General features: G+C 44.2%; 1 protein-coding gene and 1 long non-coding RNA gene across 71 annotated transcripts; both read right to left on the minus strand.

Annotated features, from left to right (window-relative positions):
* Nucleotides 1-21,761: 21,761 nt before the first annotated feature.
* On the minus strand, nucleotides 21,762-24,095 carry LOC127912417 (uncharacterized). 35 transcript variants are annotated; one of them, XR_008082399.1, is made up of 5 exons: nucleotides 23,955-24,095; nucleotides 23,799-23,824; nucleotides 22,778-23,645; nucleotides 22,654-22,715; nucleotides 21,762-22,498 (listed from the first exon to the last, which is right to left on the minus strand). It is a non-coding gene; the product is annotated as an uncharacterized LOC127912417 (long non-coding RNA). The 35 variants fall into 35 exon arrangements; XR_008082372.1 differs by having other exon boundaries at nucleotides 22,778-23,697; XR_008082401.1 differs by having other exon boundaries at nucleotides 22,778-23,593; nucleotides 23,799-23,850; nucleotides 23,955-24,070.
* A 1,795-nt stretch (nucleotides 24,096-25,890) lies between these two features.
* LOC118383510 (uncharacterized) lies at nucleotides 25,891-34,325 on the minus strand. Of its 36 annotated transcripts, none has more exons than XR_008082365.1 (3): nucleotides 30,427-30,460; nucleotides 26,516-28,281; nucleotides 25,891-26,335 (listed from the first exon to the last, which is right to left on the minus strand). XR_008082365.1 is itself a non-coding variant. In XM_052481568.1 (2 exons), exons 1-2 carry the CDS (start codon nucleotides 34,300-34,302, stop codon nucleotides 26,962-26,964), a joined length of 1,326 nt encoding a protein of 441 aa, XP_052337528.1. In that variant the 5' UTR covers nucleotides 34,303-34,325; the 3' UTR covers nucleotides 25,891-26,961. The 36 variants fall into 36 exon arrangements, 32 of the variants coding, with proteins under 32 accessions (XP_052337528.1, XP_052337527.1, XP_052337535.1 ...); XR_008082364.1 differs by having other exon boundaries at nucleotides 25,891-26,425; XR_008082363.1 differs by having other exon boundaries at nucleotides 26,471-28,281.
* Between the last annotated feature and the right edge of the window lie 37,764 nt (nucleotides 34,326-72,089).

Raw genomic sequence — 72,089 nt, forward strand, 5'->3', positions numbered from 1 at the left:
CCTGGTTAAATAAAGGTGATCTGGTCTACCTGGTTAAATAAAGGTGATCTGGTCTACCTGGTTAAATAAAGGTGATCTGGTCTACCTGGTTAAATAAAGGTGATCTGGTCTACCTGGTTAAATAAAGGTGATCTGGTCTACCTGGTTAAATAAAGGTGATCTGGCCTACCTGGTTAAATAAAGGTGATCTGGCCTACCTGGTTAAATAAAGGTGATCTGGTCTACCTGGTTAAATAAAGGTGATCTGGCCTACCTGGTTAAATAAAGGTGATCTGGTCTACCTGGTTAAATAAAGGTGATCTGGTCTACCTGGTTAAATAAAGGTGATCTGGCCTACCTGGTTAAATAAAGGTGATCTGGCCTACCTGGTTAAATAAAGGTGATCTGGCCTACCTGGTTAAATAAAGGTGATCTGGCCTACCTGGTTAAATAAAGGTGATCTGGCCTACCTGGTTAAATAAAGGTGATCTGGTCTACCTAGTTAAATAAAGGTGATCTGGTCTACCTAGTTAAATAAAGGTGATCTGGCCTACCTGGTTAAATAAAGGTGATCTGGTCTACCTGGTGAAATAAAGGTGATCTGGTCTACCTGGTGAAATAAAGGTGATCTGGTCTACCTGGTTAAATAAAGGTGATCTGGCCTACCTGGTTAAATAAAGGTGATCTGGTCTACCTGGTTAAATAAAGGTGATCTGGTCTACCTGGTTAAATAAAGGTGATCTGGTCTACCTGGTTAAATAAAGGTGATCTGGCCTACCTGGTTAAATAAAGGTGATCTGGCCTACCTGGTTAAATAAAGGTGATCTGGTCTACCTGGTTAAATAAAGGTGATCTGGCCTACCTGGTTAAATAAAGGTGATCTGGTCTACCTGGTTAAATAAAGGTGATCTGGTCTACCTGGTTAAATAAAGGTGATCTGGCCTACCTGGTTAAATAAAGGTGATCTGGCCTACCTGGTTAAATAAAGGTGATCTGGCCTACCTGGTTAAATAAAGGTGATCTGGCCTACCTGGTTAAATAAAGGTGATCTGGCCTACCTGGTTAAATAAAGGTGATCTGGTCTACCTAGTTAAATAAAGGTGATCTGGTCTACCTGGTTAAATAAAGGTGATCTGGCCTACCTGGTTAAATAAAGGTGATCTGGTCTACCTGGTGAAATAAAGGTGATCTGGTCTACCTGGTGAAATAAAGGTGATCTGGTCTACCTGGTTAAATAAAGGTGATCTGGCCTACCTGGTTAAATAAAGGTGATCTGGTCTACCTGGTTAAATAAAGGTGATCTGATCTACCTGGTTAAATAAAGGTGATCTGGTCTACCTGGTTAAATAAAGGTGATCTGGTCTACCTAGTTAAATAAAGGTGATCTGGTCTACCTAGTTAAATAAAGGTGATCTGGTCTACCTAGTTAAATAAAGGTGATCTGGCCTACCTGGTTAAATAAAGGTGATCTGGTCTACCTGGTGAAATAAAGGTGATCTGGTCTACCTGGTGAAATAAAGGTGATCTGGTCTACCTGGTGAAATAAAGGTGATCTGGTCTACCTGGTTAAATAAAGGTGATCTGGCCTACCTGGTTAAATAAAGGTGATCTGGCCTACCTGGTTAAATAAAGGTGATCTGGTCTACCTGGTTAAATAAAGGTGATCTGATCTACCTGGTTAAATAAAGGTGATCTGGTCTACCTGGTTAAATAAAGGTGATCTGGCCTACCTGGTTAAATAAAGGTGATCTGGTCTACCTGGTTAAATAAAGGTGATCTGGTCTACCTGGTTAAATAAAGGTGATCTGGTCTACCTGGTTAAATAAAGGTGATCTGGCCTACCTGGTTAAATAAAGGTGATCTGGTCTACCTGGTTAAATAAAGGTGATCTGGTCTACCTGGTTAAATAAAGGTGATCTGGTCTACCTGGTTAAATAAAGGTGATCTGGTCTACCTGGTTAAATAAAGGTGATCTGGTCTACCTGGTTAAATAAAGGTGATCTGGCCTACCTGGTTAAATAAAGGTGATCTGGTCTACCTGGTTAAATAAAGGTGATCTGGTCTACCTGGTTAAATAAAGGTGATCTGGCCTACCTGGTTAAATAAAGGTGATCTGGCCTACCTGGTTAAATAAAGGTGATCTGGTCTACCTAGTTAAATAAAGGTGATCTGGTCTACCTAGTTAAATAAAGGTGATCTGGTCTACCTGGTTAAATAAAGGTGATCTGGTCTACCTGGTTAAATAAAGGTGATCTGGCCTACCTGGTTAAATAAAGGTGATCTGGCCTACCTGGTTAAATAAAGGTGATCTGGTCTACCTGGTTAAATAAAGGTGATCTGGCCTACCTGGTTAAATAAAGGTGATCTGGCCTACCTGGTTAAATAAAGGTGATCTGGCCTACCTGGTTAAATAAAGGTGATCTGGTCTACCTGGTTAAATAAAGGTGATCTGGTCTACCTAGTTAAATAAAGGTGATCTGGTCTACCTAGTTAAATAAAGGTGATCTGGCCTACCTGGTTAAATAAAGGTGATCTGGTCTACCTGGTGAAATAAAGGTGATCTGGTCTACCTGGTGAAATAAAGGTGATCTGGTCTACCTGGTTAAATAAAGGTGATCTGGCCTACCTGGTTAAATAAAGGTGATCTGGTCTACCTGGTTAAATAAAGGTGATCTGATCTACCTGGTTAAATAAAGGTGATCTGGTCTACCTGGTTAAATAAAGGTGATCTGGTCTACCTAGTTAAATAAAGGTGATCTGGTCTACCTAGTTAAATAAAGGTGATCTGGCCTACCTGGTTAAATAAAGGTGATCTGGTCTACCTGGTGAAATAAAGGTGATCTGGTCTACCTGGTTAAATAAAGGTGATCTGGTCTACCTGGTTAAATAAAGGTGATCTGGTCTACCTAGTTAAATAAAGGTGATCTGGTCTACCTAGTTAAATAAAGGTGATCTGGCCTACCTGGTTAAATAAAGGTGATCTGGTCTACCTGGTGAAATAAAGGTGATCTGGTATACCTGGTGAAATAAAGGTGATCTGGTCTACCTGGTTAAATAAAGGTGATCTGGCCTACCTGGTTAAATAAAGGTGATCTGGTCTACCTGGTTAAATAAAGGTGATCTGGCCTACCTGGTTAAATAAAGGTGATCTGGCCTACCTGGTTAAATAAAGGTGATCTGGTCTACCTGGTTAAATAAAGGTGATCTGGTCTACCTGGTTAAATAAAGGTGATCTGGCCTACCTGGTTAAATAAAGGTGATCTGGTCTACCTGGTTAAATAAAGGTGATCTGGTCTACCTGGTTAAATAAAGGTGATCTGGCCTACCTGGTTAAATAAAGGTGATCTGGCCTACCTGGTTAAATAAAGGTGATCTGGTCTACCTAGTTAAATAAAGGTGATCTGGTCTACCTAGTTAAATAAAGGTGATCTGGTCTACCTGGTTAAATAAAGGTGATCTGGTCTACCTGGTTAAATAAAGGTGATCTGGTCTACCTGGTTAAATAAAGGTGATCTGGCCTACCTGGTTAAATAAAGGTGATCTGGTCTACCTGGTTAAATAAAGGTGATCTGGTCTACCTGGTTAAATAAAGGTGATCTGGCCTACCTGGTTAAATAAAGGTGATCTGGCCTACCTGGTTAAATAAAGGTGATCTGGCCTACCTGGTTAAATAAAGGTGATCTGGCCTACCTGGTTAAATAAAGGTGATCTGGCCTACCTGGTTAAATAAAGGTGATCTGGTCTACCTGGTTAAATAAAGGTGATCTGGTCTACCTAGTTAAATAAAGGTGATCTGGCCTACCTGGTTAAATAAAGGTGATCTGGTCTACCTGGTGAAATAAAGGTGATCTGGTCTACCTGGTGAAATAAAGGTGATCTGGTCTACCTGGTTAAATAAAGGTGATCTGGCCTACCTGGTTAAATAAAGGTGATCTGGTCTACCTGGTGAAATAAAGGTGATCTGGTCTACCTGGTGAAATAAAGGTGATCTGGCCTACCTGGTTAAATAAAGGTGATCTGGCCTACCTGGTTAAATAAAGGTGATCTGGTCTACCTAGTTAAATAAAGGTGATCTGGTCTACCTAGTTAAATAAAGGTGATCTGGCCTACCTGGTTAAATAAAGGTGATCTGGTCTACCTGGTGAAATAAAGGTGATCTGGTCTACCTGGTGAAATAAAGGTGATCTGGTCTACCTGGTTAAATAAAGGTGATCTGGCCTACCTGGTTAAATAAAGGTGATCTGGTCTACCTGGTTAAATAAAGGTGATCTGATCTACCTGGTTAAATAAAGGTGATCTGGTCTACCTGGTTAAATAAAGGTGATCTGGCCTACCTGGTTAAATAAAGGTGATCTGGTCTACCTGGTGAAATAAAGGTGATCTGGTCTACCTGGTGAAATGAAGGTGATCTGGTCTACCTGGTGAAATGAAGGTGATCTGGTCTACCTGGTGAAATGAAGGTGATCTGGTCTACCTGGTGAAATAAAGGTGATCTGGTCTACCTGGTTAAATAAAGGTGATCTGGTCTACCTAGTTAAATAAAGGTGATCTGGCCTACCTGGTTAAATAAAGGTGATCTGGTCTACCTGGTGAAATAAAGGTGATCTGGTCTACCTGGTGAAATAAAGGTGATCTGGTCTACCTGGTTAAATAAAGGTGATCTGGCCTACCTGGTTAAATAAAGGTGATCTGGTCTACCTGGTTAAATAAAGGTGATCTGATCTACCTGGTTAAATAAAGGTGATCTGGCCTACCTGGTTAAATAAAGGTGATCTGGCCTACCTGGTTAAATAAAGGTGATCTGGCCTACCTGGTTAAATAAAGGTGATCTGGTCTACCTGGTTAAATAAAGGTGATCTGGTCTACCTGGTTAAATAAAGGTGATCTGGTCTACCTATCTGGCCTACCTGGTTAAATAAAGGTGATCTGGTCTACCTGGTTAAATAAAGGTGATCTGGTCTACCTGGTTAAATAAAGGTGATCTGGTCTACCTGGTTAAATAAAGGTGATCTGGCCTACCTGGTTAAATAAAGGTGATCTTGTCTACCTGGTTAAATAAAGGTGATCTGGCCTACCTGGTTAAATAAAGGTGATCTGGCCTACCTGGTTAAATAAAGGTGATCTGGCCTACCTGGTTAAATAAAGGTGATCTGGCCTACCTGGTTAAATAAAGGTGATCTGGTCTACCTAGTTAAATAAAGGTGATCTGGTCTACCTAGTTAAATAAAGGTGATCTGGCCTACCTGGTTAAATAAAGGTGATCTGGTCTACCTGGTGAAATAAAGGTGATCTGGTCTACCTGGGAAATAAAGGTGATCTGGTCTACCTGGTTAAATAAAGGTGATCTGGCCTACCTGGTTAAATAAAGGTGATCTGGTCTACCTGGTTAAATAAAGGTGATCTGGTCTACCTGGTTAAATAAAGGTGATCTGGTCTACCTGGTTAAATAAAGGTGATCTGGTCTACCTGGTTAAATAAAGGTGATCTGGTCTACCTAGTTAAATAAAGGTGATCTGGCCTACCTGGTTAAATAAAGGTGATCTGGTCTACCTGGTGAAATAAAGGTGATCTGGTCTACCTGGTTAAATAAAGGTGATCTGGTCTACCTGGTTAAATAAAGGTGATCTGGTCTACCTAGTTAAATAAAGGTGATCTGGTCTACCTGGTTAAATAAAGGTGATCTGGCCTACCTGGTTAAATAAAGGTGATCTGGTCTACCTGAAATAAAGGTCTACCTGGTGAAATAAAGGTGATCTGGTCTACCTGGTTAAATAAAGGTGATCTGGCCTACCTGGTTAAATAAAGGTGATCTGGTCTACCTGGTTAAATAAAGGTGATCTGGCCTACCTGGTTAAATAAAGGTGATCTGGCCTACCTGGTTAAATAAAGGTGATCTGGCCTACCTGGTTAAATAAAGGTGATCTGGTCTACCTGGTTAAATAAAGGTGATCTGGCCTACCTGGTTAAATAAAGGTGATCTGGTCTACCTGGTTAAATAAAGGTGATCTGGTCTACCTGGTTAAATAAAGGTGATCTGGCCTACCTGGTTAAATAAAGGTGATCTGGCCTACCTGGTTAAATAAAGGTGATCTGGTCTACCTAGTTAAATAAAGGTGATCTGGTCTACCTAGTTAAATAAAGGTGATCTGGTCTACCTGGTTAAATAAAGGTGATCTGGTCTACCTGGTTAAATAAAGGTGATCTGGTCTACCTGGTTAAATAAAGGTGATCTGGCCTACCTGGTTAAATAAAGGTGATCTGGTCTACCTGGTTAAATAAAGGTGATCTGGTCTACCTGGTTAAATAAAGGTGATCTGGCCTACCTGGTTAAATAAAGGTGATCTGGCCTACCTGGTTAAACCTGGTTAAATAAAGGTGATCTGGCCTACCTGGTTAAATAAAGGTGATCTGGCCTACCTGGTTAAATAAAGGTGATCTGGCCTACCTGGTTAAATAAAGGTGATCTGGTCTACCTAGTTAAATAAAGGTGATCTGGTCTACCTAGTTAAATAAAGGTGATCTGGCCTACCTGGTTAAATAAAGGTGATCTGGTCTACCTGGTGAAATAAAGGTGATCTGGTCTACCTGGTGAAATAAAGGTGATCTGGTCTACCTGGTTAAATAAAGGTGATCTGGCCTACCTGGTTAAATAAAGGTGATCTGGTCTACCTGGTGAAATAAAGGTGATCTGGTCTACCTGGTGAAATAAAGGTGATCTGGCCTACCTGGTTAAATAAAGGTGATCTGGCCTACCTGGTTAAATAAAGGTGATCTGGTCTACCTAGTTAAATAAAGGTGATCTGGTCTACCTAGTTAAATAAAGGTGATCTGGCCTACCTGGTTAAATAAAGGTGATCTGGTCTACCTGGTGAAATAAAGGTGATCTGGTCTACCTGGTGAAATAAAGGTGATCTGGTCTACCTGGTTAAATAAAGGTGATCTGGCCTACCTGGTTAAATAAAGGTGATCTGGTCTACCTGGTTAAATAAAGGTGATCTGATCTACCTGGTTAAATAAAGGTGATCTGGTCTACCTGGTTAAATAAAGGTGATCTGGTCTACCTAGTTAAATAAAGGTGATCTGGTCTACCTAGTTAAATAAAGGTGATCTGGCCTACCTGGTTAAATAAAGGTGATCTGGTCTACCTGGTGAAATAAAGGTGATCTGGTCTACCTGGTGAAATAAAGGTGATTTGGTCTACCTGGTTAAATAAAGGTGATCTGGTCTACCTGGTTAAATAAAGGTGATCTGGTCTACCTAGTTAAATAAAGGTGATCTGGTCTACCTAGTTAAATAAAGGTGATCTGGCCTACCTGGTTAAATAAAGGTGATCTGGTCTACCTGGTGAAATAAAGGTGATCTGGTCTACCTGGTGAAATAAAGGTGATCTGGTCTACCTGGTTAAATAAAGGTGATCTGGCCTACCTGGTTAAATAAAGGTGATCTGGTCTACCTGGTTAAATAAAGGTGATCTGATCTACCTGGTTAAATAAAGGTGATCTGGCCTACCTGGTTAAATAAAGGTGATCTGGTCTACCTGGTTAAATAAAGGTGATCTGGCCTACCTGGTTAAATAAAGGTGATCTGGCCTACCTGGTTAAATAAAGGTGATCTGGCCTACCTGGTTAAAGGTGATCTGGCCTAAATAAAGGTGATCTGGCCTACCTGGTTAAATAAAGGTGCCTACCTGGTTAAATAAAGGTGATCTGGTCTACCTAGTTAAATAAAGGTGATCTGGTCTACCTGGTTAAATAAAGGTGATCTGGCCTACCTGGTTAAATAAAGGTGATCTGGTCTACCTGGTGAAATAAAGGTGATCTGGTCTACCTGGTGAAATAAAGGTGATCTGGTCTACCTGGTTAAATAAAGGTGATCTGGCCTACCTGGTTAAATAAAGGTGATCTGGTCTACCTGGTTAAATAAAGGTGATCTGATCGACCTGGTTAAATAAAGGTGATCTGGTCTACCTGGTTAAATAAAGGTGATCTGGTCTACCTAGTTAAATAAAGGTGATCTGGTCTACCTAGTTAAATAAAGGTGATCTGGCCTACCTGGTTAAATAAAGGTGATCTGGTCTACCTGGTGAAATAAAGGTGATCTGGTCTACCTGGTGAAATAAAGGTGATCTGGTCTACCTGGTTAAATAAAGGTGATCTGGTCTACCTGGTTAAATAAAGGTGATCTGGTCTACCTGGTTAAATAAAGGTGATCTGGTCTACCTAGTTAAATAAAGGTGATCTGGCCTACCTGGTTAAATAAAGGTGATCTGGTCTACCTGGTGAAATAAAGGTGATCTGGTCTACCTGGTGAAATAAAGGTGATCTGGTCTACCTGGTTAAATAAAGGTGATCTGGCCTACCTGGTTAAATAAAGGTGATCTGGTCTACCTGGTTAAATAAAGGTGATCTGGTCTACCTGGTTAAATAAAGGTGATCTGGCCTACCTGGTTAAATAAAGGTGATCTGGTCTACCTGGTTAAATAAAGGTGATCTGGTCTACCTGGTTAAATAAAGGTGATCTGGCCTACCTGGTTAAATAAAGGTGATCTGGTCTACCTGGTTAAATAAAGGTGATCTGGCCTACCTGGTTAAATAAAGGTGATCTGGCCTACCTGGTTAAATAAAGGTGATCTGGCCTACCTGGTTAAATAAAGGTGATCTGGCCTACCTGGTTAAATAAAGGTGATCTGGCCTACCTGGTTAAATAAAGGTGATCTGGTCTACCTGGTTAAATAAAGGTGATCTGATCTACCTGGTTAAATAAAGGTGATCTGGTCTACCTGGTTAAATAAAGGTGATCTGGCCTACCTGGTTAAATAAAGGTGATCTGGTCTACCTGGTTAAATAAAGGTGATCTGATCTACCTGGTTAAATAAAGGTGATCTGGTCTACCTGGTTAAATAAAGGTGATCTGGTCTACCTAGTTAAATAAAGGTGATCTGGTCTACCTAGTTAAATAAAGGTGATCTGGCCTACCTGGTTAACTAAAGGTGATCTGGTCTACCTGGTGAAATAAAGGTGATCTGGTCTACCTGGTGAAATAAAGGTGATCTGATCTACCTGGTTAAATAAAGGTGATCTGGCCTACCTGGTTAAATAAAGGTGATCTGGCCTACCTGGTTAAATAAAGGTGATCTGGCCTACCTGGTTAAATAAAGGTGATCTGGTCTACCTGGTTAAATAAAGGTGATCTGATCTACCTGGTTAAATAAAGGTGATCTGGTCTACCTGGTTAAATAAAGGTGATCTGGCCTACCTGGTTAAATAAAGGTGATCTGGTCTACCTGGTTAAATAAAGGTGATCTGATCTACCTGGTTAAATAAAGGTGATCTGGTCTACCTGGTTAAATAAAGGTGATCTGGTCTACCTAGTTAAATAAAGGTGATCTGGTCTACCTAGTTAAATAAAGGTGATCTGGCCTACCTGGTTAACTAAAGGTGATCTGGTCTACCTGGTGAAATAAAGGTGATCTGGTCTACCTGGTGAAATAAAGGTGATCTGGTCTACCTGGTTAAATAAAGGTGATCTGGCCTACCTGGTTAAATAAAGGTGATCTGGTCTACCTGGTTAAATAAAGGTGATCTGGTCTACCTGGTTAAATAAAGGTGATCTGGCCTACCTGGTTAAATAAAGGTGATCTGGTCTACCTGGTGAAATAAAGGTGATCTGGTCTACCTGGTGAAATAAAGGTGATCTGGTCTACCTGGTTAAATAAAGGTGATCTGGCCTACCTGGTTAAATAAAGGTGATCTGGTCTACCTGGTTAAATAAAGGTGATCTGATCTACCTGGTTAAATAAAGGTGATCTGGCCTACCTGGTTAAATAAATGTGATCTGGCCTACCTGGTTAAATAAAGGTGATCTGGTCTACCTGGTTAAATAAAGGTGATCTGATCTACCTGGTTAAATAAAGGTGATCTGGTCTACCTGGTTAAATAAAGGTGATCTGGCCTACCTGGTTAAATAAAGGTGATCTGGCCTACCTGGTTAAATAAAGGTGATCTGGCCTACCTGGTTAAATAAAGGTGATCTGGTCTACCTGGTTAAATAAAGGTGATCTGGCCTACCTGGTTAAATAAAGGTGATCTGGCCTACCTGGTTAAATAAAGGTGATCTGGTCTACCTGGTTAAATAAAGGTGATCTGGCCTACCTGGTTAAATAAAGGTGATCTGGCCTACCTGGTTAAATAAAGGTGATCTGGCCTACCTGGTTAAATAAAGGTGATCTGGTCTACCTGGTTAAATAAAGGTGATCTGGCCTACCTGGTTAAATAAAGGTGATCTGGCCTACCTGGTTAAATAAAGGTGATCTGGCCTACCTGGTTAAATAAAGGTGATCTGGCCTACCTGGTTAAATAAAGGTGATCTGGTACCTGGTTAAATAAAGGTGATCTGGCCTACCTGGTTAAATAAAGGTGATCTGGTCTACCTGGTTAAATAAAGGTGATCTGGCCTACCTGGTTAAATAAAGGTGATCTGGCCTACCTGGTTAAATAAAGGTGATCTGGTCTACCTGGTTAAATAAATGTGATCTGGCCTACCTGGTTAAATAAAGGTGATCTGGTCTACCTGGTTAAATAAAGGTGATCTGGCCTACCTGGTTAAATAAAGGTGATCTGGCCTACCTGGTTAAATAAAGGTGATCTGGCCTACCTGGTTAAATAAAGGTGATCTGGTCTACCTGGTTAAATAAAGGTGATCTGGCCTACCTGGTTAAATAAAGGTGATCTGGCCTACCTGGTTAAATAAAGGTGATCTGGTCTACCTGGTTAAATAAAGGTGATCTGGCCTACCTGGTTAAATAAAGGTGATCTGGTCTACCTGGTTAAATAAAGGTGATCTGGCCTACCTGGTTAAATAAAGGTGATCTGGCCTACCTGGTTAAATAAAGGTGATCTGGCCTACCTGGTTAAATAAAGGTGATCTGGCCTACCTGGTTAAATAAAGGTGATCTGGTCTACCTGGTTAAATAAAGGTGATCTGGCCTACCTGGTTAAATAAAGGTGATCTGGCCTACCTGGTTAAATAAAGGTGATCTGGCCTACCTGGTTAAATAAAGGTGATCTGGTCTACCTGGTTAAATAAAGGTGATCTGGCCTACCTGGTTAAATAAAGGTGATCTGGCCTACCTGGTTAAATAAAGGTGATCTGGCCTACCTGGTTAAATAAAGGTGATCTGGTCTACCTGGTTAAATAAAGGTGATCTGGCCTACCTGGTTAAATAAAGGTGATCTGGCCTACCTGGTTAAATAAAGGTGATCTGGTCTACCTGGTTAAATAAAGGTGATCTGGCCTACCTGGTTAAATAAAGGTGATCTGGTCTACCTGGTTAAATAAAGGTGATCTGGCCTACCTGGTTAAATAAAGGTGATCTGGCCTACCTGGTTAAATAAAGGTGATCTGGTCTACCTGGTTAAATAAATGTGATCTGGCCTACCTGGTTAAATAAAGGTGATCTGGTCTACCTGGTTAAATAAAGGTGATCTGGCCTACCTGGTTAAATAAAGGTGATCTGGCCTACCTGGTTAAATAAAGGTGATCTGGCCTACCTGGTTAAATAAAGGTGATCTGGCCTACCTGGTTAAATAAAGGTGATCTGGCCTACCTGGTTAAATAAAGGTGATCTGGCCTACCTGGTTAAATAAAGGTGATCTGTCCTACCTGGTTAAATAAAGGTGATCTGGCCTACCTGGTTAAATAAAGGTGATCTGGCCTACCTGGTTAAATAAAGGTGATCTGGCCTACCTGGTTAAATAAAGGTGATCTGGCCTACCTGGTTAAATAAAGGTGATCTGGTCTACCTGGTTAAATAAAGGTGATCTGGTCTACCTGGTTAAATAAAGGTGATCTGGTCTACCTGGTTAAATAAAGGTGATCTGGTCTACCTGGTTAAACAAAGGTGATCTGGCGTCTACCTGGTTAAATAAAGGTGATCTGGTCTACCTGGTGAAATAAAGGTGATCTGGTCTACCTGGTTAAATAAAGGTGATCTGGCCTACCTGGTTAAATAAAGGTGATCTGGCCTACCTGGTTAAATAAAGGTGATCTGGTCTACCTGGTTAAATAAAGGTGATCTGGTCTACCTGGTTAAATAAAGGTGATCTGGCCTACCTGGTTAAATAAAGGTGAAATAAATGTACATTTACATTTACATTTAAGTCATTTAGCAGACGCTCTTATCCAGAGCGACTTACAAATTGTTTACAAATCGTTTCCCCTGGCAAAGGCCAAAATCAATGAGAAATGATGCACATCAGTGCCCCATCTGCTCTCAAAGAAGTATGTTAGCTTCTATTACTGTTTAATATATGCCATTTAGCTGACGCTTTTATCCAAAGCGATTTACAGTCATGTGTGCATACATTCTACGTATGGGTGGTCCCGGGAATCGAACCCACAACCCTGGCGTTACAAGCGCCATGCTCTACCAACTGAGCCACAGAAGGACATGTTGAGTACAGCCTTAGTGTTAATTCCCAAATATACTTCACAACAGCTCAATGGCAACTAATCACACAGAGAATAAAACTACAATCTATCAGAATGAAATGTTTCAATAAAATGTTTAGAGCCAGTTGTTCTGAGAAGGGGGTAGTGCACAGCGTTGTACCAGATAAAGGTGATCTGGCCTACCTGGTTAAATAAAGGTGAAATAAATGTTTCAATAAAATGTTTAGAGCCAGTTGTTCTGAGAAGGGGGTAGTGCACAGCGTTGTACCAGATCTTCAGTTTCGTGATAATTTGTCACATGGCCTTCATTTCTCAGAACAAGAATCAACTGACGAGTTTTAGAAGAAAGTCTTTGTTTCTGGCCATTTTGAGCCTGTAATCGAACCCACAGACGATGATGCTCCAGACACTCAACTAGTCTAAAGAAGGCCAGTTTAATTGCTTCTTTAATCAGAATAACAGTTTTCAGCTGTGCTAACATAATTGAAAAATAGTTTTCTAATGATCAGTTAGCCTTTTTAAAATTATGAACTTGGATTAGCCAACACAACGTGCCATTGGAAAACAGGAGTGATGGTTGCTGATAATGGGCCTCTGTACTCCTATGTAGATATTCCATTAAGAATCAGCCGTTTCCAGCTACAATAGTCATTTACATCATTAACAATGTCTACACTGCATTTCTGATCTATTTTATTTTATTTTAATGGACAAAAAATGTACTTTTCTTTCAAAAACAAGGACATTTCGAAGTGACCCCAAACTTTTGAACAGTAATGTATATTATATAAACACTACCAGTCAAAAGTTTTAGAACACCTACTCATTCAAGGGTTTTTCTTTATTTTTACTATTTTCTACATCATGAAATAACACATGTGGAAATTAAAAACTGTAATATTTTATGTTTCTCCGAGTTGTGGCTGAACAAACACATTAAGAACATACAACTGGTGGGTTATACACTCTATCAGCAGGACAGAACAGCAGCCTCTGGACAGACACGGGGCGGGGGCCCCTACTGTATAGAGGGTCACTTCAGTGATCCAGATTGATTAGAGCCCCTACTGTAACGGGAGTCACTTCAGAGATCCAGATTGATTAGAGCCCCTACTGTATAGAGGGTCAATTCAGTGATCCAGATTGATTAGAGCCCCTACTGTATAGAGGATCACTTCAGTGATCCAGATTGATTAGATATTTTATATCAGATCATGAAATATGTAAACAACATTTTACATGTTGCATTGATATTTTTGTTCAATATAGATTCCAGTGTTACGTTGTTCTACACCCATATTATAGATTATATGGTTAACTTGTTCCACACCCATAATATAGATTCCAGGGTTAACTTGTTCCACACCCATAATATAGATTCTATGGTTAACTTGTTCCACACCCATAATATAGATTCTATGGTTACGTTGTTCCACACCCATAATATAGATTCCAGTGTTACGTTGTTCCACACCCATAATATAGATTCCAGGGTTAACTTGTTCCACACCCATAATATAGATTCCAGGGTTAACTTGTTCCACACCCATAATATAGATTCCAGTGTTAAGTTGTTCCACACCCATAATATAGATTCCAGTGTTAAGTTGTTCCACACCCATAATATAGATTCCAGGGTTAAGTTGTTCCACACCCATAATATAGATTCCAGGGTTAACTTGTTCCACACCCATAATATAGATTCCAGGGTTAACTTGTTCCACACCCATAATATAGATTCCAGGGTTAACTTGTTCCACACCCATAATATAGATTCCAGGGTTAACTTGTTCCACACCCATAATATAGATTCCAGTGTTAAGTTGTTCCACACCCATAATATAGATTCTATAGTTACGTTGTTCCACACCCATAATATAGATTCCAGGGTTAACTTGTTCCACACCCATAATATAGATTCTATGGTTAACTTGTTCCACACCCATAATATAGATTCTATGGTTACGTTGTTCCACACCCATAATATAGATTCCAGTGTTAAGTTGTTCCACACCCATAATATAGATTCCAGTGTTAAGTTGTTCCACACCCATAATATAGATTCCAGGGTTACGTTGTTCCACACCCATAATATAGATTCCAGGGTTAAGTTGTTCCACACCCATAATATAGATTCCAGGGTTAACTTGTTCCACACCCATAATATAGATTCCAGGGTTAAGTTGTTCCACACACCCATAATATAGATTTGTTCCACACCCATAATATAGATTCCAGTGTTAACTTGTTCCACACCCATAATATAGATTCCAGTGTTAAGTTGTTCCACACCCATAATATAGATTCTAGGGTTACGTTGTTCCACACCCATAATATAGATTCCAGGGTTAACTTGTTCCACACCCATAATATAGATTCCAGGGTTAACTTGTTCCACACCCATAATATAGATTCCAGGGTTAACTTGTTCCACACCCATAATATAGATCCAGGGTTAACTTGTTCCACACCCATAATATAGATTCCAGGGTTAACTTGTTCCACACCCATAATATAGATTCCAGGGTTAGACAGGGTTTGTTCCACACCCATAATATAGATTCCAGGGTTAACTTGTTCCACACCCATAATATAGATTCCAGGGTTAACTTGTTCCACACCCATAATATAGATTCCAGGGTTAACTTGTTCCACACCCATAATATAGATTCCAGGGTTAACTTGTTCCACACCCATAATATAGATTCCAGGGTTAACTTGTTCCACACCCATAATATAGATTCCAGGGTTAACTTGTTCCACACCCATAATATAGATTCCAGGGTTAACTTGTTCCACACCCATAATATAGATTCCAGTGTTAAGTTGTTCCACACCCATAATATAGATTCTATAGTTACGTTGTTCCACACCCATAATATAGATTCCAGGGTTAACTTGTTCCACACCCATAATATAGATTCCAGGGTTAACTTGTTCCACACCCATAATATAGATTCCAGGGTTAACTTGTTCCACACCCATAATATAGATTCCAGGGTTAACTTGTTCCACACCCATAATATAGATTCCAGTGTTACGTTGTTCCACACCCATAATATAGATTCTATGGTTACGTTGTTCCACACCCATATTATAGATTCCAGTGTTAACTTGTTCCACACCCATAATATAGATTCCAGGGTTAACTTGTTCCACACCCATAATATAGATTCCAGGGTTAACGTGTTCCACACCCATAATATAGATTCCAGGGTTAACTTGTTCCACACCCATAATATAGATTCCAGGGTTAACTTGTTCCACACCCATAATATAGATTCCAGGGTTAACTTGTTCCACACCCATAATATAGATTCCAGGGTTAACTTGTTCCACACCCATAATATAGATTCCAGGGTTAACTTGTTCCACACCCATAATATAGATTCAGTGTTACGTTGTTCCACACCCATAATATAGATTCCAGGGTTACCTTGTTCCACACCCATAATATAGATTCCAGGGTTAACTTGTTCCACACCCATAATATAGATTCCAGGGTTAACTTGTTCCACACCCATAATATAGATTCCAGGGTTAACTTGTTCCACACCCATAATATAGATTCCAGTGTTACGTTGTTCCACACCCATAATATAGATTCTATGGTTACGTTGTTCCACACCCATATTATAGATTCCAGTGTTAACTTGTTCCACACCCATAATATAGATTCCAGGGTTAACTTGTTCCACACCCATAATATAGATTCCAGGGTTAACTTGTTCCACACCCATAATATAGATTCCAGGGTTAACTTGTTCCACACCCATAATATAGATTCCAGTGTTAAGTTGTTCCACACCCATAATATAGATTCTATAGTTACGTTGTTCCACACCCATAATATAGATTCCAGGGTTAACTTGTTCCACACCCATAATATAGATTCCAGGGTTAACTTGTTCCACACCCATAATATAGATTCCAGGGTTAACTTGTTCCACACCCATAATATAGATTCTATGGTTACGTTGTTCCACACCCATAATATAGATTCTATGGTTAAGTTGTTCCACACCCATAATATAGATTCTATGGTTACATTGTTCCACACCCATAATATAGATTCCAGTGTTAAGTTGTTCCACACCCATAATATAGATTCCAGGGTTACGTTGTTCCACACCCATAATATAGATTCCAGTGTTAAGTTGTTCCACACCCATAATATAGATTCCAGTGTTACGTTGTTCCACACCCATAATATAGATTCTATGGTTAAGTTGTTCCACACCCATAATATAGATTCCAGTGTTAAGTTGTTCCACACCCATAATATAGATTCCAGGGTTAAGTTGTTCCACACCCATAATATAGATTCCAGGGTTACGTTGTTCCACACCCATAATATAGATTCCAGTGTTAAGTTGTTCCACACCCATAATATAGATTCCAGTGTTAAGTTGTTCCACACCCATAATATAGATTCTATGGTTACGTTGTTCCACACCCATAATATAGATTCCAGTGTTACGTTGTTCCACACCCATAATATAGATTCCAGTGTTAAGTTGTTCCACACCCATAATATAGATTCCAGGGTTAAGTTGTTCCACACCCATAATATAGATTCCAGTGTTAAGTTGTTCCACACCCATAATATAGATTCCAGTGTTAAGTTGTTCCACACCCATAATATAGATTCTATGGTTACGTTGTTCCACACCCATAATATAGATTCCAGTGTTACGTTGTTCCACACCCATAATATAGATTCCAGTGTTAAGTTGTTCCACACCCATAATATAGATTCTATGGTTAAGTTGTTCCACACCCATAATATAGATTCTATGGTTACGTTGTTCCACACCCATAATATAGATTCCAGGGTTACGTTGTTCCACACCCATAATATAGATTCCATGGTTACGTTGTTCCACACCCATAATATAGATTCCAGGGTTACGTTGTTCCACACCCATAATATATAGATTCCAGTGTTACGTTGTTCCACACCCATAATATAGATTCCAGGGTTAACGTTGTTCCACACCCATAATATAGATTCCAGGGTTAACTTGTTCCACACCCATAATATAGATTCCAGGGTTAAGTTGTTCCACACCCATAATATAGATTCCAGGGTTAAGTTGTTCCACACCCATAATATAGATTCCAGTGTTACGTTGTTCCACACCCATAATATAGATTCTATGGTTACGTTGTTCCACACCCATAATATAGATTCCAGTGTTAACGTTGTTCCACACCCATAATATAGATTCCAGGGTTACCCATAATATAGATTCCAGGGTTACACGTTGTTCCACACCCATAATATAGATTCCAGGGTTAACGTTGTTCCACACCCATAATATAGATTCCAGGTTAACGTTGTTCCACACCCATAATATAGATTCCAGGTTAAGTTGTTCCACACCCATAATATAGATTCCAGGTTACGTTGTTCCACACCCATAATATAGATTCCATGGTTACGTTGTTCCACACCCATAATATAGATTCCAGGGTTAACGTTGTTCCACACCCATAATATAGATTCCAGGGTTAACGTTGTTCCACACCCATAATATAGATTCCAGGGTTAAGTTGTTCCACACCCATAATATAGATTCCAGGGTTAACGTTGTTCCACACCCATAATATAGATTCCAGTTGTTCCACACCCATAATATAGGTTAACGTTGTTCCACACCCATAATATAGATTCCAGTGTTAACGTTGTTCCACACCCATAATATAGATTCCATGGTTACGTTGTTCCACACCCATAATATAGATTCTATGGTTACGTTGTTCCACACCCATAATATAGATTCCAGTTGTTCCACACCCATAATATAGATTCCGTTGTTCCACACCCATAATATAGATTCCATGGTTACGTTGTTCCACACCCATAATATAGATTAATATAGATTGGTTAAGTTGTTCCACACCCATAATATAGATTCCAGGGTTAAGTTGTTCCACACCCATAATATAGTTCTACGTTGTTCCACACCCATAATATAGATTCCAGGGTTACGTTGTTCCACACCCATAATATAGATTCTATGGACGTTGTTCCACACCCATAATATAGATTCCAGGGTTACGTTGTTCCACACCCATAATATAGATTCCAGGTTGTTAGATTCCATGGTTACGTTGTTCCACACCCATAATATAGATTCAACAGAACATGTTACGTTGTTCCACACCCATAATATAGATTTATGGTTACGTTGTTCCACACCCATAATATAGATTCCCTACCATAATATAGTTGTGTTCCACACCCATAATATAGATTCTATGGTTACATTGGGTTAATGTTCACAATAATATTACAATAATATAGATTCCAGTGTTGTTGTTCCACACCCATAATATAGATTCCAGGGTTACGTTGCCATAATATAGATTCCAGACACCCATAATATAGATTCCAGTGTTGATTTATATTCCAAATATAGATTCCATGTTCCACACCCATAATATAGATTCTGCTGTTAATATAGATTCCAGTGTTCTGTTGTTCCACACCCATAATATAGACGTTGTTCCATAATATAGATTTCTGCTGTTACACACCCATAATAATAGATTCCATAATATAGATTCCAGGGTTCCTCAATGTTATGTGTTACAGACCCATAATATAGAGTCCATTCCACCCTGTTCCACACCCATAATATAGATTCCAGCTGTTACACACCCATAATATAGATTCCAGTGTTAAGTAATATGCTGTTACAGACCCATAATATAGATTCCAGTGTTAAGTTGTTCCACACCCATAATATCTGCTGTTACACACCCATAATATAGATTCCATGTTCTGCTGTTCCACACCCATAATATAGATTCCATTCCCTCTGATTGTTACAGAGACAGTTACAGAGACATAGTAATTCCATTCCCTCTGCTGTTACAGACACATAATAATAGATTCCAGGGTTCTGCTGTTCCACACCCATAATATAGATTCCATTTCTGTTGTTCCACAGAGACAGATAATATAGTCCATTCCCTCTGCTGTTACAGTTGTTCCACACCCATAATATAGTCTATGGTTCCACACCCTCTGTTGTTCCAGCTGTTAATTCCACACCCTCTGCTGTTACCCATAAGATAGTAATAGAGTCCATTCCTAGCTGTTACAGAGACAGATAATCTGCTGTTACAGAGACAGAGTAATAGTTCCATTCCCATAATATGCTGTTACAGAGACACCCATAATATAGTCCATTCCCTCTGCTGTTACAGAGTTCCACATTCCTGGTTACGTTGTTCCACACCCATAATATAGATTCCAGAGTTAGTTGTTCCACACCCATCTATGATTCCAGGGTTACGTTGTTCCACACCCAGTAATATAGATTCCATTCCCTCTGCTGTTACAGAGACATAGTATAGATTCCATTCCCTCTGCTTTACAGAGACAGAGTATAGAGTCCATTACCTCTGTTACAGAGACAGAGTAATAGAGTCCATTCCCTCTGCTGTTACAGAGACAGAGTAATAGTTCCATTTCTGCTGTTACAGAGACAGAGTAATAGAGTCCATTTCTGCTGTTCCACAGAGACAGAGTAATAGAGTCCATTCCCTCTGCTGTTACAGAGACAGTTTTATAATAGAGTCCAGCTGTTACAGAGACAGAGTAATAGAGTCCATTCCCTCTGCTGTTTATAGACAGAGTAAGTCCATTCCCTTGTTACAGAGACAAAATAAGTCCATTCCCTCTGCTGTTACAGAGACAGAGTAATAGAGTGACAAGTTAGAGTCCATTCCCTCTGCTGTTACAGAGACAGAGTAATAGAGTCCATTCCCTCTGCTGTTACAGAGACAGAGTAATAGAGTCCATTCCCTCTGCTGTTACAGAGACAGAGTAATAGAGTCCATTCCCTCTGCTGTTACAGAGACAGAGTAATAGAGTCCATTCCCTCTGCTGTTACAGAGACAGAGTAATAGAGTCCATTCCCTCTGCTGTTACAGAGACAGAGTAATAGAGTCCATTCCCTCTGCTGTTACAGAGACAGAGTAATAGAGTCCATTCCCTCTGCTGTTACAGAGACAGAGTAATAGAGTCCATTCCCTCTGCTGTTACAGAGACAGAGTAATAGAGTCCATTCCCTCTGCTGTTACAGAGACAGAGTAATAGAGTCCATTCCCTCTGCTGTTACAGAGACAGAGTAATAGAGTCCATTCCCTCTGCTGTTACAGAGACAGAGTAATAGAGTCCATTCCCTCTGCTGTTACAGAGACAGAGTAATAGAGTCCATTCCCTCTGCTGTTACAGAGACAGAGTAATAGAGTCCATTCCCTCTGCTGTTACAGAGACAGAGTAATAGAGTCCATTCCCTCTGCTGTTACAGAGACAGAGTAATAGAGTCCATTCCCTCTGCTGTTACAGAGACAGAGTAATAGAGTCCATTCCCTCTGCTGTTACAGAGACAGAGTAATAGAGTCCATTCCCTCTGCTGTTACAGAGACAGAGTAATATTCCAGAGAACACATGTTATCGTTATTAGATAGCACTGTACGTACATTCATGTTTATAATACAGTCCATTCAATAAAAGTGCTGACACTGAGATCACAATAACGTCATGAAGACATATAATTTACAACGGCCTACTTCTCCTTCCTGTATCTTACATACGCCCCCCCCCCCCCCCACAGATCATGACATCAGAGCTTCCTGTATCTTACATACGCCCCCCCCACAGATCATGACATCAGAGCTTCCTGTATCTTACGTACGCCCCCCGACGGCTGAATTAAAGCACACCGGGGTCCAGAATGGAAACGGACCCTGCTAAGTCTGGTTGATAATATGGAGCATCAGAGAAAGAACTGGTCGAAGCAACACACAGAGCATTGGGAATCACATGACGTAGTACACAGGCTGAGTCTCTTGTCCGTCAGCCCTGGGCCAGCCAATCAGAAAGCCGTAAATCCTGAGTGGTGGTGTGGGGGAGTTAGAAGGGGAGGAGCCATGGTGGAGAACGGTACTGGGGGTGGGTGGTGCAGCAGGATTGGAGGAGAGGCACTGTTTGCAAAAAACCTTTTTGATAAAGCCGGTGCGTGTTCTGATCCTGTATACAAAGGTGTGTACTTCGTTAGTCCAGTTATCTTAAGTCCGTGTGAAGACCAACCGTATGTTAGCGAGCGGTTGTTAGCGACTCAGGCTAGTTAGTAACTGTTCGATCAAACCAGACGTCCATAGTACTGCAGTTCCAATGGCTCGTCCCACACAAAATAAACAAACAGTCGCATCTTCAATCATCTTGCCGCATTTTATCATCTTGGCCATGTTCTGTTATAATCTCCACCCGGCACAGCCAGAAGAGGACTGGCCACCCCACATAGCCTGGTTCCTCTCTAGGTTTCTAATCTCCACCCGGCACAGCCAGAAGAGGACTGGCCACCCCACATAGCCTGGTTCCTCTCTAGGTTTCTAATCTCCACCCGGCACAGCCAGAAGAGGACTGGCCACCCCTCATAGCCTGGTTCCTCTCTAGGTTTCTTCCTAGGTTCTGGTCTTTCTAGGGAGTTTTTCCTAGCCACTGTGCTTCTACACCTGCATTGCGTGCTGTTTGGGGTTTTAGGCTGGGTTTCTGTACAGCACTTTGTGACATCAGCTGATGTAAGAAGGGCTTTGTAAATACATTTGATTTGATTCAAAACGGTAGTACAAACAGCCCGAAACAATTAACAGTAATAGTAGTAGTTGTTACACCACACCAACAATAGCAAAAGTAGCATCAGTAGGAATCTTCATTGTCCTTGTAGTTTAATCCCAACAATTCTGTCCTCAACCATGTAAATTCATTCCTCTCAAGTACCATCAATGTCTAAGAGGATGACCTGGGAATGCTGATGTGTCTAAGAGGATGACCTGGGAATGCTGATGTGTCTACGAGGATGACCTGGGAATGCTGATGTGTCTAAGAGGATGACCTGGGAATGCTGATGTGTCTAAGAGGATGACCTGGGAATGCTGATGTGTCTAAGAGGATGACCTGGGAATGCTGATGTGTCTAAGAGGATGACCTGGGAATGCTGATGTGTCTAAGATGATGACCTGGGAATGCTGATGTGTCTAAGAGGATGACCTGGGAATGCTGATGTGTCTAAGAGGATGAACTAGGGACGCTGATATGTCTGAGAGGATGACCTGGGAATGCTGATGTGTCTAAGAGGATGACCTGGGAATGCTGATGTGTCTGAGAGGATGACCTGGGAATGCTGATGTGTCTGAGAGGATGACCTGGGAATGCTGATGTGTCTAAGAGGATGACCTGGGAATGCTGATGTGTCTAAGAGGATGACCTGGGAATGTTGATGTGTCTAAGAGGATGACCTGGGAACGCAGATATATCCACGACAATGACCTGGGAATGCTGATGTGTCTAAGAGGATGACCTGGGAATGCTGATGTGTCTAAGAGGATGACCTGGGAATGCTGATGTGTCTAAGAGGATGACCTGGGAATGCTGATGTGTCTAAGAGGATGACCTGGGAATGCTGATGTGTCTAAGAGGATGACCTGGGAATGCTGATGTGTCTAAGAGGATGACCTGGGAATGCTGATGTGTCTAAGAGGATGGCCTGGGAATGCTGATGTGTCTAAGAGGATGACCTGGGAATGCTGATGTGTCTAAGAGGATGACCTGGGAATGCTGATATGTCTAAGAGGATGACCTGGGAATGCTGATATGTCTAAGAGGATGATCTGGGAATGCTGATATGTCTAAGAGGATGAACTAGGAATGCTGATATGTCTAAGAGGATGGCCTGGGAATGCTGATATGTCTAAGAGGATGACCTGGGAATGCTGATATGTCTAAGAGGATGACCTGGGAATGCTGATATGTCTAAGAGGATGACCTGGGAACGCCTATATTTTGTTATGTTTTTTTTTGCTCCATCCAAACATATATATATATTTCTAAGTACACCCTTTTAGACCAAAAAGTGTTAGTTCCAAGTACAAGCATAGCAGTATTTTCAGTACTGCATCAATTGTTTTATTAGAATTCCTGAAAGGGAGTTGCGCTGGTAAAATTGTTTTGCAAATACTAAACTAATATACTTTACAGTACACATGTTTTTTTGTGTGTAAACTACAAGAAATCTAAATTGGGAAACATGCTTTCTATCATTACTAAATCGTGTGTAAACCTAATGCTAATCGTGGGAGTGTAAACCTAATGCTAATCGTGGGAGTGTAAACCTAATGCTAATCGTGGGAGTGTAAACCTAATGGTAATCGTGGGAGTGTAAACTTAATGCTAATCGTGGGTGTGTAAACCTAATGCTAATCTTGGGTGTGTAAACCAAATGCTAATCGTGGGAGTGTAAACCTAATGCTAATCGTGGGTGTAAACTTAATGCGTATCGAGGAGAGTAAACCTAATGCTAATCGTGGGTGTGTAAACCTAATGCTAATCGTGGGAGTGTAAACCTAATGGTAATTGTGGGAGTGTAAACTTAATGCTAATCGTGGGTGTGTAAACCTAATGCTAATCTTGGGTGTGTAAACCAAATGCTAATCGTGGGAGTGTAAACCTAATGCTAATCGTGGGAGTGTAAACCTAATGCTAATCGTGGGTGTGTAAACCTAATGCTAATCGTGGGTGTGTAAACCTAATGCTAATCGTGGGTGTGTAAACCTAATGCTAATCGTGGGAGTGTAAACCTAATGCTAATCGTGGGAGTGTAAACCTAATGCTAATCGTGGGAGTGTAAACCTAATGCTAATCGTGGGAGTGTAAACCTAATGCTAATCGTGGGAGTGTAAACCTAATGCTAATCGTGGGAGTGTAAACCTAATGCTAATCGTGGGAGTGTAAACCTAATGCTAATCTTGGGAGTGTAAACCTTATACTAATCATGGGTGTGTCCCAAGATATTTTCACATTCTCTACTGGAATGGTTGGGATAGAAGCCCCAAGATATTTTCACATTCTCTACTGGAATGGTTGGGACAGAAGCCCCAAGATATTTTCACATTCTCTACTGGAATGGTTGGGACAGAAGCCCCAAGATATTTTCATATTCTATACTGGAATGGTTGGGACAGAAGCCCCAAGATATTTTCATATTCTATACTGGAATGGTTGGGACAGAAGCCCCAAGATATTTTCATATTCTATACTGGAATGGTTGGGACAGAAGCCCCAAGATATTTTCATATTCTCTACTGGAATGGTTGGGACAGAAGCCCCAAGATATTTTCACATTCTCTACTGGAATGGTTGGGACAGAAGTCCCAAGATATTTTCATATTCTCTACTGGAATGGTTGGGACAGAAGCCCCAAGATATTTTCACATTCTCTACTGGAATGGTTGGGACAGAAGCCCCAAGATATTTTCATATTCTCTACTGGAATGGTTGGGACAGAAGTCCCAAGATATTTTCATATTCTGTACTGGAATCGTTGGGACAGAAGGCCCAAGATATTTTCACATTCTCTACTGGAATGGTTGGGACAGAAGTCCCAAGATATTTTCATATTCTATACTGGAATGGTTGGGACAGAAGTCCCAAGATATTTTCATATTCTGTACTGGTATGGTTGGCTCATTCCACTGTACCAAATCTACAGTATATTCAAAGAAAATCATTGACAAATATTTGATAGGACTACAAGACATTTCACCTGTTGTTGTCCCAAGTGATTGGGGAGTGTTTATGATGTAACACTATGATGTAACACTTATAGTCCTCCAGCACTTTGGATTTGAAATCATACAGTCACTATGAGGTCAAAGTGCAATGTTTCCAAACACTATTTCATTCACGTGGATGCTTCCATGATTACGGATAATCCTGAATTAATCATGAATAATGATGAGTAAGAAAGTTACAGAGGCATAAAATATTATTATTGTAATGGTGAGAGGTTAGCATGTCTAGGGAGTACGATATAAAATGCTAACCTCCCCTGTTATTGTAATGGTGAGAGGTTAGCATGTCTTGGGGGTATGATATAAAATGCTAACCTCCACTGTTATTGTAATGGTGAGAGGTTAGCATGTCTTGGGGGTATGATATAAAAATGCTAACCTCCCTGTTATTGTAATGGTGAGAGGTTAGCATGTCTTCGGGTTTGATATAAAATGCTAACCTCCCCCTGTTATTGTAATGGTGGGAGGTTAGCATGTCTTGGGGTTATGATATAAAATGCTAACCTCCACTGTTAATGTAATGGTGAGAGGTTAGCATGTCTTGGGGGTATGATATAAAATGCTAACCTCCACTGTTATTGTAATGGGGAGAGGTTAGCATGTCTTGGGGTTATGATATAAAATGCTAACCTCCCCTGTTATTGTAATGGGGAGAGGTTAGCATGCTTTGGGGGTATGATATTCACACTCATCGTTATTCCCGATTCATTCAGGACCAGCCATAATCATGGTATCATCCACATTAATGTAGAAGTGTTTAGAAACATATTCTATTCTTATTTACAATAAAAGTGACTCCATAATGACACAATACATTATTTACCAATTAATTTCTATTGGTCACAAAATACTCTGAAACACAACCAAAACAAACAGCAGATGCATCCAACGAGTTTGTAGAGTCACATGCTTGATGTAATCAATGCGTGCTGGGAATATAGGACCAAATAGTAAACTTCAGTACACATAAGAGAATTTGTCCCAATACTCTTAAAATGTGGAGACTACATACACAAATTGCTGTCATTTCTAAACGGTTCACCCGATATGATTGAGAATACACTCCAATTAAAGCTGACAGTCTGCACATTAACCTCACAGTCACATGTGTCACTGTCCCAATACTTTTGGGAGCTCACTGTACCATGAGGTCACGCGTACGTACATGCCACACAAAGACACAGAACACCACTTCCTCTTTCGGCAGCACACTCAACTCATCTATCTCTCGTTCCTTCTTCTCACGTCAACTATTAACCTCTATACTGTCCATGAGTCACTGAATGTCTTTACAACTATTAACCTCTATAATGTCCATGAGTCACTGAATGTCTTTACAACTATTAACCTCTATAATGTCCATGAGTCACTGAATGTCTTTACAACTATTAACCTCTATACTGTCCATGAGTCACTGAATGTCTTTACAACTATTAACCTCTATACTGTCCATGAGTCACTGAATGTCTTTACAACTATTAACCTCTATACTGTCCATGAGTCATTGAATATCATTTTTTTGTGTGCGTCTTCCTCTTCCTCTAGTCTCTGAGTCTGGAGAGTGAGTCAAACTTTCAGTGAGTTAGTATCTTCCTCTTCAGTGAGTTAGTATCTTCCTCTTCAGTGAGTTAGTATCTTCCTCTTCAGTGAGTTAGTATCTTCCCCTTCCTCTCTACCTGAATGTGAATCTGTGAGGAAACCGGAGGTGGAAGTAACACAGCCTGATCAAGCCCCACCTCCTCCTGCCTCTCCCAGAGCGCCGGCGGCCATATTGGATGATCTGGGCGTGGCCCCTCTTAAACCTGTAGTTGTCCTGGTCTGACGACCTCAGTCTGACGAGCGGTGCCCCCTGGTGTCTGGGAGGGTTGTTGCGTCTCCTGACACTCACACCACCGTGCTGATGCGGTTGATAGGCTTGGACGTGGAGCTGGTGGTGCTGCCCGACCCCGTGCTGCTGTTGCCCCCGCCAGACCCCTGCTGCCCTCCCTGGTGCTGGGGTGGGTGGCTGGGCGGCTGGCTGGGCGGCTGGAGCTGGAGGGTGTAGGGGGAGAGAGGGGTAAGCGGGGTGTGAGGGGAGGAAGGGGGGGGTAAAGGGGAGTGAGGAGGGGGAGGGGGTATGGAGGAGAGCGGGAGGTACTGGGCGTGGCTGTGGGCGTCGGTCTGTGGGACGTACCGGGCGGAAGGGGTCTGTGGGGGAGGGGCGGCAAAGATGAAGTGAGTCTGGTGCTGAGGGTGTTGGGCGAGATGGGGGCTGAGGGAAAGGCCGGGATGGGGGCTGTGGTTGTGGGAATGAGCGGTAAGATGAGGGACATGGGTGTGGGCGTGAGGGTGGGGCTGCGAGCGCGAGAGAGTAAGAGGGAGCTTGGCGCCTCCTCCTCCTCCTCCTCGACCGTGAGTGGAGTGTGTGTGGTAGAGGGTCGGGGGCCCCGGCGAGTGAGGAGAATGTGGAGAAAGGGGCGGAGGGGGGCAGCCTACCCCCATAGAAACCCCCATGTTGGTATAGAACCCCCCCTGACCCTGTACACCATGCTGCTGCAGCTGGGAGGGAGCAGGACCGGGGCCCGGCCGCTTGGGGACCCCAACCAGGGGGCCCCTGTGGATGGTATGAGGCCCAGGGGCCCCCTGGGCAGTGGAGGAGGGCTGGCTGGGAGCGGGCCCTGTCTGGGCGTGGTAGCGGTGGTGGTGATGGTAGTAGGATGGAGGAGGCTGCTGCCCTGCGGTACTGTTGTGGCAGTACTGGGCGTGCAGGGCCTGGATCTTGGAGGGCCCTCCTGGGTCGGAGTTGCTGAGGGCGGAGGGGGAGTGTGGGGGCGGGCCGCCGGTGGTGGGCGGGGGGACAGGTGCAGGGTAGTCTGGCAGCCCAGGTGGGAGGAGAGGGGGGAGAGAGGGGAGAGGACCAGGCGGCTTGGTGTTGGGGCGCTTGCTCCCAAACAGGGAACCCAGGAAGGAGCCTCCACTGCCCCCTCCCCCTCCAGACCCGCTCCCCTGGGATCCTGTCACCCCTCGGTCTCCGCTGCTGGGAACCAGTGCCGTCGTCCCAGTAGCGGTATTGTGATTTAGCCCCGGCCCACCCCCCACTCCCGTCCCGGGGCTCAGGATGGGGTGGTGAGGCCGGTAGTCTTGGATGTCATAGCAACAGGGTGGCATTACACCCCCACCCATGTGGGGGCGCTGATGAAGCCTGGGACTGTTAATGATGGAGCCCTGACCAAAGAAGGATAGGAAGAGAGAGATGAGAGATGAGGAGAGAAAAAGAGGAGGGGAAGAGAGAGACAGAGGGGAGGAGGGAGAGAGGAGAGAGAGGAGACAGAGGGGAGGAGGGAGAGAGGAGAGAGAGGAGACAGAGGGGAGGAGGGAGAGAGGAGAGAGAGGAGAGAGAGACGGAGGGGAGGAGGGAGAGAGGAGAGAGAGGAGAGAGAGACGGAGGGGAGGAGGGAGAGAGGAGAGAGAGGAGAGAGAGACGGAGGGGAGGAGGGAGAGAGGAGAGAGAGGAGAGAGAGACGGATGGGAGGAGGGAGAGAGGAGAGAAAGGAGAGAGAGACGGAGGGGAGGAGGGAGAGAGGAGAGAGAGGAGAGAGAGACGGAGGGGAGGAGGGAGAGAGGAGAGAGAGGAGAGAGAGACGGAGGGAGGAGGGAGAGAGGAGAGAGAGGAGAGAGAGACAGATGGGAGGAGGGAGAGAGGAGAGAAAGGAGAGAGAGACGGAGGGGAGGAGGAGAGAGGAGAGAGGAGAGAGAGACGGAGGGGAGGAGGGAGAGAGGAGAGAAAGGAGAGAGAGACGGAGGGGAGGAGGGAGAGAGGAGAGAGAGACAGAGGGGAGGAGGGAGAGAGGAGAGAGAGGAGAGAGAGAGGAGGAGGAGGAGGAGGAGAGAGGAGAGAGAGACAGAGGGGAGGAGGGAGAGAGGGAGAGAGAGGAGAGAGAGGAAAGAGAGACGGAGGGGAGGAGGGAGAGAGAGGAGAGAGGAGACAGAGGGGAGGAGGGAGAGAGGGAGAGAGAGGGAGAGAGAGGAAAGAGAGGAGAGAGAGGGAGAGAGGAGAGAGGGAGAGAGAGGAGAGAGAGACAGAGGGGAGGAGGGAGAGAGGAGAGAGAGGAGAGAGAGACAGAGGGGAGGAGGGAGAGAGGAGAGAGAGGAGAGAGAGGAAAGAGAGACGGAGGGAGGAGGGAGAGGAGAGAGAGAGAGGAGAGAGAGGAAAGAGAGGAGAGAGAGGAGAGAGAGGAGAGAGAGATGGAGGGGAGGAGGGAGAGAGGAGAGAGAGACAGAGGGGAGGAGGGAGAGAGGAGAGAGAGGAGAGAGAGGAAAGAGAGACGGAGGGGAGGAGGGAGAGAGGAGAGAGAGGAGACAGAGGGGAGGAGGGAGAGAGGAGAGAGAGACGGAGGGAGGAGGGAGAGAGGAGAGAGAGGAGAGAGGCAGAGAGGAGGAGGGAGAGAGAGGAGAGAGAGGAGAGAGAGACGGAGGGGAGGAGGGAGAGAGGAGGGGAGAAAGAGAGAGAGAGACAGAGGGGAGGAGGGAGAGAGGAGAGAGAGATAGAGGGAGGAGGGAGAGAGGAGAGAGAGGAGACAGAGGAGACAGAGGGGAGGAGGGAGAGAGGAGAGAGAGGAGAGAGGGAGGGAGGAGGGAGAGAGGAGAGAGGAGAGAGAGGAGGGGAGGAGGGAGAGAGGAGAGAGAGACGGAGGGGAGGAGGGAGAGAGGAGAGAGAGGAGAGAGAGACGGAGGGGAGGAGGGAGAGAGGAGAGAAAGGAGAGAGACAGAGGGGAGGAGGGAGAGAGGAGAGAGAGACAGAGGGGAGGAGGGAGAGAGGAGAGAGAGACAGAGGGGAGGAGGGAGAGAGGAGAGAGAGGAGAGAGAGACGGAGGGGAGGAGGGAGAGAGGAGAGAGAGACAGAGGGGAGGAGGGTCAGTAAAGTGCTGTTTTTATTTAATCATTATAAGGACAGAACACACACCTCCGACACTGAGGACAGATGTTAAATAACACCAATAAAGTTAACAGCTTAAAAGACATATGTATGTTACTGCCATCCCACCAGCAACTGGTGAGGCAAACACATGCAGGCCCTTTAAATCCACCACGATATCAAGCAGTAGTGAATAGTACCATGCAGGGTATTGAAAACATTCAGAAGCATCATGCCATATTGCAGTGGTAGTTTGATTGTGGAGGAACCCACCCCCCTTCTTCTGTCCCCTCTATATCAGACTAGCAGACCAACACTGCCCCCCAGACTAGTAGACTTACTTCCATAGAGCTGTCCAGGAGCCAACACTGACCCCCCCACCCCCCAGACTAGCAGACTTACTTCCATAGTGCTGTCCAGGGAGCCAACACTGACCCCCAGACTAGCAGACTTACTTCCATAGTGCTGTCCAGGGAGCCAACACTGACCCCCCCCCACCCCCAGACTAGCAGACTTACTTCCATAGTGCTGTCCAGGAGCCAACACTGACCCCCCAGACTAGCAGACTTACTTCCATAGAGCTGTCCAAGGAGCCAACACTGACCCCCCCCCCAGACTAGCAGACTTACTTCCATAGTGCTGTCCAGGGAGCCAACACTGACCCCCCCACCCCCAGACTAGCAGACTTACTTCCATAGTGCTGTCCAGGGAGCCAACACTGACCCCCCCCCCAGACTAGCAGACTTACTTCCATAGAGCTGTCCAGGGAGCCAACACTGACCCCCCCCAGACTAGCAGACTTACTTCCATAGAGCTGTCCAGGGAGCCAACACTGACCCCCCAGACTAGCAGACTTACTTCCATAGAGCTGTCCAGGGAGCCAACACTGACCCCCCCAGACTAGCAGACTTACTTCCATAGAGCTGTCCAGGAGCCAACACTGACCCCCCCCCAGACTAGCAGACTTACTTCCATAGAGCTGTCCAGGGAGCCAACACTGACCCCCCCAGACTAGCAGACTTACTTCCATAGAGCTGTCCAGGAGCCAACACTGACCCCCCCCCCCCAGACTAGCAGACTTACTTCCATAGTGCTGTCCAGGGAGCCAACACTGACCCCCCCAGACTAGTAGACTTACTTCCATAGTGCTGTCCAGGAGCCAACACTAACCCCCCGCCCCCCAGGCTTGTAGACTTACTTCCATAGTGCTGTCCAGGAGCCAACACTGACCCCCCCCCCCAGGCTTGTAGACTTACTTCCATAGTGCTGTCCAGGGAGCCAACACTGACCCCCCCCCCAGGCTAGTAGACTTACTTCCATGGTGCTGTCCAGGGAGCCAACACTAACCCCCCAGACTAGCAGACTTACTTCCATAGTGCTGTCCAGGAGCCAACACTGACCCCCCCCCAGACTAGCTGACTTACTTCCATAGTGCTGTCCAGGGAGCCAACACTGACCCCCCAGACTAGCAGACTTACTTCCATAGTGCTGTCCAGGAGCCAACACTGACCCCCCCCCAGGCTTGCAGACTTACTTCCATAGTGCTGTCCAGGAGCCAACACTGACCCCCCCCCCCCCAGACTAGCAGACTTACTTCCATAGTGCTGTCCAGGGAGCCAACACTGACCCCCAGACTAGTAGACTTACTTCCATAGTGCTGTCCAGGGAGCCAACACTAACCCCCCAGACTAGCAGACTTACTTCCATAGTGCTGTCCAGGAGCCAACACTGACCCCCCCAGACTAGTGGACTTACTTCCATAGTGCTGTCCAGGGAGCCAACACTGACCCCCCCCCAGACTAGCAGACTTACTTCCATAGTGCTGTCCAGGAGCCAACACTGACCCCCAGACTAGTAGACTTACTTCCATAGTGCTGTCCAGGGAGCCAACACTGACCCCCAGACTAGTAGACTTACTTCCATAGTGCTGTCCAGGGAGCCAACACTGACCCCCCCCAGACTAGTAGACTTACTTCCATAGTGCTGTCCAGGAGCCAACACTAACCCCCCAGACTAGCAGACTTACTTCCATAGTGCTGTCCAGGGAGCCAACACTGACCCCCCAGACTAGTGGACTTACTTCCATAGTGCTGTCCAGGGAGCCAACACTGACCCCCAGACTAGCAGACTTACTTCCATAGTGCTGTCCAGGAGCCAACACTGACCCCCCAGACTAGTAGACTTACTTCCATAGTGCTGTCCAGGGAGCCAACACTGACCCCCCAGACTAGTAGACTTACTTCCATAGTGCTGTCCAGGAGCCAACACTGACCCCCCCAGACTAGCAGACTTAGTGCTTCCATAGTGCTGTCCAGGGAGCCAACACTGACCCCCCAGACTAGCAGACTTACCTCCATAGTGCTGTCCAGGAGCCAACACTGACCCCCAGACTAGTAGACTTACTTCCATAGTGCTGTCCAGGGAGCCAACACTGACCCCCCAGACTAGTAGACTTACTTCCATAGTGCTGTCCAGATGCATCCAACGAGCCAACACTGACCCCCAGACTAGTAGACTTACTTCCATAGTGCTGTCCAGGAGCCAACACTGACCCCCCAGACTAGCGGACTTACTTCCATAGTGCTGTCCAGGAGCCAACACTGACCCCCCAGACTAGCAGACTTACTTCCATAGTGCTGTCCAGGAGCCAACACTGACCCCCCCAGACTAGTAGACTTACTTCCATAGTGCTGTCCAGGAGCCAACACTGACCCCCAGACTAGTAGACTTACTTCCATAGTGCTGTCCAGGGAGCCAACACTAACCCCCCAGACTAGTAGACTTACTTCCATAGTGCTGTCCAGGAGCCAACACTGACCCCCCAGACTAGCAGACTTACCTCCATAGTGCTGTCCAGGAGCCAACACTGACCCCCCAGACTAGTGACCCCTCCTATAGACTTAGTCCATAGTGCTGTCCAGGGAGCCAACACTGACCCCCCCCAGACTAGCAGACTTACTTCCATAGTGCTGTCCAGGGAGCCAACACTAACCCCCCCAGACTAGCAGACTTACTTCCATAGTGCTGTCCAGGGAGCCAACACTGACCCCCCAGACTAGTAGACTTACTTCCATAGTGCTGTCCAGGGAGCCAACACTGACCCCCAGACTAGCAGACTTACTTCCATAGTGCTGTCCAGGAGCCAACACTGACCCCCCCTCCCCAGACTAGCAGACTTACTTCCATAGTGCTGTCCAGGGAGCCAACACTGACCCCCCAGACTAGCAGACTTACTTCCATAGTGCTGTCCAGGGAGCCAACACTGACTTACTTCCCCCCAGACTAGCAGACTTACTTCCATAGTGCTGTCCAGGGAGCCAACACTGACCCCCCCAGACTAGTAGACTTACTTCCATAGTGCTGTCCAGGGAGCCAACACTACCCCCCCCCCCCCAGACTTGTAGACTTACTTCCATAGTGCTGTCCAGGAGCCAACACTGACCCCCGCCCCCCAGACTAGTAGACTTACTTCCATAGTGCTGTCCAGGAGCCAACACTGACCCCCAGACTAGTAGACTTACTTCCATAGTGCTGTCCAGGGAGCCAACACTGACCCCCAGACTAGCAGACTTACTTCCATAGTGCTGTCCAGGAGCCAACACTGACCCCCCAGACTAGTGGACTTACTTCCATAGTGCTGTCCAGGGAGCCAACACTGACCCCCCAGACTAGTAGACTTACTTCCATAGTGCTGTCCAGGAGCCAACACTGACCCCCCAGACTAGTAGACTTACTTCCATAGTGCTGTCCAGGAGCCAACACTGACCCCCCCAGACTAGACTAGCAGACTTACTTCCATAGTGCTGTCCAGGGAGCCAACACTGACCCCCCCCAGACTAGTAGACTTACTTCCATAGTGCTGTCCAGGAGCCAACACACCCCCAGACCCCCAGACTAGACAGACTTACTTCCATAGTGCTGTCCAGGGAGCCTGACCCCCAGACTAGTAGACTTACTTCCCCCAGGGAGACTGACCCCCCAGACTAGTAGACTTACTTCCATAGTGCTGTCCAGGGAGCCAACACTGACCCCCCAGACTAGTAGACTTACTTCCATAGTGCTGTCCAGGAGCCAACACTGACCCCCCCCAGACTAGTAGACTTACTTCCATAGTGCTGTCCAGGGAGCCAACACTGACCCCCAGACTAGTAGACTTACTTCCATAGTGCTGTCCAGGGAGCCAACACCCCCCCAGACTAGTAGACTTACTTCCATAGTGCTGTCCAGGGAGCCAACACTGACCCCCAGACTAGTAGACTTACTTCCATAGTGCTGTCCAGGGGGAGCCAACACTGACCCCCCAGACACCCCCAGAGTAGACTTACTTCCATAGTGCTGTCCAGGGAGCCAACACTGACCCCCCCCCCAGACTGTCCAGGGAGCCAACATTGCCCCCCCAGACTTAGACTTTCCATAGTGCTGTCCAGGGAGCCAACACTTGCCCCCCCAGACTAGTAGACTTACCTCCATAGTGCTGTCCAGGGAGCCAACACTGACCCCCAGACTAGCAGACTTACCTCCATAGTGCTGTCCAGGGAGCCAACACTAACCCCCCAGACTAGCAGACTTACTTCCATAGTGCTGTCCAGGAGCCAACACTGACACCCCCCCAGACTAGCAGACTTACCTTCCATAGTGCTGTCCATGTTGGGAGTCAACATAACCCCCAGACTATGCAGACTTACTTCCACATGTAGTGCTGTCCATGTTGGGAGCCAACACTGTGTCCCTTATGTTGTGGTGTCATATGTTGTGGTGACTAGTAGACTTACCTCATAGTGCTGTCCAGGGAGCCAACACTAACCCCCAGTCTAGTGGTGTCTTATGTGCTGTCCATGTTGTGGTGTCATATGTTGTGGTGTCCCCCAGACTAGTGGACTTCCATAGTGTCATATGTTGTGGTGTCATATGTTGTGGGCATATGTTGGTGTCACACCCCCCAGACTTGTAGTTTTGGTGTTATGTTGTGGTGTCCATAGTGCTGTCCATGTTGTGGTGCCAACACTGTTCATATGTTGTGGCCCCGCTTTCAGTCTGTCTTATGTTGTGGTGTCACATGTTGTGGTGTCATATGTTGTGTGAGGTCACATGTTGTGGTGTCACATGTTGTGGTGTCATATGTTGTGGTGTCATATGTTGTGGTGTCACATGTTGTGGTGTCATATGTTGTGGTGTCATATGTTGTGGTGTCATATGTTGTGGTGTCATATGTTGTGGTGTCATGTTGTGGTGTATGTTGTGGTGTCTTATGTTGTGGTGTCATATGTTGTGGTGTCATATGTTGTGGTGTCATATGTTGTGGTGTCATATGTTGTGGTGTCACATGTTGTGGTGTCATATGTTGTGGTGTCATATGTTGTGGTGTCATATGTTGTGGTGTCATATGTTGTGGTGTCATATGTTGTGGTGTCATATGTTGTGGTGTCATATGTTGTGGTGTCATATGTTGTGGTGTCATATGTTGTGGTGTCATATGTTGTGGTGTCATATGTTGTGGTGTCATATGTTGTGGTGTCATATGTTGTGGTGTCATGTTGTGGTGTCATGTTGTGGTGTCATATGTTGTGGTGTCATATGTCATATGTTGTGGTGTCATATGTTGTGGTGTCATATGTTGTGGTGTCATATGTTGTGGTGTCTTATGTTGTGGTGTCATATGTTGTGGTGTCATATGTTGTGGTGTCATATGTTGTGGTGTCATATGTTGTGGTGTCGTATGTTGTGGTGTCGTATGTTGTGGTGTCACATGTTGTGGTGTCATATGTTGTGGTGTCATATGTTGTGGTGTCATATGTTGTTGTGTCGTATGTTGTGGTGTCATATGTTGTGGTGTCACATGTTGTTGTGTCATATGTTGTTGGTGTCATATGTTGTGGTGTCATATGTTGTGGTGTCATATGTTGTGGTGTCATATGTTGTGGTGTCATATGTTGTGGTGTCATATGTTGTGGTGTCATATGTTGTTGTGTTTGTGGTGTCATATGTTGTGGTGTCATATGTTGTGGTGTCATATGTTGTGGTGTCATATGTTTGTGGTGTCATATGTTGTGGTGTCACATGTTGTGGTGTCATATGTTGTGGTGTCATATGTTGTGGTGTCATATGTTGTGGTGTCATATGTTATGTTGTGGTGTCATATGTTGGTGTCACATGTTGTGGTGTCTTATGTTGTGGTGTCATATGTTGTGTGTCATGTTGTGGTGTCATATGTTGTGGTGTCATATGTTGTGGTGTCATATGTTGTGGTGTCATATGTTGTGGTGTCATATGTTGTGGTGTCATATGTTGTGGTGTCATATGTTGTGGTGTCATATGTTGTGGTGTCATATGTTGTGGTGTCATATGTTGTGGTGTCATATGTTGTGGTGTCTTATGTTGTGGTGTCTTATGTTGTGGTGTCATATGTTGTGGTGTCTTATGTTGTGGTGTCATATGTTGTGGTGTCATATGTTGTGGTGTCATATGTTGTGGTGTCATATGTTGTGGTGTCATATGTTGTGGTGTCATATGTTGTGGTGTCATATGTTGTGGTGTCATATGTTGTGGTGTCTTATGTTGTGGTGTCATATGTTGTGGTGTCATATGTTGTGGTGTCATATGTTGTGGTGTCATATGTTGTGGTGTCATATGTTGTGGTGTCATATGTTTGTGGTGTCATATGTTGTGGTGTCTTATGTTGTGGTGTCATATATGTTGTGGTGTCATATGTTGTGGTGTCATATGTTGTGGTGTCATATGTTGTGGTGTCATATGTTGTGGTGTCATATGTTGTGGTGTCATATGTTGTGGTGTCATATGTTGTGGTGTCATATGTTGTGGTGTCACATGTTGTGGTGTCATATGTTGTGGTGTCACATGTTGTGGTGTCATATGTTGTGGTGTCACATGTTGTGGTGTCATATGTTGTGGTGTCATATGTTGTGGTGTCTTATGTTGTGGTGTCATATGTTGTGGTGTCATATGTTGTGGTGTCTTATGTTGTGGTGTCTTATGTTGTGGTGTCATATGTTGTGGTGTCACATGTTGTGGTGTCATATGTTGTGGTGTCATATGTTGTGGTGTCTTATGTTGTGGTGTATGTTGTGGTGTCTTATGTTGTGGTGTCATATGTTGTGGTGTCATATGTTGTGGTGTCATATGTTGTGGTGTCATGTTGTGGTGTCTTATGTTGTGGTGTCTTATGTTGTGGTGTCTTATGTTGTGGTGTCATATGTTTGTGTCTTATGGTGTCATGGTGTCATATGTTGTGGTGTCATATGTTGTGGTGTCATATGTTGTGGTGTCATATGTTGTGGTGTCATATATTGTGGTGTCTTATGTTGTGGTGTCATATGTTGTGGTGTCATATGGTGTCATATGTTGTGGTGTCATATGTTGTGGTGTCATATGTTGTGGTGTCACATGTTGTGGTGTCATATGTTGTGGTGTCATATGTTGTGGTGTCTTATGTTGTGGTGTCATATGTTGTGGTGTCATATGTTGTGGTGTCATATGTTGTGGTGTCATATGTTGTGGTGTCATATGTTGTTGTGTCTTATGTTGTGGTGTCATATGTTGTGTTGTCATATGTTGTGGTGTCATATGTTGTGGTGTCATGTTGTGGTGTCATATGTTTGTGGTGTCTTATGTTGTGGTGTCATATGTTGTGGTGTCACATGTTGTGGTGTCATATGTTGTGGTGTCATATGTTGTGGTGTCATATGTTGTGGTGTCATATGTTGTGGTGTCTTATGTTGTGGTGTCATATGTTGTGGTGTCATATGTTGTGGTGTCATATGTTGTGGTGTCATATGTTGTGGTGTCATATGTTGTGGTGTCATATGTTGTGGTGTCACATGTTGTGGTGTCATATGTTGTGGTGTCATATGTTGTGGTGTCATATGTTGTGGTGTCATATGTTGTGGTGTCATATGTTGTGGTGTCATATGTTGTGGTGTCATATGTTGTGGTGTCACATGTTGTGGTGTCATATGTTGTGGTGTCATATGTTGTTGTGGTGTCTTATGTTGTGGTGTCATATGTTGTGGTGTCATATGTTGTGGTGTCTTATGTTGTGGTGTCATATGTTGTGGTGTCATATGTTGTGGTGTCATATGTTGTGGTGTCTTATGTTGTGGTGTCATATGTTGTGGTGTCTTATGTTGTGGTGTCACATGTTGTGGTGTCACATGTTGTGGTGTCATATGTTGTGGTGTCATATGTTGTGGTGTCATATGTTGTGGTGTCATATGTTGTGGTGTCATATGTTGTGGTGTCATATGTTGTGGTGTCATATGTTGTGGTGTCATATGTTGTGGTGTCTTATGTTGTGGTGTCATATGTTGTGGTGTCATATGTTGTGGTGTCTTATGTTGTGGTGTCATATGTTGTGGTGTCATATGTTGTGGTGTCACATGTTGTGGTGTCATATGTTGTGGTGTCATATGTTGTGGTGTCATATGTTGTGGTGTCTTATGTTGTGGTGTCATGTTGTGGTGTCTTATGTTGTGGTGTCATATGTTGTGGTGTCATATGTTGTGGTGTCATATGTTGTGGTGTCATATGTTGTGGTGTCATGTTGTCTTATGTTGTGGTGTCATATGTTGTGGTGTCATATGTTGTGGTGTCATATGTTGTGGTGTCATATGTTGTGGTGTCTTATGTTGTGGTGTCATATGTTGTGGTGTCATATGTTGTGGTGTCATATGTTGTGGTGTCATATGTTGTGGTGTCATATGTTGTGGTGTCATATGTTGTGGTGTCATATGTTGTGGTGTCATATGTTGTGGTGTCATATGTTGTGGTGTCACATGTTGTGGTGTCATATGTTGTGGTGTCTTATGTTGTGGTGTCATATGTTGTGGTGTCTTATGTTGTGGTGTCATATGTTGTGGTGTCATATGTTGTGGTGTCTTATGTTGTGGTGTCATATGTTGTGGTGTCATATGTTGTGGTGTCATATGTTGTGGTGTCTTATGTTGTGGTGTCATATGTTGTGGTGTCATATGTTGTGGTGTCATATGTTGTGGTGTCTTATGTTGTGGTGTCATATGTTGTGGTGTCACATGTTGTGGTGTCTTATGTTGTGGTGTCATATGTTGTGGTGTCATATGTTGTGGTGTCATATGTTGTGGTGTCATATGTTGTGGTGTCATATGTTGTGGTGTCATATGTTGTGGTGTCATATGTTGTGGTGTCATATGTTGTGGTGTCATATGTTGTGGTGTCATATGTTGTGGTGTCACATGTTGTGGTGTCATATGTTGTGGTGTCATATGTTGTGGTGTCTTATGTTGTGGTGTCATATGTTGTGGTGTCATATGTTGTGGTGTCACATGTTGTTGTCACATGTTGTGGTGTCACATGTTGTGGTGTCATATGTTGTGGTGTCATATGTTGTTGTGTCGTATGTTGTGGTGTCACATGTCAGGTGTCATATGTTGTGGTGTCATATGTTGTGGTGTCATATGTTGTGGTGTCATATATGTTGTGGTGTTGTGGTGTCATATGTTGTTGTCACATGTTGGTGTCATATGTTGTGGTGTCATATGTTGTGGTGTCATATGTTGTGGTGTCACATGTTGTGGTGTCACATGTTGTGGTGTCTTATGTTGTGGTGTCATATGTTGTGGTGTCACATGTTGTGGTGTCATATGTTGTGGTGTCATATGTTGTGGTGTCATATGTTGTGGTGTCTTATGTTGTGGGGTATGTTGTCATATGTTGTGGTGTCATATGTTGTGGTGTTTATATGTTGTGGTGTCATATGTTGTGGTGTCATATGTTGTGTGTCTTATGTTGTGGTGTCATATGTTGTGGTGTCATATGTTGTGGTGTCATATGTTGTGGTGTCATATGTTGTGGTGTCATATGTGTGGTGTCATATGTTGTGGTGTCATATGTTGTGGTGTCTTATGTTGTGGTGTCATATGTTGTGGTGTCATATGTTGTGGTGTCATATGTTGTGGTGTCATATGTTGTGGTGTCATATGTGGTGTGGTGTCATATGTTGTGGTGTCATATGTTGTGGTGTCATATGTGCCAGGGTGTCATATGTTGTGGTGTCATATGTTGTGGTGTCATATGTTGTGGTGTCACATGTTGTGGTGTCATATGTTGTGGTGTCATATGTTGTGGTGTCATATGTTGTGGTGTCATATGTTGTGGTGTCATATGTTGTGGTGTCATATGTTGACCCCCCCCAGTGTCTTATGTTGTGGTGTCATATGTTGTGGTGTCATATGTTGTGGTGTGGTGTCACATGTTGTGGTGTCTTATGTTGTGGTGTCATATGTGTGGTGTCATGTTGTGGGTGTCATATGTATGTTGTGGTGTCATATGTTGTGGTGTCATATGTTGTGGTGTCATATGTTGTGGTGTCATATGTTGTGGTGTCATATGTTGTGGTGTCATATGTTGTGGTGTCATATGTTGTGGTGTCTTATGTTGTGGTGTGGTGTCATATGTTGTGGTGTCATATGTTGTGGTGTCATATGTTGTTGTGGTGTCTTACATGTTGTTGTGGTGTCTTAGTGGTGTCATATGTCAGGTGTCTTATGTTGTGGTGTCATATGTTGTGTGTGTCATATGTGGTGTGGTGTCATATGTTGTGGTGTCTTATGTTGTGGTGTCATATGTTGTGGTGTCATATGTTGTGGTGTCATACATGGTGTCATATGTTGTGGTGTCAAGGTTGTGGTGTCATATGTTGTTGTCATATGTTGTGGTGTCATATGTGGTGTCTTATGTTGTGTGCGTTGTGGTGTCATATGTTGTGGTGTCATATGTTGTGGTGTCATATGTTGTGGTGTCATATGTTGTGGTGTCATATGTTGTGGTGTCATATGTTGGTGTGTCTTATGTTGTGGTGTCATATGTTGTGGTGTCATATGTTGTGGTGTCATATGTTGTGGTGTCATATGTTGTGGTGTCATATGTTGTGGTGTCATATGTTGTGGTGTCATATGTTGTGGTGTCACATGTTGTGGTGTCATATGTTGTGGTGTCATATGTTGTGGTGTCATATGTTGTGGTGTCATATGTTGTGGTGTCATATGTTGTGGTGTCATATGTTGTGGTGTCATATGTTGTGGTGTCATATGTTGTGGTGTCATATGTTGTTGTGGTGTCTTATGTTGTGGTGTCATATGTTGTGGTGTCATATGTTGTGGTGTCATATGTTGTGGTGTCATATGTTGTGGTGTCATATGTTGTGGTGTCTTATGTTGTGGTGTCATATGTTGTGGTGTCTTATGTTGTGGTGTCATATGTTGTGGTGTCATATGTTGTGGTGTCATATGTTGTGGTGTCATATGTTGTGGTGTCGTATGTTGTGGTGTCTTGTGTTGTGGTGTCATATGTTGTGGTGTCATATGTTGTGGTGTCATATGTTGTGGTGTCATATGTTGTGGTGTCATATGTTGTGGTGTCTTATGTTGTGGTGTCATATGTTGTGGTGTCATATGTGGTGTCATATGTTGTGGTGTCATATGTTGTGTCTTATGTTGTGGTGTCATATGTTGTGGTGTCATATGTTGTGGTGTCATATGTTGTGGTGTCATATGTTGTTGTCTTATGTTGTGGTGTCATATGTTGTGGTGTCATATGTTGTGGTGTCATATGTTGTGGTGTCATATGTTGTGGTGTCATATGTTGTGGTGTCATATGTTGTGGTGTCATATGTTGTGGTGTCATATGTTGTGGTGTCATATGTTGTGGTGTCATATGTTGTGGTGTCATATGTTGTGGTGTCATATGTTGTGGTGTCATATGTTGTGGTGTCATATGTTGTGGTGTCATATGTTGTGGTGTCATATGTTGTGGTGTCATATGTTGTGGTGTCATATGTTGTGGTGTCATATGTTGTGGTGTCTTATGTTGTGGTGTCATATGTTGTGGTGTCATATGTTGTGGTGTCATATGTTGTGGTGTCATATGTTGTGGTGTCTTATGTTGTGGTGTCATATGTTGTGGTGTCATATGTTGTGGTGTCATATGTTGTGGTGTCATATGTTGTGGTGTCATATGTTGTGGTGTCTTATGTTGTGGTGTCATATGTTGTGGTGTCTTATGTTGTGGTGTCACATGTTGTGGTGTCATATGTTGTGGTGTCATATGTTGTGGTGTCATATGTTGTGGTGTCATATGTTGTGGTGTCATGTTGTGGTGTCATATGTTGTGGTGTCATATGTTGTGGTGTCATATGTTGTGGTGTCATATGTTGTGGTGTCATGTTGTGGTGTATGTGTGGTGTATGTTGTGGTGTCATATGTTGTGGTGTCATATGTTGTGGTGTCTTATGTTGTGGTGTCATATGTTGTGGTGTCATATGTTGTGGTGTCACATGTTGTGGTGTCATATGTTGTGGTGTCATATGTTGTGGTGTCATATGTTGTGGTGTCATATGTTGTGGTGTCATATGTTGTGGTGTCATATGTTGTGGTGTGTGGTGTCATGTTGTGGTGTCATATGTTGTGGTGTCATATGTTGTGGTGTCATATGTTGTGGTGTCATATGTTGTGGTGTCATATGTTGTGGTGTCATATGTTGTGGTGTCATATGTTGTGGTGTCATATGTTGTGGTGTCATATGTTTGGTGTATGTTGTGGTGTCTTATGTTGTGGTGTCATATGTTGTGGTGTCATATGTTGTGGTGTCATATGTTGTGGTGTCATATGTGGTGTCACATGTTGTGGTGTCATATGTTGTGGTGTCTTATGTTGTGGTGTCATATGTTGTGGTGTCATATGTTGTGGTGTCATATGTTGTGGTGTCATATGTTGTGGTGTCATATGTTGTGGTGTCATATGTTGTGGTGTCATATGTTGTGGTGTCATATGTTGTGGTGTCATATGTTGTTGTGGTGTCATATGTTGTGGTGTCATATGTTGTGGTGTCATATGTTGTGGTGTCATATGTTGTGGTGTCATATGTTGTGGTGTCACATGTTGTTGTGTGTCATATGTTGTGGTGTCATATGTTGTGGTGTCATATGTTGTGGTGTCACATGTTGTGGTGTCATATGTTGTGGTGTCTTATGTTGTGGTGTCATATGTTGTGGTGTCATATGTTGTGGTGTCATATGTTGTGGTGTCATATGTTGTGGTGTCATGTTGTTGTGGTGTCATATGTTGTGGTGTCATATGTTGTGGTGTCATATGTTGTGGTGTCATATGTTGTGGTGTCATATGTTGTGGTGTCATATGTTGTGGTGTATGTTGTGGTGTCATGTGGTGTTGTGGTGTCATATGTTGTGGTGTGTCATATGTTGTGGTGTCATATGTTGTGGTGTCATATGTTGTGGTGTCATATGTTGTGGTGTCATATGTTGTGGTGTCATGTATGTCATATGTTGTGGTGTCATATGTTGTGGTGTCATATGTTGTGGTGTCTTATGTTGTGGTGTCATCATGTTGTGGGTGTCATATGTTGTGGTGTCATATGTTGTGGTGTCATATGTTGTGGTGTCATATGTTGTGGTGTCATATGTTGTGGTGTCATATGTTGTGTCTTATGTGTCATATGTTGTGGTGTCATATGTTGTGGTGTCATATGTTGTGGTGTCATATGTTGTGGTGTCATATGTTGTGGTGTCACATGTTGTGGTGTCATATGTTGTGGTGTCACATGTTGTGGTGTCATATGTTGTGGTGTCATATGTTGTGGTGTCATATGTTGTGGTGTCATATGTTGTGGTGTCATATGTTGTGGTGTCATATGTTGTGGTGTCATATGTTGTGGTGTCATATGTTGTGGTGTCATATGTTGTGGTGTCATATGTTGTGGTGTCACATGTTGTGGTGTCATATGTTGTGGTGTCATATGTTGTGGTGTCATATGTTGTGGTGTCATATGTTGTGGTGTCATATGTTGTGGTGTCATATGTTGTGGTGTCATATGTTGTGGTGTCTTATGTTGTGGTGTCATATGTTGTGGTGTCATATGTTGTGGTGTCATATGTTGTGGTGTCATATGTTGTGGTGTCATATGTTGTGGTGTCATATGTTGTGGTGTCACATGTTGTGGTGTCATATGTTGTGGTGTCATATGTTGTGGTGTCATATGTTGTGGTGTCATATGTTGTGGTGTCATATGTTGTGGTGTCATATGTTGTGGTGTCATATGTTGTGGTGTCATATGTTGTGGTGTCATATGTTGTGGTGTCATATGTTGTGGTGTCATATGTTGTGGTGTCATATGTTGTGGTGTCATATGTTGTGGTGTCATATGTTGTGGTGTCATATGTTGTGGTGTCATATGTTGTGGTGTCATATGTTGTGGTGTCATATGTTGTGGTGTCATATGTTGTGGTGTCTTATGTTGTGGTGTCACATGTTGTGGTGTCATATGTTGTGGTGTCATATGTTGTGGTGTCATATGTTGTGGTGTCATATGTTGTGGTGTCATATGTTGTGGTGTCATATGTTGTGGTGTCATATGTTGTGGTGTCACATGTTGTGGTGTCATATGTTGTGGTGTCATATGTTGTGGTGTCATATGTTGTGGTGTCTTATGTTGTGGTGTCATATGTTGTGGTGTCATATGTTGTGGTGTCATATGTTGTGGTGTCATATGTTGTGGTGTCATATGTTGTGGTGTCATATGTTGTGGTGTCATATGTTGTGGTGTCATATGTTGTGGTGTCATATGTTGTGGTGTCATATGTTGTGGTGTCATATGTTGTGGTGTCATGTTGTGGTGTATGTTGTGGTGTCATATGTTGTGGTGTCATGTTGTGGTGTATGTTGTGGTGTCATATGTTGTGGTGTCATATGTTGTGGTGTCATATGTTGTGGTGTCATATGTTGTGGTGTCATATGTTGTGGTGTCATATGTTGTGGTGTCATTGTGGTGTCATATGTTGTGGTGTCATATGTTGTGGTGTCATATGTTGTGGTGTCATATGTTGTGGTGTCATATGTTGTGGTGTCATATGTTGTGGTGTCATATGTTGTGGTGTCATATGTTGTGGTGTCACATGTTGTGGTGTCATATGTTGTGGTGTCATATGTTGTGGTGTCTTATGTTGTGGTGTCATATGTTGTGGTGTCTTATGTTGTGGTGTCATATGTTGTGGTGTCATATGTTGTGGTGTCATATGTTGTGTGTGTCATATGTTGTGGTGTCATATGTTGTGGTGTCATATGTTGTGGTGTCACAGTTCTTGTGGTGTCATATCTCTAAACTCAGTGTCATATATGTTGGGTGGTGGATAACTACATGTTGTGGGTCACAGGTGGATAATGTTCTCCTGTTGGGATGCAGGTTGTCATATCTTGTGGGTCACAGGTGTGATAACTACAGTTCTCCTGGGGACAGTTCTCCTGTGGGACAGCAGGTGGATAACTACAGTTCTCCTGTTAGGACAGCAGGTGGATAACTACAGTTCTCCTGTTGGGACAGCAGGTGGATAACTACAGTTCTCCTGTTGGGACAGCAGGTGGATAACTACAGTTCTCCTGTTGGGACAGCAGGTGGATAACTACAGTTTCCTGTTGGGACAGCAGGTGGATAACTACAGTTCTCCTGTTGGGACAGCAGGTGGATAACTACAGTTCTCCTGTTGGGACAGCAGGTGGATAACTACAGTTCTCCTGTGGGTCAGCAGGTGGATAACTACAGTTCTCCTGTTGGGACAGCAGGTGGATAACTACAGTCTCCTGTTGGACAGCAGGTGGATAACTACAGTTCTCCTGTTGGGACAGCAGGTGGCAGTTCTCCCTGGTGGATAACTACAGTTCTCCTGTTGGGACACAGCAGTCTCCTGTAGGACAGCAGGGATAACTACAGTTCTTGTGGGTTCTCCACAGCAGGTGGATAACTACAGTTCTCCTGTTGGGACAGCAGGTGGATAACTACAGTTCTCCTGTTACAGCAGGTGGATAACTACAGTTCTCCTGTTGGGACAGCAGGTGGATAACTACAGTTCTCCTGTAGGACAGCAGGTGGATAACTACAGTTCTCCTGTTGGACAGCAGGTGGATAACTACAGTTCTCCTGTGGGACAGCAGGTGGATAACTACAGTTCTCCTGTTGGGACAGCAGGTGGATAACTACAGTTCTCCTGTTGGGGACAGCAGGTGGATAACTACAGTTCTCCTGTTGGGACAGCAGGTGGATAACTACAGTTCTCCTGTGGGACAGCAGGTGGATAACTACAGTTCTCCTGTTGGGACAGCAGGTGGATAACTACAGTCTCCTGTTGGGACAGCAGGTGGATAACTACAGTTCTCCTGTTGGGACAGCAGGTGGATAACTACAGTCTGTCCTGTTGGGACAGCAGGTGGATAACTACAGTTCTCCTGTTGGGACAGCAGGTGGATAACTACAGTTCTCCTGTTGGGACAGCAGGTGGATAACTACAGTTCTCCTGTTGGGACAGCAGGTGGATAACTACAGTTCTCCTGTTGGGACAGCAGGTGGATAACTACAGTTCCTCCTGTAGGACAGCAGGTGATAACTACAGGGACAGCAGGTGGATAAACTACAGGTGGATAACTACAGTTCTCCTGTTAGGACAGCAGGTGGATAACTACAGTTCTCCTGTTGGGACAGCAGGTGGATAACTACAGTTCTCCTGTTGGGACAGCAGGTGGATAACTACAGTTCTCCTGTAGGACAGCAGGTGGATAACTACAGTTCTCCTGTTGGGACAGCAGGTGGATAACTACAGTTCTCCTGTAGGACAGCAGGTGGATAACTACAGTTCTCCTGTTGGGACAGCAGGTGGATAACTACAGTTCTCCTGTTGGGACAGCAGGTGGATAACTACAGTTCTCCTGTTGGGACAGCAGGTGGATAACTACAGTTCTCCTGTTGGGACAGCAGGGAGTTCTCCAGCAGGTGGATAACTACAGTTCTCCTGTTGGGACAGCAGGTGGACAGCAGGTGGATAATAACTGTAGGACAGCAGTTCTCCTGTTAGGACAGCAGGTGGATAACTACAGTTCTCCTGTTGGGACAGCAGGTGGATAACTACAGTTCTCCTGTGGGACAGCAGGTGGATAACTACAGTTCTCCTGTTGGGACAGCAGGTGGATAACTACAGTTCTCCTGTAGGACAGCAGGTGGATAACTACAGTGGGACAGCAGGTGGATAATACAGTTCTCCTGTTGGGACAGCAGGTGGATAACTACAGTTCTCCTGTAGGACAGCAGGTGGATAACTACAGTTCTCCTGTTGGGACAGCAGGTGGATAACTACAGTTCTCCTGTGGGACAGCAGGTGGATAACTACAGTTCTCCTGTTAGGACAGCAGGTGGATAACTACAGTTCTCCTGTTGGGACAGCAGGTGGATAACTACAGTTCTCCTGTTGGGACAGCAGGTGGATAACTACAGTTCTCCTGTTGGGACAGCAGGTGGATAACTACAGTTCTCCTGTGGGACAGCAGGTGGATAACTACAGTTCTCCTGTGGGACAGCAGGTGGATAACTACATATGACAGCAGGTGGATAACTGTCCTGGACAGCAGGTGGATAACTCAGTTCTCCTGTTGGGACAGCAGGTGGATAACTACAGTTCTCCTGTTGGGACAGCAGGTGGATAACTACAGTTCTCCTGTGGGACAGCAGTTCTCCTGGTGGATAACTACAGTTCTCCTGTTGGGACAGCAGGTGGATAACTACAGTTCTCCTGTAGGACAGCAGGTGGATAACCAGTTCTCCTGTAGGGACATATGGTGGATGTCAGTTCTCCTGAGACAGCAGGTGGATAACTACAGTTCTCCTGTTAGGACAGCAGGTGGATAACTACAGTTCTCCTGTAGGGACAGCATATAGTTCTTGTAGGACATGAGGTGACAGTTCTCCTGGTGGATAACTACAGTTCTCCTGTGGGACAGCAGGTGGATAACTACAGTTCTCCTGTGGGACAGCAGGTGGATAACTACAGTTCTCCTGTAGGACAGCAGGTGGATAACTACAGTTCTCCTGTTGGGACAGCAGGTGGATGTACAGTTCTCCTGTTGGGACAGCAGGTGGATGTACAGTATCTCCTGTTGGGACATTAGGTGGATAACTACAGTTCTCCTGTTGGGACAGCAGGTGGATACAGTTCTCCTGTTGGGATTATGTAGTCATGAGTTCTCCTGTTGGGACAGCAGGTGGATAATACAGTTCTCCTGTGGGACAGCAGGTGGATAACTACAGTCTGAGGACAGCAGGTGGATAACTACAGTTCTCCTGTTGGGACAGCAGGTGGATAACTACAGTTCCTGGGACATTACAGTTCTCCTGTGGGACAGCAGGTGGATAACTACAGTTCTCCTGTATTAGGTGGATAACTACAGTTCTCCTGTGGGACAGCAGGATAACTACAGTTCTCCTGTTGGGACAGCAGGTGGATGTAGTTCTCCTGTAGGACAGCAGTTCTCCTGTGGACAGCAGGTGGATGGAACTACCACCAGATATACTCCTGTCCTGGGACAGCAGGTGGATAACTACAGTTCTCCTGTGGGACAGCAGGTGGATAACTACACCTCCTGTAGGACAGCAGGTGGATAACTACAGTTCTCCTGTGGGACAGCAGGTGGATAACTACAGTTCTCCTGATGGGACAGCAGGTGGATAACTACATTTCTCCTGTTGGGTCAGCAGGTGGATAACTACAGTTCTCCTGTTGGGACAGCAGGTGGATAACTACAGTTCTCCTGTTGGGACAGCAGGTGGATAACTACAGTTCTCCTGTTGGGACAGCAGGTGGATAACTACAGTTCTCCTGTTGGGACAGCAGGTGGATAACTACAGTTCTCCTGTTGGGACAGCAGGTGGATAACTACAGTTCTCTCCTGTTGGGACAGCAGGTGGATAACTACAGTTCTCCTGTTGGGACAGCAGGTGGATAACTACAGTTCTCCTGTTGGGACAGCAGGTGGATAACTACAGTTCTCCTGTTGGGACAGCAGGTGGATAACTACAGTTCTCCTGTTGGGACACAGGTGGATAACTACAGTTCTCCTGTGGTGGATAACTACATGGGACAGAGGTGGATAACTACAGTTCTCCTGTTGGGACAGCAGGTGGATAACTACAGTTCTCCTGTTGGGACAGCAGGTGGATAACTACAGTTAGTCAGTTCTCCTGTTGGGACAGCAGGTGGATAACTACAGTTCTCCTGTAGGACAGCAGGTGGATAACTACAGTTCTCCTGTATTAGGACAGCAGGTGGATAACTACAGTTCTCCTGTTGGGACAGCAGGTGGATAACTACAGTTCTCCTGAGGACAGCAGGTGGATAACTACAGTTCTCCTGTTGGGACAGCAGGTGGATAACTACAGTTCTCCTGTTGGGACAGCAGGTGGATAACTACAGTTCTCCTGTAGGACCAGGTGGATAACTACAGTTCTCCTGTTGGGACAGCAGGTGGATAACTACAGTTCTCCTGTTGGGACAGCAGGTGGATAACTACAGTTCTCCTGTTGGGACAGCAGGTGGATAACTACAGTTCTCCTGTTGGGACAGCATAGTTCTCCTGTTGGGACCAGGTGGATAACTACAGTTCTCCTGTTGGGACAGCAGGTGGATAACTACAGTTCTCCTGTTGGGACAGCAGGTGGATAACTACAGTTCTCCTGTGGACAGCAGGTGGATAACTACAGTTCTCCTGTGGTGGATAACTACAGTTCTCCTGTTAGGACACAGGTGGATAACTACAGTTCTCCTGTTGGGACAGCAGGTGGATAACTACAGTTCTCCTGTTGGGACAGCAGGTGGATAACTACAGTTCTCCTGTTGGGACAGCAGGTGGATAACTACAGTTCTCCTGTTGGGACAGCAGGTGGATAACTACAGTTCTCCTGTAGGACAGCAGGTATAACTACAGTTCTCCTGTTGGGACAGCAGGTGGATAACTACAGTTCTCCTGTTGGGACAGCAGGTGGATAACTACAGTTCTCCTGTTGGGACAGCAGGTGGATAACTACAGTTCTCCTGTAGGACAGCAGGTGGATAACTACAGTTCTCCTGTTGGGACAGCAGGTGGATAACTACATTCCCTGGTGGGACAGCAGGTGGATAACTACAGTCTCCTGTAGGACAGCAGGTGGATAACTACAGTTAGTAGGACAGCAGGACAGACCAGGTGGATAATACAGTTCTCCTGTTGGGACAGCAGGTGGATAACTACAGTTCTCCTGTTGGGACAGCAGGTGGATAACTACAGTTCTCCTGTTGGGACAGCAGGTGGATAACTACAGTTCTCCTGTGGGACAGCAGGTGGATAACTACAGTTCTCCTGTTGGGACAGCACTACAGTTCTCCTGTGGATAACTACAGTTCTCCTGTTGGGACAGCAGGTGGATAACTACAGTTCTCCTGTTGGGACAGCAGGTGGATAACTACAGTTCTCCTGTTGGGACAGCAGGTGGATAACTACAGTTCTCCTGTTGGGACAGCAGGTGGATAACTACAGTTCTCCTGTAGGACAGCAGGTGGATAACTCAGTTCTCCTGAGGGACAGCAGGTGGATAACTACAGTTCTCCTGTTGGGACAGCAGGTGGATAACTACAGTTCTCCTGGTGGATAACTACAGTTCTCCTGTTGGGACAGCAGGTGGATAACTACAGGTGGATAACTACAGTTCTCCTGTTGGGACAGCAGGTGGATAACTACAGTTCTCCTGTTGGGACAGCACTACAGTTCTCCTGTGGATAACTACAGTTCTCCTGTTGGGACAGCAGGTGGATAACTACAGTTCTCCTGTTGGGACCAGGTGGATAACTACAGTTCTCCTGTTGGGACAGCAGGTGGATAACTACAGTTCTCCTGTTGGGACAGCAGGTGGATAACTACAGTTCTCCTGTTGGGACAGCAGGTGGATAACTACAGTTCTCCTGTTGGGACAGCAGGTGGATAACTACAGTTCTCCTGAGGACAGCAGGTGGATAACTACAGTTCTCCTGTTGGGACAGCAGGTGGATAACTACAGTTCTCCTGTTGGGACAGCAGGTGGATAACTACAGTTCTCCTGTTGGGACAGCAGGTGGATAACTACAGTTCTCCTGATATAGTTCTCCTGTTGGGATGTTGGTGGATAACTACAGTTCTCCTGTTGGGACAGCAGGTGGATAACTACAGTTCTCCTGTTGGGACAGCAGGTGGATAACTACAGTTCTCCTGTTAGGACAGCAGGTGGATAACTACAGTTCTATACAGCAGGTGGTATTATACAGTTCTCCTGTTGTAGGACAGCAGGTGGATACTACAGTTCTCCTGTAGGACAGCAGGTGGATAACTACAGTTCTCCTGTTGGGACAGCAGGTGGATAACTACAGTTCTCCTGTAGGACAGCAGGTGGGACAGTCAGGTGGAGTTCTCCTGTTGGACAGCAGGTGGATAACCAGTTCTCCTGTTGGGACAGCAGGTGGATAACTACAGTTCTCCTGTAGGACAGCAGGTGGATAACTACAGTTCTCCTGTTGGGACAGCAGGTGGATAACTACAGTTCTCCTGTTGGGACAGGTGGATAACTACAGTTCTCCTGTTGGGACAGCAGGTGGATAACTACAGTTCTCCTGTTGGGACAGCAGGTGGATAATAGTTCTCCTGTTGGGACAGCAGGTGGATAACTACAGTTCTCCTGTTGGGACAGCAGGTGGATAACTACAGTTCTCCCTGGGACATTAGGTGGATAACTCAGTTCTGAGGAGATAACTACAGTTCTCCTGTTGGGACAGCAGGTGGATAACTACAGTTCTCCTGTTGGTACAGCAGGTGGATAACTACAGTTCTCCTGTTGGGACAGCAGGTGGATAACTACAGTTCTCCTGTTGGGACAGCAGGTGGATAACCCTGGTTCTCCTGTAGTCAGCAGGTGGAGACAGTTCTCCTGTAGGACAGCAGGTGGATAACTACAGTTCTCCAGATATACAGTTCTCCTGTTGGGACAGCATGGATAACTGTTGGGACAGCAGGTGGATATACAGTTCCTGTAGGACAGCAGGTGGATAACTACAGTTCTCCTGTTGGGACAGCAGGTGGATAATACAGTTCCCTGTTGGGACATTAGGTGGAGTCAGATTCTCCTGTAGGACACAGGTGGATAACCAGATTCTCCTGTTGGGACATTAGGTGGATAACTACAGTTCTCCTGTTGGGACAGCAGGTGGATAACTACATTCTCCTGTGGGTCAGCAGGTGGAGACAGTTCTCCTGTTGGGACCAGGTGGATACTACAGTTCTCCTGTTGGGACAGCAGGTGGTAGTTCTCCTGAGGACAGCAGGTGGATAACCAGTTCTCCTGTTGGGACCTGGTGGATTATGTCCTGTTGGGACAGCAGGTGGATAACTACAGTTCTCCTGTTGGGACAGCAGGAGATAACTACAGTTCTCCTGTTGGGACAGCAGGTGGATAACTGTGGAGTCAGTTCTCCTGGGTGGACAGACCAGTTGGGACAGCAGGTGGATAACTACAGTTCTCCTGTTGGGACAGCAGGGACAGCAGGTGGATAACTACAGTTCTCCTGTTGGGACAGCAGGTGGATAACTACAGTTCTCCTGTTGGGACAGCAGGTGGATAACTACAGTTCTCCTGAGGACAGCAGGTGGATAACTACACTGTTGGGACAGCAGGTGGATATACAGTTCCTGTTGGGACAGCAGGTGGATAACTACAGTTCTCCTGTTGGGACAGCAGGTGGATAACTACAGTTCTCCTGTAGGACAGCAGGTGGATAACTACAGTTCTCCTAGGACAGCAGGTGGATAACTAGGACAGCAGGTGGATAACTACAGTTCTCCTGTGGGACAGCAGGTGGATAACTACAGTTCTCCTGTTAGGACAGCAGGGACAGTTCTCCAGGACAGCAGGTGGATAACTACAGTTCTCCTGTTGGGACAGCAGGTGGATAACTACAGTTCTCCTGTTGGGACAGCAGGTGGATAACTACAGTTCTCCTGTTGGGACAGCAGGTGGATAACTACAGTTCTCCTGGGACAGCCTACAGTTCTCCTGTTGGGACAGCAGGTGGATAACTACAGTTCTCCTGTTGGGACAGCAGGTGGATAACTGTTCTCCTGTGGGACAGCAGGTGGACTACAGTTCTCCTGTTGGGACAGCAGGTGGATAACTACAGTTCTCCTGTTGGGACAGCAGGTGGATAACTACAGTTCTCCTGTTGGGACAGCAGGTGGATAACTACAGTTCTCCTGTTGGGACAGCAGGTGGATAACTACAGTTCTATCCTGTTGGGACAGCAGGTGGATAACTACAGTTCTCCTGTTGGGACAGCAGGTGGATAACTACAGTTCTCCTGTTGGGACAGCAGGTGGATAACTACAGTTCTCCTGTTGGGACAGCAGGTGGATAACTACAGTTCTCCTGTTGGGACAGCAGGTGGATAACTACAGTTCTCCTGTTGGGACAGCAGGTGGATAAGTTCTCCTGTTACAGTGGATCTCCTGAGGACAGCAGGTGGATAACTACAGTTCTCCTGTAGGACAGCAGGTGGATAACTACAGTTCTCCTGAGGACAGCAGGTGGATAACTACAGTTCTCCTGTTAGGACAGCAGGTGGATAACTACAGTTCTCCTGTAGGACAGCAGGTGGATAACTACAGTTCTCCTGTTGGGACAGCAGGTGGATAACTACAGTTCTCCTGTTGGGACAGCAGGTGGATAACTACAGTTCTCCTGTGGGACAGCAGGTGGATAACTACAGTCTCTCAGCAGGTGGATAACTGAGGGACAGCAGGTGGATAACTACAGTTCTCCTGTTGGGACAGCAGGTGATAACTACAGTTCTCCTGTTGGGATAACTACAGTTCTCCTGTTGGGACAGCAGGTGGATAACTACAGTTCTCCTGAGGACAGCAGGTGGATAACTACAGTTCTCCTGTTGGGACAGCAGGTGGATAACTACAGTTCTCCTGTTGGGACAGCAGGTGGATAACTACAGTTCTCCTGTTGGGACAGCAGGTGGATAACTACAGTTCTCCTGTTGGGACAGCAGGTGGATAACTACAGTTCTCCTGTTGGGACAGCAGGTGGATAACTACAGTTCTCCCAGGTGGACAGTTCTCCAGGTGGATAACTACAGTTCTCCTGTTGGGACAGCAGGTGGATAACTACAGTTCTCCTGTGGGACAGCAGGTGGATAACTACAGTTCTCCTGGGACAGCAGGTGGATAACTACAGTTCTCCTGTTGGGACAGCAGGTGGATAACTACAGTTCTCCTGTAGGGACAGCAGGTGGATAACTACAGTTCTCCTGTAGGACAACAGGTGGATAACTACAGTTCTCCTGTTGGGACAGCAGGTGGATAACTACAGTTCTCCTGTTGGGACAGCAGGTGGATAACTACAGTTCTCCTGTAGGACAGCAGGTGGATAACTACAGTTCTCCTGTTGGGACAGCAGGTGGATAACTACAGTTCTCCTGTTGGGACAGCAGGTGGATAACTACAGTTCTCCTGTTGGGACAGCAGGTGGATAACTACAGATTCTCCTGTTGGGACAGCAGGTGGATAACTACAGTTCTCCTGTTGGGACAGCAGGTGGATAACTACAGTTCTCCTGTAGGGACAGCAGGTGGATAGTTCTCCTAGCAGGTGGTTCTCCTGTTGGGACAGCAGGTGGATAACCAGATATACAGTTCTCCTGTTGGGACAGCAGATAATGACTTGGTGTAAAGATGGAGACTCATGATCAACCAAACTGAAATGATGTAGTCATGAGGAGACAGACCATCAGATATACCCTGGTATTATGTAGTCATGAGGAGACAGACCAGATATACCCTGGTATTATGTAGTCATGAGGAGACAGACCAGATATACCCTGGTATTATGTAGTCATGAGGAGACAGACCACCAGATATACCCTGGTATTATGTAGTCATGAGGAGACAGACCAGATATACCCTGGTATAATGTAGTCATGAGGAGACAGACCCGATATACCCTGGTATTATGTAGTCATGAGGAGACAGACCAGATATACCCTGGTATTATGAGGGAGACAGACCAGTACCCTGGTCAGTGAGGAGACAGACCAGATATACCCTGGTATTATGTAGTCATGAGGAGACAGACCAGATATACCCTGGTATTATGTAGTCATGAGACAGAGACAGACCACCAGATATACCCTGGTATTATGTAGTCATGAGGAGACAGACCCCAGATATACCCTGGTATTATGTAGTCATGAGGAGACAGACCCAGATATACCCTGGTATTATGTAGTCATGAGGAGACAGACCAGATATACCCTGGTATTATGTAGTCATGAGGAGACAGACCAGATATACCCTGGTATTATGTAGTCATGAGGAGACAGACCAGATATACCCTGGTATTATGTAGTCATGAGGAGACAGACCAGATATACCCTGGTATTATGTAGTCATGAGGAGACAGACCAGATATACCCTGGTATTATGTAGTCATGAGGAGACAGACCACCAGATATACCCTGGTATTATGTAGTCATGAGGAGACAGACCAGATATACCCTGGTATTATGGAGACAGACCATCAGATATACCCTGGTATTACGTAGTCACGAGGAGACAGACCACCAGATATACCCTGGTATTATGTAGTCATGAGGAGACAGACCAGATATACCCTGGTATTATGTAGTCATGAGGAGACAGACCAGATATACCCTGGTATTATGTAGTCATGAGGAGACAGACCACCAGATATACCCTGGTATTATGTAGTCATGAGGAGACAGACCAGATATACCCTGGTATTATGTAGTCATGAGGAGACAGACCACCAGATATACCCTGGTATTATGTAGTCATGAGGAGACAGACCACCAGATATACCCTGGTATTATGTAGTCATGAGGAGACAGACCATCAGATATACCCTGGTATTATGTAGTCATGAGGAGACAGACCAGATATACCCTGGTATTATGTAGTCATGAGGAGACAGACCACCAGATATACCCTGGTATTATGTAGTCATGAGGAGACAGACCAGATATACCCTGGTATTATGTAGTCATGAGGAGACAGACCAGATATACCCTGGTATTATGTAGTCATGAGGAGACAGACCAGATATACCCTGGTATTATGTAGTCATGAGGAGACAGACCAGATATACCCTGGTATTATGTAGTCATGAGGAGACAGACCACCAGATATACCCTGGTATTATGTAGTCATGAGGAGACAGACCAGATATACCCTGGTATTATGTAGTCATGAGGAGACAGACCAGATATACCCTGGTATTATGTAGTCATGAGGAGACAGACCAGATATACCCTGGTATTATGTAGTCATGAGGAGACAGACCACCAGATATACCCTGGTATTATGTAGTCATGAGGAGACAGACCAGATATACCCTGGTATTATGTAGTCATGAGGAGACAGACCAGATATACCCTGGTATTATGTAGTCATGAGGAGACAGACCAGATATACCCTGGTATTATGTAGTCATGAGGAGACAGACCAGATATACCCTGGTATTATGTAGTCATGAGGAGACAGACCAGATATACCCTGGTATTATGTAGTCATGAGTCATGAGGAGACAGACCAGATATACCCTGGTATTATGTAGTCATGAGGAGACAGACCCAGATATACCCTGGTATTATGTAGTCATGAGAGAGACAGATATACCCTGGTATTAGATATGAGGAGACAGACCAGATATACCCTGGTATTATGTAGTCATGAGGAGACAGACCACCAGATATACCCTGGTATTATGTAGTCATGAGGAGACAGACCAGATATACCCTGGTATTATGTAGTCATGAGGAGACAGACCAGATATACCCTGGTATTATGTAGTCATGAGGAGACAGACCAGATATACCCTGGTATTATGTAGTCATGAGGAGACAGACCACCAGATATACCCTGGTATTATGTAGTCATGAGGAGACAGACCACCAGATATACCCTGGTATTATGTAGTCATGAGGAGACAGACCACCAGATATACCCTGGTATTATGGAGACAGACCAGATATACCCTGGTATTACGTAGTCATGAGGAGACAGACCAGATATACCCTGGTATTATGTAGTCACGAGGAGACAGACCAGATATACCCTGGTATTACGTAGTCATGAGGAGACAGACCAGATATACCCAGATATGAGGAGACAGACCAGATATACCCTGGTATTATGTAGTCATGAGGAGACAGACCAGATATACCCTGGTATTATGTAGTCATGAGGAGACAGAGTCATGAGGAGACAGACCAGATATACCCTGGTATTATGTAGTCATGAGGAGACAGACCACCAGATATACCCTGGTATTATGTAGTCATGAGGAGACAGACCACCAGATATACCCTGGTATAGTCATGAGGAGACAGACCAGATATACCCTGGTATTGTGTAGTCATGAGGAGACAGACCAGATATACCCTGGTATTATGTAGTCATGAGGAGACAGACCAGATATACCCTGGTATTATGTAGTCATGAGGAGACAGACCAGATATACCCTGGTATTATGTAGTCATGAGGAGACAGACCAGATATACCCTGGTATTATGTAGTCATGAGGAGACAGACCAGATATACCCTGGTATTATGTAGTCATGAGGAGACAGACCAGATATACCCTGGTATTATGTAGTCATGAGGAGACAGACCAGATATACCCTGGTATTATGTAGTCATGAGGAGACAGACCAGATATACCCTGGTATTATGTAGTCATGAGGAGACAGACCAGATATACCCTGGTATTATGTAGTCATGAGGAGACAGACCACCAGATATACCCTGGTATTATGTAGTCATGAGGAGACAGACCAGATATACCCTGGTATTATGTAGTCATGAGGAGACAGACCAGATATACCCTGGTATTATGTAGTCATGAGGAGACAGACCAGATATACCCTGGTATTATGTAGTCATGAGGAGACAGACCAGATATACCCTGGTATTATGTAGTCATGACAGACAGACCAGATATACCCTGGTATTATGTAGTCATGAGGAGACAGACCAGACCAGATATACCCTGGTATTATGTAGTCATGAGGAGACAGACCAGATATACCCTGGTATTATGTAGTCATGAGGAGACAGACCAGATATACCCTGGTATTATGTAGTCATGAGGAGACAGACCAGATATACCCTGGTATTATGTAGTCATGAGAGACAGACAGACCAGATATACCCTGGTATTATGTAGTCATGAGGAGACAGACCCAGATATACCCTGGTATTATGTAGTCATGAGGAGACAGACCAGATATACCCTGGTATTATGTAGTCATGAGGAGACAGACCACCAGATATACCCTGGTATTATGTAGTCATGAGGAGACAGACCAGATATACCCTGGTATTATGTAGTCATGAGGAGACAGACCAGATATACCCTGGTATTATGTAGTCATGAGGAGACAGATATACCCCAGTCATGAGGAGACAGATATACCCTGGTATTATGTAGTCATGAGGAGACAGACCAGATATACCCTGGTATTATGTAGTCATGAGGAGACAGACCAGATATACCCTGGTATTATGTAGTCATGAGGAGACAGACCAGATATACCCTGGTATTATGTAGTCATGAGGAGACAGACCAGATATACCCTGGTATTATGTAGTCATGAGGAGACAGACCAGATATACCCTGGTATTATGTAGTCATGAGGAGACAGACCAGATATACCCTGGTATTATGTAGTCATGAGGAGACAGACCAGATATACCCTGGTATTATGTAGTCATGAGGAGACAGACCAGATATACCCTGGTATTATGTAGTCATGAGGAGACAGACCAGATATACCCTGGTATTATGTAGTCATGAGGAGACAGACCAGATATACCCTGGTATTATGTAGTCATGAGGAGACAGACCACCAGATATACCCTGGTATTATGTAGTCTGGTATTATGTAGTCATGAGGAGACAGACCAGATATACCCTGGTATTATGTAGTCATGAGGAGACAGACCACCAGATATACCCTGGTATTATGTAGTCATGAGGAGACAGACCAGATATACCCTGGTATTATGTAGTCATGAGGAGACAGACCAGATATACCCTGGTATTATGTAGTCATGAGGAGACAGACCAGATATACCCTGGTATTATGTAGTCATGAGGAGACAGACCAGATATACCCTGGTATTATGTAGTCATGAGGAGACAGACCAGATATACCCTGGTATTATGTAGTCATGAGGAGACAGACCAGATATACCCTGGTATTATGTAGTCATGAGGAGACAGACCAGATATACCCTGGTATTATGTAGTCATGAGGAGACAGACCAGATATACCCTGGTATTATGTAGTCATGAGGAGACAGACCAGATATACCCTGGTATTATGTAGTCATGAGGAGACAGACCAGATATACCCTGGTATTATGTAGTCATGAGGAGACAGACCAGATATACCCTGGTATTATGTAGTCATGAGGAGACAGACCAGATATACCCTGGTATTATGTAGTCATGAGGAGACAGACCCAGATATACCCTGGTATTATGTAGTCATGAGGAGAGACCAGATATACCTGGTATTATGTAGTCATGAGGAGACAGACCAGATATACCCTGGTATTATGTAGTCATGAGGAGACAGACCACCAGATATACCCTGGTATTATGTAGTCATGAGGAGACAGACCAGATATACCCTGGTATTATGTAGTCATGAGGAGACAGACCAGATATACCCTGGTATTATGTAGTCATGAGGAGACAGACCAGATATACCCTGGTATTATGTAGTCATGAGGAGACAGACCAGATATACCCTGGTATTATGTAGTCATGAGGAGACAGACCAGATATACCCTGGTATTATGTAGTCATGAGGAGACAGACCACCAGATATACCCTGGTATTATGTAGTCATGAGGAGACAGACCAGATATACCCTGGTATTATGTAGTCATGAGGAGACAGACCAGATATACCCTGGTATTATGTAGTCATGAGGAGACAGACCAGATATACCCTGGTATTATGTAGTCATGAGGAGACAGACCAGATATACCCTGGTATTATGTAGTCATGAGGAGACAGAGACAGACCAGATATACCCTGGTATTATGTAGTCATGAGGAGACAGACCAGATATACCCTGGTATTATGTAGTCATGAGGAGACAGACCAGATATACCCTGGTATTATGTAGTCATGAGGAGACAGACCAGATATACCCTGGTATTATGTAGTCATGAGACAGACCAGATATACCCTGGTATTAGTAGTCATGAGGAGACAGACCAGATATACCCTGGTATTATGTAGTCATGAGGAGACAGACCAGATATACCCTGGTATTATGTAGTCATGAGGAGACAGACCAGATATACCCTGGTATTATGTAGTCATGAGGAGACAGACCAGATATACCCTGGTATTATGTAGTCATGAGGAGACAGACCAGATATACCCTGGTATTATGTAGTCATGAGGAGACAGACCAGATATACCCTGGTATTATGTAGTCATGAGGAGACAGACCAGATATACCCTGGTATTATGTAGTCATGAGGAGACAGACCAGATATACCCTGGTATTATGTAGTCATGAGGAGACAGACCAGATATACCCTGGTATTATGTAGTCATGAGGAGACAGACCAGATATACCCTGGTATTATGTAGTCATGAGGAGACAGACCAGATATACCCTGGTATTATGTAGTCATGAGGAGACAGACCAGATATACCCTGGTATTATGTAGTCATGAGGAGACAGACCAGATATACCCTGGTATTATGTAGTCATGAGGAGACAGACCAGATATACCCTGGTATTATGTAGTCATGAGGAGACAGACCAGATATACCCTGGTATTATGTAGTCATGAGGAGACAGACCAGATATACCCTGGTATTATGTAGTCATGAGGAGACAGACCAGATATACCCTGGTATTATGTAGTCATGAGGAGACAGACCAGATATACCCTGGTATTATGTAGTCATGAGGAGACAGACCAGATATACCCTGGTATTATGTAGTCATGAGGAGACAGACCAGATATACCCTGGTATTATGTAGTCATGAGGAGACAGACCAGATATACCCTGGTATTATGTAGTCATGAGGAGACAGACCAGATATACCCTGGTATTATGTAGTCATGAGGAGACAGACCAGATATACCCTGGTATTATGTAGTCATGAGGAGACAGACCAGATATACCCTGGTATTATGTAGTCATGAGGAGACAGACCAGATATACCCTGGTATTATGTAGTCATGAGGAGACAGACCAGATATACCCTGGTATTATGTAGTCATGAGGAGACAGACCAGATATACCCTGGTATTATGTAGTCATGAGGAGACAGACCAGATATACCCTGGTATTATGTAGTCATGAGGAGACAGACCAGATATACCCTGGTATTATGTAGTCATGAGGAGACAGACCAGATATACCCTGGTATTATGTAGTCATGAGGAGACAGACCACCAGATATACCCTGGTATTATGTAGTCATGAGGAGACAGACCAGATATACCCTGGTATTATGTAGTCATGAGGAGACAGACCAGATATACCCTGGTATTATGTAGTCATGAGGAGACAGAGACCAGATATACCCTGGTATTATGTAGTCATGAGGAGACAGACCAGATATACCCTGGTATTATGTAGTCATGAGGAGACAGACCAGATATACCCTGGTATTATGTAGTCATGAGGAGACAGACCAGATATACCCTGGTATTATGTAGTCATGAGGAGACAGACCAGATATACCCTGGTATTATGTAGTCATGAGGAGACAGACCAGATATACCCTGGTATTATGTAGTCATGAGGAGACAGACCAGATATACCCTGGTATTATGTAGTCATGAGGAGACAGACCAGATATACCCTGGTATTATGTAGTCATGAGGAGACAGACCAGATATACCCTGGTATTATGTAGTCATGAGGAGACAGACCAGATATACCCTGGTATTATGTAGTCATGAGGAGACAGACCACCAGATATACCCTGGTATTATGTAGTCATGAGGAGACAGACCAGATATACCCTGGTATTATGTAGTCATGAGGAGACAGACCAGATGGTATACCCTGGTATTATGTAGTCATGAGGAGACAGACCAGATATACCCTGGTATTATGTAGTCATGAGGAGACAGACCAGATATACCCTGGTATTATGTAGTCATGAGGAGACAGACCAGATATACCCTGGTATTATGTAGTCATGAGGAGACAGACCAGATATACCCTGGTATTATGTAGTCATGAGGAGACAGACCAGATATACCCTGGTATTATGTAGTCATGAGGAGACAGACCAGATATACCCTGGTATTATGTAGTCATGAGGAGACAGACCAGATATACCCTGGTATTATGTAGTCATGAGGAGACAGACCAGATATACCCTGGTATTATGTAGTCATGAGGAGACAGACCAGATATACCCTGGTATTATGTAGTCATGAGGAGACAGACCAGATATACCCTGGTATTATGTAGTCATGAGGAGACAGACCAGATATACCCTGGTATTATGTAGTCATGAGGAGACAGACCAGATATACCCTGGTATTATGTAGTCATGAGGAGACAGACCAGATATACCCTGGTATTATGTAGTCATGAGGAGACAGACCAGATATACCCTGGTATTATGTAGTCATGAGGAGACAGACCAGATATACCCTGGTATTATGTAGTCATGAGGAGACAGACCAGATATACCCTGGTATTATGTAGTCATGAGGAGACAGACCAGATATACCCTGGTATTATGTAGTCATGAGGAGACAGACCAGATATACCCTGGTATTATGTAGTCATGAGGAGACAGACCAGATATACCCTGGTATTATGTAGTCATGAGGAGACAGACCAGATATACCCTGGTATTATGTAGTCATGAGGAGACAGACCAGATATACCCTGGTATTATGTAGTCATGAGGAGACAGACCAGATATACCCTGGTATTATGTAGTCATGAGGAGACAGACCAGATATACCCTGGTATTATGTAGTCATGAGGAGACAGACCACATGAGGAGACAGACCAGATATACTCAGATATACCCTGGTATTATGTAGTCATGAGGAGACAGACCACCAGATATACCCTGGTATTATGTAGTCATGAGGAGACAGACCACCAGATATACCCTGGTATTATGTAGTCATGAGGAGACAGACCAGATATACCCTGGTATTATGTAGTCATGAGGAGACAGACCAGATATACCCTGGTATTATGTAGTCATGAGGAGACAGACCAGATATACCCTGGTATTATGTAGTCATGAGGAGACAGACCAGATATACCCTGGTATTATGTAGTCATGAGGAGACAGACCAGATATACCCTGGTATTATGTAGTCATGAGGAGACAGACCAGATATACCCTGGTATTATGTAGTCATGAGGAGACAGACCAGATATACCCTGGTATTATGTAGTCATGAGGAGACAGACCAGATATACCCTGGTATTATGTAGTCATGAGGAGACAGACCAGATATACCCTGGTATTATGTAGTCATGAGGAGACAGACCAGATATACCCTGGTATTATGTAGTCATGAGGAGACAGACCAGATATACCCTGGTATTATGTAGTCATGAGGAGACAGACCAGATATACCCTGGTATTATGTAGTCATGAGGAGACAGACCAGATATACCCTGGTATTATGTAGTCATGAGGAGACAGACCAGATATACCCTGGTATTATGTAGTCATGAGGAGACAGACCAGATATACCCTGGTATTATGTAGTCATGAGGAGACAGACCAGATATACCCTGGTATTATGTAGTCATGAGGAGACAGACCAGATATACCCTGGTATTATGTAGTCATGAGGAGACAGACCAGATATACCCTGGTATTATGTAGTCATGAGGAGACCAGATATACCCTGGTATTATGTAGTCATGAGGAGACAGACCAGATATACCCTGGTATTATGTAGTCATGAGGAGACAGACCAGATATACCCTGGTATTATGTAGTCATGAGGAGACAGACCAGATATACCCTGGTATTATGTAGTCATGAGGAGACAGACCAGATATACCCTGGTATTATGTAGTCATGAGGAGACAGACCAGATATACCCTGGTATTATGTAGTCATGAGGAGACAGACCAGATATACCCTGGTATTATGTAGTCATGAGGAGACAGACCAGATATACCCTGGTATTATGTAGTCATGAGGAGACAGACCAGATATACCCTGGTATTATGTAGTCATGAGGAGACAGACCAGATATACCCTGGTATTATGTAGTCATGAGGAGACAGACCAGATATACCCTGGTATTATGTAGTCATGAGGAGACAGACCAGATATACCCTGGTATTATGTAGTCATGAGGAGACAGACCAGATATACCCTGGTATTATGTAGTCATGAGGAGACAGACCAGATATACCCTGGTATTATGTAGTCATGAGGAGACAGACACCAGATATACCCTGGTATTATGTAGTCATGAGGAGACAGACCACCAGATATACCCTGGTATTATGTAGTCATGAGGAGACAGACCCAGATATACCCTGGTATTATGTAGTCATGAGGAGACAGACCAGATATACCCTGGTATTATGTAGTCATGAGGAGACAGACCAGATATACCCTGGTATTATGTAGTCATGAGGAGACAGACCAGATATACCCTGGTATTATGTAGTCATGAGGAGACAGACCAGATATACCCTGGTATTATGTAGTCATGAGGAGACAGACCAGATATACCCTGGTATTATGTAGTCATGAGGAGACAGACCAGATATACCCTGGTATTATGTAGTCATGAGGAGACAGACCAGATATACCCTGGTATTATGTAGTCATGAGGAGACAGACCAGATATACCCTGGTATTATGTAGTCATGAGGAGACAGACCAGATATACCCTGGTATTATGTAGTCATGAGGAGACAGACCAGATATACCCTGGTATTATGTAGTCATGAGGAGACAGACCAGATATACCCTGGTATTATGTAGTCATGAGGAGACAGACCAGATATACCCTGGTATTATGTAGTCATGAGGAGACAGACTGGTATTACCAGATATACCCTGGTATTATGTAGTCATGAGGAGACAGAGACCAGATATACCCTGGTATTATGTAGTCATGAGGAGACAGACCAGATATACCCTGGTATTATGTAGTCATGAGGAGACAGACCAGATATACCCTGGTATTATGTAGTCATGAGGAGACAGACCAGATATACCCTGGTATTATGTAGTCATGAGGAGACAGACCAGATATACCCTGGTATTATGTAGTCATGAGGAGACAGACCAGATATACCCTGGTATTATGTAGTCATGAGGAGACAGACCACCAGATATACCCTGGTATTATGTAGTCATGAGGAGACAGACCACCAGATATACCCTGGTATTATGTAGTCATGAGGAGACAGACCAGATATACCCTGGTATTATGTAGTCATGAGGAGACAGACCAGATATACCCTGGTATTATGTAGTCATGAGGAGACAGACCAGATATACCCTGGTATTATGTAGTCATGAGGAGACAGACCAGATATACCCTGGTATTATGTAGTCATGAGGAGACAGACCAGATATACCCTGGTATTATGTAGTCATGAGGAGACAGACCAGATATACCCTGGTATTATGTAGTCATGAGGAGACAGACCAGATATACCCTGGTATTATGTAGTCATGAGGAGACAGACCAGATATACCCTGGTATTATGTAGTCATGAGGAGACAGACCAGATATACCCTGGTATTATGTAGTCATGAGGAGACAGACCACCAGATATACCCTGGTATTATGTAGTCATGAGGAGACAGACCAGATATACCCTGGTATTATGTAGTCATGAGGAGACAGACCAGATATACCCTGGTATTATGTAGTCATGAGGAGACAGACCAGATATACCCTGGTATTATGTAGTCATGAGGAGACAGACCAGATATACCCTGGTATTATGTAGTCATGAGGAGACAGACCAGATATACCCTGGTATTATGTAGTCATGAGGAGACAGACCACCAGATATACCCTGGTATTATGTAGTCATGAGGAGACAGACCAGATATACCCTGGTATTATGTAGTCATGAGGAGACAGACCAGATATACCCTGGTATTATGTAGTCATGAGGAGACAGACCAGATATACCCTGGTATTATGTAGTCATGAGGAGACAGACCAGATATACCCTGGTATTATGTAGTCATGAGGAGACAGACCAGATATACCCTGGTATTATGTAGTCATGAGGAGACAGACCAGATATACCCTGGTATTATGTAGTCATGAGGAGACAGACCAGATATACCCTGGTATTATGTAGTCATGAGGAGACAGACCAGATATACCCTGGTATTATGTAGTCATGAGGAGACAGACCAGATATACCCTGGTATTATGTAGTCATGAGGAGACAGAGACAGACCAGATATACCCTGGTATTATGTAGTCATGAGGAGACAGACCAGATATACCCTGGTATTATGTAGTCATGAGGAGACAGACCAGATATACCCTGGTATTATGTAGTCATGAGGAGACAGACCAGATATACCCTGGTATTATGTAGTCATGAGGAGACAGACCAGATATACCCTGGTATTATGTAGTCATGAGGAGACAGACCAGATATACCCTGGTATTATGTAGTCATGAGGAGACAGACCAGATATACCCTGGTATTATGTAGTCATGAGGAGACAGACCAGATATACCCTGGTATTATGTAGTCATGAGGAGACAGACCAGATATACCCTGGTATTATGTAGTCATGAGGAGACAGACCAGATATACCCTGGTATTATGTAGTCATGAGGAGACAGACCAGATATACCCTGGTATTATGTAGTCATGAGGAGACAGACCAGATATACCCTGGTATTATGTAGTCATGAGGAGACAGACCAGATATACCCTGGTATTATGTAGTCATGAGGAGACAGACCAGATATACCCTGGTATTATGTAGTCATGAGGAGACAGACCAGATATACCCTGGTATTATGTAGTCATGAGGAGACAGACCAGATATACCCTGGTATTATGTAGTCATGAGGAGACAGACCAGATATACCCTGGTATTATGTAGTCATGAGGAGACAGACCAGATATACCCTGGTATTATGTAGTCATGAGGAGACAGACCAGATATACCCTGGTATTATGTAGTCATGAGGAGACAGACCAGATATACCCTGGTATTATGTAGTCATGAGGAGACAGACCAGATATACCCTGGTATTATGTAGTCATGAGGAGACAGACCAGATATACCCTGGTATTATGTAGTCATGAGGAGACAGACCAGATATACCCTGGTATTATGTAGTCATGAGGAGACAGACCAGATATACCCTGGTATTATGTAGTCATGAGGAGACAGACCAGATATACCCTGGTATTATGTAGTCATGAGGAGACAGACCAGATATACCCTGGTATTATGTAGTCATGAGGAGACAGACCAGATATACCCTGGTATTATGTAGTCATGAGGAGACAGACCAGATATACCCTGGTATTATGTAGTCATGAGGAGACAGACCAGATATACCCTGGTATTATGTAGTCATGAGGAGACAGACCAGATATACCCTGGTATTATGTAGTCATGAGACAGAGACAGACCAGATATACCCTGGTATTATGTAGTCATGAGGAGACAGACCACCAGATATACCCTGGTATTATGTAGTCATGAGGAGACAGACCAGATATACCCTGGTATTATGTAGTCATGAGGAGACAGACCAGATATACCCTGGTATTATGTAGTCATGAGGAGACAGACCAGATAGATAGACCAGATATACCCTGGTATTATGTAGTCATGAGGAGACAGACCAGATATACCCTGGTATTATGTAGTCATGAGGAGACAGACCAGATATACCCTGGTATTATGTAGTCATGAGGAGACAGACCAGATATACCCTGGTATTATGTAGTCATGAGGAGACAGACCAGATATACCCTGGTATTATGTAGTCATGAGGAGACAGACCAGATATACCCTGGTATTATGTAGTCATGAGGAGACAGACCAGATATACCCTGGTATTATGTAGTCATGAGGAGACAGACCAGATATACCCTGGTATTATGTAGTCATGAGGAGACAGACCAGATATACCCTGGTATTATGTAGTCATGAGGAGACAGACCAGATATACCCTGGTATTATGTAGTCATGAGGAGACAGACCAGATATACCCTGGTATTATGTAGTCATGAGGAGACAGACCAGATATACCCTGGTATTATGTAGTCATGAGGAGACAGACCACCAGATATACCCTGGTATTATGTAGTCATGAGGAGACAGACCAGATATACCCTGGTATTATGTAGTCATGAGGAGACAGACCAGATATACCCTGGTATTATGTAGTCATGAGGAGACAGACCAGATATACCCTGGTATTATGTAGTCATGAGGAGACAGACCAGATATACCCTGGTATTATGTAGTCATGAGGAGACAGACCAGATATACCCTGGTATTATGTAGTCATGAGGAGACAGACCAGGTATTAGAGTCATGAGACAGACCAGATATACCCTGGTATTCGTAGTCATGAGGAGACAGACCAGATATACCCTGGTATTATGTAGTCATGAGGAGAGACAGACCAGATATACCCTGGTATTATGTAGTCATGAGGAGACAGACCAGATATACCCTGGTATTATGTAGTCATGAGGAGACAGACCAGATATACCCTGGTATTATGTAGTATGAGGAGACAGACCAGATATACCCTGGTATTATGTAGTCATGAGGAGACAGACCAGATATACCCTGGTATTATGTAGTCATGAGGAGACAGACCAGATATACCCTGGTATTATGTAGTCATGAGGAGACAGACCACCCTGGTATTATGTAGTCATATACCCTGGTATTATGTAGTCATGAGGAGACAGACCAGATATACCCTGGTATTATGTAGTCATGAGGAGACAGACCAGATATACCCTGGTATTATGTAGTCATGAGGAGACAGACCAGATATACCCTGGTATTACGTAGTCATGAGGAGACAGACCAGATATACCCTGGTATTACGTAGTCATGAGGAGACAGACCAGATATACCCTGGTATTATGTAGTCATGAGGAGACAGACCAGATATACCCTGGTATTATGTAGTCATGAGGAGACAGACCAGATATACCCTGGTATTATGTAGTCATGAGGAGACAGACCAGATATACCCTGGTATTATGTAGTCATGAGGAGACAGACCAGATATACCCTGGTATTATGTAGTCATGAGGAGACAGACCAGATATACCCTGGTATTATGTAGTCATGAGGAGACAGACCAGATATACCCTGGTATTATGTAGTCATGAGGAGACAGACCAGATATACCCTGGTATTATGTAGTCATGAGGAGACAGACCAGATATACCCTGGTATTAGTAGTCATGAGGAGACAGACCAGATATACCCTGGTATTATGTAGTCATGAGGAGACAGACCAGATATACCCTGGTATTATGTAGTCATGAGGAGACAGACCAGATATACCCTGGTATTATGTAGTCATGAGGAGACAGACCAGATATACCCTGGTATTATGTAGTCATGAGGAGACAGACCAGATATACCCTGGTATTATGTAGTCATGAGGAGACAGACCAGATATACCCTGGTATTATGTAGTCATGAGGAGACAGACCAGATATACCCTGGTATTATGTAGTCATGAGGAGACAGACCAGATATACCCTGGTATTATGTAGTCATGAGGAGACAGACCAGATATACCCTGGTATTATGTAGTCATGAGGAGACAGACCAGATATACCCTGGTATTATGTAGTCATGAGGAGACAGACCAGATATACCCTGGTATTATGTAGTCATGAGGAGACAGACCAGATATACCCTGGTATTATGTAGTCATGAGGAGACAGACCAGATATACCCTGGTATTATGTAGTCATGAGGAGACAGACCACCAGATATACCCTGGTATTATGTAGTCATGAGGAGACAGACCACCAGATATACCCTGGTATTATGTAGTCATGAGGAGACAGACCAGATATACCCTGGTATTATGTAGTCATGAGGAGACAGACCAGATATACCCTGGTATTATGTAGTCATGAGGAGACAGACCAGATATACCCTGGTATTATGTAGTCATGAGGAGACAGACCAGATATACCCTGGTATTATGTAGTCATGAGGAGACAGACCACCAGATATACCCTGGTATTATGTAGTCATGAGGAGACAGACCAGATATACCCTGGTATTATGTAGTCATGAGGAGACAGACCAGATATACCCTGGTATTATGTAGTCATGAGGAGACAGACCAGATATACCCTGGTATTATGTAGTCATGAGGAGACAGACCAGATATACCCTGGTATTATGTAGTCATGAGGAGACAGACCAGATATACCCTGGTATTATGTAGTCATGAGGAGACAGACCAGATATACCCTGGTATTATGTAGTCATGAGGAGACAGACCAGATATACCCTGGTATTATGTAGTCATGAGGAGACAGACCAGATATACCCTGGTATTATGTAGTCATGAGGAGACAGACCAGATATACCCTGGTATTATGTAGTCATGAGGAGACAGACCAGATATACCCTGGTATTATGTAGTCATGAGGAGACAGACCCAGATGAGGAGACAGACCAGATATACCCTGGTATTATGTAGTCATGAGGAGACAGACCAGATATACCCTGGTATTATGTAGTCATGAGGAGACAGACCAGATATACCCTGGTATTATGTAGTCATGAGGAGACAGACCAGATATACCCTGGTATTATGTAGTCATGAGGAGACAGACCAGATATACCCTGGTATTATGTAGTCATGAGGAGACAGACCAGATATACCCTGGTATTATGGAGACAGACCAGATATACCCTGGTATTATGTAGTCATGAGGAGACAGACCAGATATACCCTGGTATTATGTAGTCATGAGGAGACAGACCAGATATACCCTGGTATTATGTAGTCATGAGGAGACAGACCAGATATACCCTGGTATTATGTAGTCATGAGGAGACAGACCAGATATACCCTGGTATTATGTAGTCATGAGGAGACAGACCAGATATACCCTGGTATTATGTAGTCATGAGGAGACAGACCACCAGATATACCCTGGTATTATGTAGTCATGAGGAGACAGACCAGATATACCCTGGTATTATGTAGTCATGAGGAGACAGACCAGATATACCCTGGTATTATGTAGTCATGAGGAGACAGACCAGATATACCCTGGTATTATGTAGTCATGAGGAGACAGACCACCAGATATACCCTGGTATTATGTAGTCATGAGGAGACAGACCAGATATACCCTGGTATTATGTAGTCATGAGGAGACAGACCAGATATACCCTGGTATTATGTAGTCATGAGGAGACAGACCAGATATACCCTGGTATTATGTAGTCATGAGGAGACAGACCACCAGATATACCCTGGTATTATGTAGTCATGAGGAGACAGACCAGATATACCCTGGTATTACGTAGTCATGAGGAGACAGACCAGATATACCCTGGTATTATGTAGTCATGAGGAGACAGCCCACCAGATATACCCTGGTATTATGTAGTCATGAGGAGACAGACCAGATATACCCTGGTATTATGTAGTCATGAGGAGACAGACCAGATATACCCTGGTATTATGTAGTCATGAGGAGACAGACCAGATATACCCTGGTATTATGTAGTCATGAGGAGACAGACCAGACCATATACCCTGGTATTATGTAGTCATGAGGAGACAGACCAGATATACCCTGGTATTATGTAGTCATGAGGAGACAGACCAGATATACCCTGGTATTATGTAGTCATGAGGAGACAGACCAGATATACCCTGGTATTATGTAGTCATGAGGAGACAGACCACCAGATATACCCTGGTATTATGTAGTCATGAGGAGACAGACCAGATATACCCTGGTATTATGTAGTCATGAGGAGACAGACCAGATATACCCTGGTATTATGTAGTCATGAGGAGACAGACCAGATATACCCTGGTATTACGTAGTCATGAGGAGACAGACCAGATATACCCTGGTATTATGTAGTCATGAGGAGACAGACTGGTATTATGTAGTCATGAGGAGACAGACCAGATATA

The sequence above is a fragment of the Oncorhynchus keta genome, chromosome 27, assembly GCF_023373465.1.
Source record: "Oncorhynchus keta strain PuntledgeMale-10-30-2019 chromosome 27, Oket_V2, whole genome shotgun sequence".
NCBI classification, from domain to species: domain Eukaryota; kingdom Metazoa; phylum Chordata; class Actinopteri; order Salmoniformes; family Salmonidae; genus Oncorhynchus; species Oncorhynchus keta.